The 68,892-nt window shown below is 40.9% G+C and overlaps 8 protein-coding genes across 10 annotated transcripts; 4 read left to right on the top strand and 4 right to left on the bottom strand.

Annotated features, from left to right (window-relative positions):
* The first annotated feature begins 8,317 nt into the window (after positions 1-8,317).
* Positions 8,318-19,201, top strand: LOC139205109 (protein rapunzel-like). Of its 2 annotated transcripts, XM_070835215.1 has the most exons (3): positions 12,528-12,617; positions 16,240-16,304; positions 16,457-19,201. In XM_070835215.1, the coding sequence occupies exon 3, from the start codon at positions 16,481-16,483 to the stop codon at positions 17,654-17,656; it is 1,176 nt and encodes a 391-aa protein (XP_070691316.1). In that variant the 5' UTR covers positions 12,528-12,617; positions 16,240-16,304; positions 16,457-16,480; the 3' UTR covers positions 17,657-19,201. The 2 variants fall into 2 exon arrangements, with proteins under 2 accessions (XP_070691314.1, XP_070691316.1); XM_070835213.1 differs by lacking the exons at positions 12,528-12,617; positions 16,240-16,304; positions 16,457-19,201 and adding exons at positions 8,318-8,369; positions 9,983-12,250.
* Positions 19,202-27,913: 8,712 nt separating this feature from the next.
* Positions 27,914-32,461, bottom strand: LOC139205864 (membrane-spanning 4-domains subfamily A member 12-like). Its single transcript, XM_070836203.1, has 7 exons — positions 32,430-32,461; positions 30,645-30,824; positions 30,441-30,551; positions 30,112-30,168; positions 29,812-29,970; positions 29,163-29,282; positions 27,914-28,948 (listed from the first exon to the last, which is right to left on the bottom strand). Exons 2-7 carry the CDS (start codon positions 30,813-30,815, stop codon positions 28,880-28,882), a joined length of 687 nt encoding a protein of 228 aa, XP_070692304.1. The 5' UTR covers positions 30,816-30,824; positions 32,430-32,461; the 3' UTR covers positions 27,914-28,879.
* An 881-nt stretch (positions 32,462-33,342) lies between these two features.
* LOC139205865 (membrane-spanning 4-domains subfamily A member 4A-like) lies at positions 33,343-34,941 on the bottom strand. Its single transcript, XM_070836204.1, has 6 exons — positions 34,760-34,941; positions 34,555-34,665; positions 34,310-34,366; positions 34,047-34,217; positions 33,754-33,873; positions 33,343-33,482 (listed from the first exon to the last, which is right to left on the bottom strand). The coding sequence occupies exons 1-6, from the start codon at positions 34,922-34,924 to the stop codon at positions 33,423-33,425; spliced, it is 684 nt and encodes a 227-aa protein (XP_070692305.1). The 5' UTR covers positions 34,925-34,941; the 3' UTR covers positions 33,343-33,422.
* Positions 34,942-37,772: 2,831 nt separating this feature from the next.
* Positions 37,773-42,974, bottom strand: LOC139205271 (membrane-spanning 4-domains subfamily A member 6C-like). Of its 2 annotated transcripts, none has more exons than XM_070835436.1 (7): positions 42,883-42,974; positions 40,492-40,674; positions 40,151-40,270; positions 39,676-39,732; positions 39,022-39,198; positions 38,726-38,848; positions 37,773-38,236 (listed from the first exon to the last, which is right to left on the bottom strand). In XM_070835436.1, the coding sequence occupies exons 2-7, from the start codon at positions 40,654-40,656 to the stop codon at positions 38,171-38,173; spliced, it is 708 nt and encodes a 235-aa protein (XP_070691537.1). In that variant the 5' UTR covers positions 40,657-40,674; positions 42,883-42,974; the 3' UTR covers positions 37,773-38,170. The 2 variants fall into 2 exon arrangements, with proteins under 2 accessions (XP_070691537.1, XP_070691538.1); XM_070835437.1 differs by having other exon boundaries at positions 40,492-40,667.
* A 970-nt stretch (positions 42,975-43,944) lies between these two features.
* Positions 43,945-45,270, bottom strand: LOC139205795 (1-phosphatidylinositol phosphodiesterase-like). Its single transcript, XM_070836117.1, has 3 exons — positions 45,243-45,270; positions 45,002-45,075; positions 43,945-44,891 (listed from the first exon to the last, which is right to left on the bottom strand). Exons 2-3 carry the CDS (start codon positions 45,052-45,054, stop codon positions 44,045-44,047), a joined length of 900 nt encoding a protein of 299 aa, XP_070692218.1. The 5' UTR covers positions 45,055-45,075; positions 45,243-45,270; the 3' UTR covers positions 43,945-44,044.
* Positions 45,271-45,862: 592 nt separating this feature from the next.
* On the top strand, positions 45,863-52,001 carry ubqln4 (ubiquilin 4). The gene is made up of 7 exons (XM_070836173.1): positions 45,863-46,010; positions 46,928-47,079; positions 47,170-47,363; positions 47,670-47,932; positions 48,804-48,919; positions 49,618-49,789; positions 50,678-52,001. The coding sequence occupies exons 1-7, from the start codon at positions 45,864-45,866 to the stop codon at positions 50,816-50,818; spliced, it is 1,185 nt and encodes a 394-aa protein (XP_070692274.1). The 5' UTR covers position 45,863; the 3' UTR covers positions 50,819-52,001.
* Positions 52,002-52,331: 330 nt separating this feature from the next.
* lamtor2 (late endosomal/lysosomal adaptor, MAPK and MTOR activator 2) lies at positions 52,332-55,525 on the top strand. The gene is made up of 4 exons (XM_070835539.1): positions 52,332-52,506; positions 53,523-53,685; positions 53,841-53,930; positions 55,450-55,525. Exons 1-4 carry the CDS (start codon positions 52,439-52,441, stop codon positions 55,504-55,506), a joined length of 378 nt encoding a protein of 125 aa, XP_070691640.1. The 5' UTR covers positions 52,332-52,438; the 3' UTR covers positions 55,507-55,525.
* Positions 55,526-57,649: 2,124 nt separating this feature from the next.
* Positions 57,650-68,296, top strand: rab25b (RAB25, member RAS oncogene family b). The gene is made up of 5 exons (XM_070835457.1): positions 57,650-57,900; positions 62,565-62,760; positions 65,509-65,702; positions 66,897-66,977; positions 67,682-68,296. Exons 1-5 carry the CDS (start codon positions 57,864-57,866, stop codon positions 67,798-67,800), a joined length of 627 nt encoding a protein of 208 aa, XP_070691558.1. The 5' UTR covers positions 57,650-57,863; the 3' UTR covers positions 67,801-68,296.
* The last annotated feature ends 596 nt before the right edge of the window (positions 68,297-68,892 follow it).

Below are 68,892 nucleotides of genomic sequence, written 5' to 3'. Positions count from 1 at the left end.
GGAGAGGTGAAGAACTGACCCCAAGGGAGTGGGAGGAAAATGAGAAAAAGCGTGAGAAAGAGGAAATAAAAGAGAGGAGAATCAGGAAATGCCACGTCACAGAGTCATTGCCTTCAGTGGGTTAATCTCTCACAATCTGCATCAAATCCTCAAGAGAACATCAACAAATACAGAGGATCAGGCGCAGGAGCAGACTTAATCATTTAAGGCCCGGGGCAAACACGAGCATGGCCCCCCCACAGTCTGAAGACTGTTTCTGAAAACAAAGACAATGGAGCTGATCTGTCCTGACTGAGAAAAGGGACACTTTGTGTAATAGAAATCACAATTATATACTTAGAATTTATTTTGCCAAATGTTGCAGGAAATAACATACTGATGTAATTGCTTCCCAGATCGTTTGGCAGCAAAACTGTCTTGTGCTGTGATTTTCTAGCAACAGGACTCGCGTAGTTAGGTTTAGGTTAAAATAAATTACACACTTTGGTTAACATTAGGAAATGATTGTGGTTTTGGTCAAATGCAGTGTTGGGAGGGTTATTTTGAAATGTGATAGCTTCCAGATTACCAGTTACCCTGTTAAGATAAAAATAAGTAATGTAACTATTTTAATTACTTCATCAAAGTAGTGTTACATTTAATTCATTTTTGATTACTTTTTTAACAAATGTTTTAAAAGCCCTAAAAATTTTGAATTTTAGGGCATACTGACAAATGAATGGAGCCTGTCCAGATGTAGAGGTAGCTCCTTTGTAAGCCATCCTATCCTCGATGCTGTTGGATTCAATTTTGTCCCTATGTGTTGCTGACCCCCGTTGTAGAAAAGGCATTCCTGCATGGCAAAAAGAAGCAAGGCAGCAGAATTAATGTTGTGATCTACATATAACCTTTTAACTGAAAAGAATATATTCAGATGCAACCTCTTTGTAATCACCTGCATTTTGATTCATAACTGTAATCTAATTACATATTTTTTAACGGTAGCTGTAACAGATTACAATTACATGAATTTTGTATTTTAATTGTGTAATGCCTAACATGTAACTAGTAACTCCCCAAGTTAACATGTTGTGTTTTGTGCTTAAAGTAAATTTTGACTTTTTCAATATTTAACCAAGACTATGATCTTTCCCAAATCTTAACCAAGTGCTTTGAGAGCGTAAAAAGTAACCATGAAAATCTTAACCATGCTTTATTAGCAACACATGGATATTGTAGGGAAAACACTTTTCATCCCAGATGACAACAAATGCCCAGTGCCTGAAACTATGTATGTTTATGCTCAGGTGACAAAGGCCTCTGATAGCCACAGTAATTATGACTGTTGTCTCTTTGGAACAAAGGGGGAAGTAGCCTGATATAACTTTGTCATCGGTCAGTTAGACATGTGTTTGCTTCCCATTTCCTGCTAAGAGTCAACAATTCTTTCCTTTCTACTGTAGTTGATCCTTAAACATAACCATGTGATTATTATTGTAACCATGACGATGAACGTCCTCCTGTAATTTTAACCAAAACCCCAATACTTCCCTAATATTCAAGATGTTATTGTACCTTAACCCACCCAAAACTTAACCCAAGCAGTGTAATATTAGAAAACGTATGTACTTTGCAAACCATGATTACGTCCTGGGATTTAATTTCATTGAGCACTTAGCATTGGCTTATCCTCCTCCATTTAAGAAGGTGTTTACTGAAAGCTAACGCTAGCTCGATAACACTAATTAGCTTAGCTGTCTGCACTTCTGCTAAGAAGATCGCTCTAAGTGTCTCTTTATACAGACTCCTGCGCCACAGTCCATCTCTTGAAGCTGCAGTCAGTTGAAATGTAACTGAAAGTGCAGTTGATAGTAGTGTCCCTGCAGCCAGCTAGCCAACAGGAAACTGTCACGGCTGTCATTAACTTGCATCAGCCATGGATGCAGAAAGGGGACTGGATAGAGCGTTGGAGGCAGGGCTCTGTTCATTCAAAGTTGTTCAGTGGCCCATGAAGTAAAAAAAGTTTAGTTTCCCAGGCATAAAAGTATCCAGATCTTCCACATTGTTCCTAGGGGCTTAGAACCAGCATCACGTCCCTAGGAAGTGTGCCAGGCTTTGAAGCCAATTTTACATAGTGGCCAAACTGTGTATTTACAACAACGGACCATTCAGTCCAATGACAGTTGTAGTCTAAAATTTGAAGTCTAGAAGAGCCGCATGATTAAATAATTTTATCCCCATTCAGGTTAACAGAGAGCTAACTGGTAGATAGCGGGCTCTGAGACTATTGCCCATGCTCTATGGACCCAACAGTGAGGCAGATCTGGGTTCTTTTATGCCCGGGAAGTCAAACTTTTTTAGCTTTATGTGCCACTGAGCAACTTTGATATGAATGAAGCATGCCCTGTCTCCAACACTGTATCCATTTTTCTTATATAGCATAGAGAAGCTCGTCTGGGGTCTCGTCTGTAAACTATGAATGGACAGTCAATGAAAACCAATGTCAATGCTTTGTATTTTGTATTGTCAAAGTTATGGTGAGCAGCATGGTGCACTGTTGGTAAGTTTGTATGTTCTCCCCATGCTAAGTACTCCAGCTTCCTCCTATAGTCCAAAAACATGGTGACTATAAGCCCATAGGTGTTGTCTGTCTCTATGTGTCAGCCCTGCGACTGACCAGCGACCAGTCCAGGGTGTAACTCACCTCTCGCCAAAACAATTGTCATTTAATGCGTTTTTCATTCCATCATGACCCAATAAAACATTCATAAAAAACTAATACAAATAACACCGTGTGTGTTGTATTTCATTTGAATTCTGTGTTTAATTTGCTCTCATTTCAGTATTTAAAATCTTCCAAATTTTCTAATCAGCATTTTTTTCATTACTTGCCTTTGGCCCTCGATCATAGTTAAAACAGTTAATTGATTTTAAGGCAGCCATGGTAAAAGTTATAGCAGCAGATTTGCAGCCGTGGGCTCTTTGTTGAAAACATGTTTTAAGAAAGCTGAGAGGAAGATGTTCCCTAAGTCAAATTGGAAAGGGATATTAGTTAAAGCAAGTACTCACTTTTCAAAGGAGCAACTTCTGCATCAGACATTTTAGCTTGAATTTTTGGTTAGGAGTCCACGCTAACACAGTGTGGTTTCCTAAAGAAGCAATGCTATCATTTTAGGAGGAGGTTGGTTAATGACGATGTGTGACCTCAACGTTCAAGGAGTTTCCCCTCCAAGCAGAAGTGTAAATAGTCCCCCAGGCTTATTTGCCTGTCCACAAACGCATTAGTGAATTAAAGTTGCAATTGCTGTATTGATCTGCTCTGTAAAACATGCTCTATGTCCCTCTTTTTTTGTCTACATGCAACAATAGATATGATCCATTTTTCCAAAAGTTTCCTCTAAGTGTTTTCTTGTGATTACCTGTTATTGCTGTATAACATTTCTGTTATACTTCTTGTAATATGCCTCTTCTCTGTGAATATCTGTAAGCATTATAAAGCTAATTCCTCTGTGCCAGCCACACATGTTGCTGTGGAAATAAATAATACTATACAGAATCAGTTTCCCTTCTGTAATATCTTTGTACAGCAGTCTGACATAGATTTAGTACATACAGGCCTTTTTTGGAGGCTTTCGGTAAAACAGGGCTACAACGATATGATTAAACAACATGGCTGCCAGCTAGAGTAATTGGATTTCCAATTTAGATGGAGCTTGAAGGTGGTTTGACTCACTTGTGTAAGGGCAAGGATGGACTCGGGGGGTGAATTTGCCTGCAATCAATAAGTCTCCCAGCGACTGAACCTTTATCTGTTTCCTCAGATCTAAGCCGAGTTTGTATTGATCTGCGTGAGTGACAGATGGGCTCGTATCAAGGCGCTCGGCCGACCTTTCCGTGCTGGAGTCACTGTTGCACACACAGATCGTTTGTGCGTGACTCACATTGGTCAAAGTTCAGTTGTGTTATGGATCATTGGCAAACATTATACAGCATCTCAATAAAAGAAGAGTAAGGATAGATAAGTGGTACAGTGTTGGGACATGAATATATATAAAATATATATATATATAAATTTATGATAACGTTAAAGTGTTAATTACTGAAAGTTAGCTGTCGTGTAAAAGTTTCTTTCTAGGCTAAAATGATTTGGGGGGGAATAACTTTTGATAATGTTAATTTCACTTCCCTTAAAAAAGCCTCTTTAATCATTCCTCATTTAAGTAAAAAAAAAAAATACTACTGACTACAAGTTTGCATAACACCCCCAGAAATGTATTGTTTAAAGAAGGGATTTAACTCACCGCTCGAATTACGCACAACATGAGCAGTAAACAGTGGAACTGGAAGAGGAACTGATAGCAGGTCTGTCACTTTTATTTTCCATTTCCCTGAAATGGACTAAGGAAACACTTTCCCTCTGTCCCTGCCCTCCCCTGACTTCTTTGGACCGAGCACTACTTTGGTCTGTCATTAAACGCCATGTTCTCTGTGACCTGGAAACATCTGGAGAGGAAAAGGGAGGGGGGGGTACACTGAAAACACCACCTTCGAACCAAAACCAGAGACTGTTAAAATACAGTATATGCTGGGTTTTTGGGTTGTCTTACTTCATCTGTAAAAACCACTATTGGCTGAATTTAGACACAGAGAAGAAAACTGCTGAAATTGTAGTCTCAGTATGAAAAGTACTTGTGCCATACGAATTTTTTTAACCACACTGGTGTCATGGCTCAAGGGATGGCAACGTTGTTCGGTCCACCACCTTTAGTCCACATTTCAAATCTCAACAACTAGTTGGTATATTGGAAAGTTTGTACTGACATTCATGGGCCCCAGAAAATGAATCCTAATGACTCTGGTGGTGGTGTTAACTCTGTGACATAGTATTATCAGTTATATATTTGTTTGAGCTCAGCTCTGGTTGTACGACTTGTTGTATGTTAAAAAAGTGTGCATGAAGCGACAAGAAGGCCACATTTACACCTGATCTGTATCTGGATACATTGGGTCTTTGCATTTAAACCTGGTGTTAGAACGTGTTCTCGTTATTCCAACTGTGTCTGCACTGTGATTGGATTCCAATATGCAAATTAGTTAGGTAGGGCTGACTGGCTCGTCGATATACAGGGCACATCCCAGGTTTTTTCAATTTAATCGCTTGCCAGCTACTGATACTACTTGTAGCTTTTTAGGTGGGACTCCTTAAGATAACAGGGAGAGCCAGAGTTAGGTGATCTTTCAACGTGCTAGGTGTTTTGTTTTTCTTAATGTGGTCATACTGAATACGTTGCAGTTACACCCGGATGAGACCTGATCACAACATGGGCCTGATCACCTAGAAATGTGGTCTGGCTGATCCAGCTGCATCCCAGTTCATTCCACATACATTTATACTTCCACTATCATGTACATTTTCTTATCTGATGCAGTATCCAGATAGATGCCGGGTGAGTATCACACAGACCATTCGTCGTGATACGCTGTAGTAGACTTTGATGCTGATATTTTGTGAAGAATGTGTAACATCACCGCTCTGTGACAGAGCTGCAGTGTTCACCTTCATCACGTCTCTCGCTGGGACAACAAGCGCAGAAATGCAAGTGGATGGAGGCCACAGCCTCACTCTTACTGTGTAAAGGCAATCGTTTTTATGTGGACATATTCATTTTGGAGAGCTGACTATGAGCCTATAAATATCTACACACAGCACTGATGTTGTCTCATTTGCTTACTAAACAATGTTTTCTCTGGCACTATCCTGCATTCAGACATCCATCACACCAGGAAAACACTTTCATTTTTACAGCTCAGCTGTATTCAAAGGACCTGTCGATCCTACCCACATTCATTTTCCCATGGGAGTCCACTAAATCCAGCATGACGGTTACTAAATCCTGTATTTCCCGCTAACAACTCTCTATTTGTTAAGCAACCCTTCAGTACACTGATGTAATACTGCGCAGTAGATATATTGAGAGAAATCTCCACGAGAGAAAAAGTCTGTACGCACCCTTTTCTTTATTATGTGACAAGAGCATCTTGATTGTTTACTGATTCAGATAATAGCGTGCTTACAAGCAAAATGGATCACAAAACTAATTAGGTTGTACAGTTTGCACCTGAAATTGGCACTGTATCCTTGTCTTAGCAGGTCGTCAACATTTTTCATGGCTCTGTCTAAAGCTCTGCCAAAGTTAATTCTGGTATTTCAGGCTCAGCATCTTAATCTTCCTCTGAAGAGTCCTGTCCTACAAGCACATGTCTGCATCTCTGTACATCATAATGTTCTCTCCTGTCTTACTATATGATATACAACATACAAATCTCCTCCTACGTAGGAGTGGTTTCTCTTGTCTCATGATTAGCGATGCTGATATTTTCAAACATCAAGCCTTTGCAGAGAATACTGTGTTTGTTGGGCAGAGCCACTGGGGGCTTCTCCTGCGAGCTGAAGAGACATCTTGTGGCGAGGAGGAAACACTAACCATTGGCCAAGGTCAAAATGATAAAACGTGGTCAATAGCTTCCTCGGACGGACAAGGAAGTAATTTATCATGTCAGTTTCCAGACAAACAACACAGACAGCCCAACGCGTGCTGCTACGAGATTTGACTTCTAGATTTATTATCATAAGATGAAGCAGCCATGAGCTCTACAGAAATGACTTCTTTTCATCATTTTTACAAAATATAGCTGCTGCAATTTACAGACAATTACTTGATCATCTTATTATAGATATATAATTAGTGCATATATTCCATATCAGTGCCAGCTCTATCCTGATAGTTAACGTCATCCTGGAATTAGTGCATCAAAAAGTGGAAATAATACTTTCCGGCAACTCTACAACACAAAATCCTGAAAGAAACAAAAATCTAAGTTCAGCTTGTCTCCCATGCTGAGTGGATGCATGCTGAGAAAAGCCAGACAAAGCTCTCTGCCCCTCTTCCCTCAGCTGACTATCATTAAATATTTCACTCATGCCTCTACCTGGTGAGCCTGAGACCACAAACAACAAAGGCAAAGCCTCTCTACAAATTCAGCATTCTCCATCGATGCCGGAGCCAAGAGCGTCTTTAATGGGCCGTGTTCAGTGCTTTGCAGATCATTTTCTTTGTCAACATAAAAGACATTCGGCTCTTTAGACAGATTTGTCTGGAAAACAAACACACAGCTCAAACACCCAGAGAGAGCGAGAGAGCGACTCCAGCTGGGTGACGTCACGCTCCGGCCTCCACATAGTGTGTTTACCAGCATCAGCCTGTGCCACCCATCACGCCACATACTGTTGAGTCCCTGCGAAAGCTAGTCTCCACTTTCTGATAGATGCAACAGAGTCAAGTGTGAGATCTGACAGCAGGACGACACAGGAACAAGGCGGTGGCGGACGTGCTTGCTAACCCCCCTCTGCGGGGCTAATCAGCATCAATTTGCTGCAGACATCCATCCCTCCTCTTCCTGTTTTCTCCTCTTTATTATCCATATGGTTGACAGTGACATGGAGCTGTGTGTGTCACGGCCTGCTTTATAAAGCACAAAGGCGATGACTGAGCTCTGACGGTCATGGTGTGTATTCGGAAACACAGGCTGTCTTTGACTGGGCGGCACTGTGACGGACTGATTCTGAGAGTGCTGCCTCTGCAGGGCAAATGTCATCCCTCTCTGCAAAGCTTGAATCCAGTAGCCCATAGCTTTCCATCACTAATTGTCAGATTTGGAGTGAAATAGGTCAACATTTAAGAAATCATTTGAAAAGTCTTTTTCAGAGAACTAGTCGTAGCCTGCATGGCTCCATAATGTATTATTTTTTTATTTAAAGTACCAACTTGCTGTCAATCCCGACTTGTTGTGAACAGAGGGAGCTGAAAGCAGCTTTCAAGCATGCTTAGCTTAGGAGTTACAGGAACCAGTGCAGTGACCATGGCAACCTTGTTCAAGCTAAAACAAGAAGGGTTTTGTCCTGGTGGGTCGCTTTGCTGAACCCCACTGCTACTAGTCGCCTTTTTATTCTCTTTCTCACTCTCTTTGCCTGTCTGTCTCTCTCACACACATAAGGCACACAAACACACACACAGAAACCAGTTTTTTATTTTCCCAGGGTGCATGGTGTCCCTGCATGACGGGAGTGTTTACAGGATGTTATCTGTGTCAGTGCCGGCCCCTCATCCCTCCGAGTGGGTTTCTGAGGAATGCTGGAACGGGATGGAGGAGTTCCAAAGGGGGAGTGACGAGAGAGAGAAAGACAGACACTGGGAGAGAGAGTGAGAGAGAGAGAGAGGGAGAGAGGGAGGGAGGGAGGTATATATCCATCCCAAGGAGGCTGGTGCTCACAGGCACAGCTGGACTACTGGATATCTGGACTGAAGCCCACTGGATATTTAGCAAAAAAGGTGAGTTCTTCTTTTACTCTTCTAATTCTTTATTCAGCATCTCCAATCATCTACTTCACCACTTTACCATGATTTTTAGTTTTCTTTAAAATGGAAAGAAAGAAAGAAAGAAATGAAGAAAGAAAGAAAGAAATGAAGAAAGAAAAAGAAAGAAAGAATATTTAGTTTTGTGTTTTTTGGCTTTTCTCACCATTATCAAAACTGACCTTGATAAGAAGGATCTTTTAAGTCCTTTATTTCCTTAGTAATCAAATGTTTCTTTCTCTAGAAAAACAGCCCAAGTTTAAGTGAAATGCCAGAGGCAGAGATGAGTCCTGTGGGTGACGTGGTCTTGTTAGGGACTTGTGTATGTGGTCTCTATTAAAGCCTCGTAGCTGCGTAGCAAAGCATATCACACTGAAAGTGGAGACCAACGTTTGATCAAGAGCTGAGTGGGACTCGCCTTTTTTCCTCTCACCAAAATATATATCACTTTTGGTGCTAAAAGAAGAGAAACTTGTTTTGCTTTGTTCTGGCTTTATAAGGGAAGATTATTTCCAAGCACAAACCAAGATAATTGTGCAGTAAGTATTTTCTTTCACTATTATTTTCTCCTTTTATTTGAATGGACTTTAATTCTTTTGTTGAATTACAAATTCAACTTTTGAATGGTACACTTTTCTCATCAGCTGGTTTCCATAGAAATGTGGAAAAATTGTAAAAGCACTGAAGGCATGTGACTGAATAAAGTCAATCTAATTAGTGTGGTGATAGGAAAGGCTGTAAAATGACACCACTGATCTCATCACTGCAGCAATTACTAGTGAGCCTATGTTCTGTGGTTACATATATGAACCTGTCTTTGTCTCTTTTTTCGCACCAAACCTTCAAAAAAACACAATATCTGTATGTATTTGGTCTTAATTACAGTGACACTGGGGCAGTAATGATGAGGGAAGTGTGATTGCATTATGAGCAAGTGCAGTGGTGGGGGTTTTCTTCTCCCAGACCTGGGTGTGCCTTTTTCTGAATTGGAAATGGACTCCTGGGAATGAAAAAGGAGTTAGGTCATCTCTCCTGAGTATTTTACACCAAAAACCATACTGTCGTTACCAAAGTAAACCCCCCCTCTGTTCCCATGTTGCGAACATCTGTGTTAGCTTTTGGTCTTGGCTATTGTTGGAGCAGTGAAAACTGACATCCCAAAGGGCCAGTGCTGCAATGTTGCACAATACTTCACGTCGTAATTCATGAGTACACACACCATGTTTGATATTTGTTCTGAATTGCCATCCATGTGTGTCTCGTTTGTGTGCTTTCATGAGCTTTCTTGATATGTGTCAGTGCCACCAAGGCCGAAAAAGGAGTCCCTGTCATTAACTGAGGCTCTGAGGGTGCGGCATGAAACTGGATGCCTACATGTGCTGACATGACCAGCCGTTTGCTTTATTCTACTAGTTTGTTTGTCTGGAAAATGTCCTGTGAGAAAAAAAATTACTTCATGTCAGCTGATTACATTTGCTTTGACAAATGTACCTGAAAAAAGAAAAAGGTGTGCTAAATTTTTTCCTGAAATGTCATAAAATCACGCTATAATGAACTTTACAAGGGTTTCATGTTTGCTCTTCTTTCAGGCACCAACAGAATCTCTGGCTGTGGAAAACAAATTAGGTTAGTTAGTGTGAAATACATAATACAAAGATGAACAGCGTGGCAGATTGGCTCGTGCAGAACAGGGACAAGATCGAGAAAGGTGTGGAGATCATGGGGCAAGCTTCTGAGGTGCTTGCTTCCACTGTGGGCCAGCTTCACCCGGTCTTGGAGGCTGTCTTCGTGGCTGCATCTGAGATCCTCAGCAACCCGGAAGGCAAAGAGGCGCGCTACCTGACTCAGCAATTCGAGCTGGTCAACCAGCAACTTGAGGGAATCCAAGATGAGATTGACAAAATTGCTCTGGAGCTGCAGAGGACGTCAATGAACAAGCAGAACTTTGATCGAGAGGCGCAGATGCTCAGCCAGTACGAAAAGTTCCAGGACTTTGTCAACGCCAAGCCAAAGTTCAAAGAGAAGAAGATGGAGAAGTTCCTTAGCCATTACGACAACACCGATGGCGACTTGAACTTGGACGCCCTCTACCATGCTGTAACGGGGGAGAACACCTCAGGAGACCCAATGCTGGAGACAGTCGTCACCACAGAGCAGAGAAGCAGAAGGGCAGTTGAGGATTTCTGTGCCCGGCTGAAGAAGCTGTTTGTGGTGGGCATCATCGCCGTCATGGGCCATTCTGCGCTCAAGGAAGGGTTGGTGGGGGAAGAGATGGTCAAGAAGTGGCAAGACAGGATGGAGGATGTGGAGAAGCGAATGAAAGCGGCTGTGGCTGACTGTACAGAGAACTTTGCCGATCAAGCCAAGATGGACATGGAGCACCTGCTTCAGGAGACTCCTGGCACCGTCGACCGCGAGTTCACCAAATCCCTCCTGGATTCCCTTGTTAAGAAATACGACTGGGTGAGCTGGTCCATCAGAGCCTTCAGCGACAGGGAGCGCATTTTCTTTTTCAACTGGCTGGCAGGAAAAAAGTACCATGGAAGTGGAGGCGCCAACTGGTTTGACATTTTGACCAAGACCAAGATCAAAGTGGTGGTCTCTTTCTGTGTTAACCCCAAGCCCATTAACAAGAGTCAGATCCGGGAGCAGATTGAGGGCCAGAAGCTGAAGGGAAACATGATGGCAGTGGCTCTATCTTTGAATAAGCACTTCCCCGACTGCCTGGTCCACGCTGTCAGCCATTACAAGGAGGTTGTGGAGACCAACAACTTCCAAGAGGATTGTTACTACTTTGGAAAACACAAAAGAGCCTATCTGTGTATCCACCCCGAGTAGGCTCCCAGAAAAACAAAAGCGTAGCCGCATACAGTAAGAAATGAGCTATGCATAGATTCCTGAATGTCTTTCCCAGAGTCCTGGATATATTTCAATTAAATGTAGAAATGTGTTCATAAATATTGTCTGTGTTCATGCATAATCTGCTCTGTGAGGGTTCTGGTATGTGATTTATTGTTTTACTTATCATTTTTGTGTTTTTACATGTATATCTTTCAGCTTCAGGGTGTTATAGAAATCTCAGAGCCATACATCTCCATGCCAGCTTCAATTTAGTGTTATGAAATGTCTAATGGTTGTGATATTGATAGGGTTGGGCGATATGACGATATTACTGTAATGCAGTCTGGTAGTATGTCACTTTAACAGCTGGCCCTCTGGGTGTATCTGACCATTGTGGGCAATGCTGTAAATCAATGAGCAGGACTACTTTGTCGTGTTATTAGATTTTACATTATTTTTTTTGCATGAACGTGGGGCAGTGCCCTAGGTAAGGGATATTTTTGAGCTTCACTGTCCATTATTGGCCTTTGAAAATAATCAAGTTAAGTGGTTCTTGAGTTGAAATTGTTTTGTTAGCTCAAGTTTCTGATGTCAAGAATGAACGGTCAAGCCCGATATTTCAAGGAATAGTTTGATGTACAGACATGAGAGTGATGTTGTTCTGCTCATCTGAGTCTAAGCCAGAAAGTGAATAAACTGTGGGCTGTGTATTATGGTCAAAAGCTCCAGTAAAAGTAAGAAATTGGACCTTGAGGTGAGATTGCTTTAATAATTCAATCTAGTTTTGCAACTGATTTACCAGAAGATTCACAATCTACATAACAAAAAAAATGAATGACATAATGATATAACGTGCTTACAGGTCGTATCGCTGTCGCCCACTCCTAAATGTCACATTTGTGCAGCTTTGGTGCAATATATAGCTGAGGGACAAACTCCTAAAGATCTTAGTCAACAATCTTAATCAAGATACTTCTGTACATTCTACTTTAATTTGTAATAAACAAAAAATCTGATCTGTTTTTGTCATCTTTGATAATCATTACTCTATTATTTAAAAGCACGGCCTAAGTTTAAACCTACAACTATCAATGAAAATGAAGTCTAATGTCCTGCTGACTGTATTTCTACTCAGAACGAATGCAAACAATCTCCATCAACAGATATAATGCTTTTATAGCATGTCATTGTTTGCCAAATGGGTGGAGGTTGATCTGTAAAAAAAAAATAAATAAAAAAAATGTCACCACAGAAACAACCTTTAAATCCACTAGAGTTTGACTGGGTGTGTCTCTCCTCTGTAACACGAGAGCCACATGACCAATAGGAGGACAAACAGTCTGGAAGTTAGTGTGCGCTCTTTTCTTCCGCAAACTTTTTAAGGTGAGTCCTTTTTCCTGACCCAAATGCTTCATCGTGGATCGGGCACATTTAGGTTTAAGCGACGGGGGCACTTTTATAGGAAATAATCGATCCAGCTTCATCGACTTCTATTTCAGTGTCTCGTTACATAACCGAGGGGGTTTTTCTCCTCTTGGACGCAGCGCAGGGCTGTTTTAAAACTGTCCAACACGCAACATATTTTGTTGACGCAGCTTCATTTAATAAAGTGAAGTGGCTCATTAGATGAATCTGCAAAAAAAAAAAAAATGAGTGCAGTTTAAACTAAAAAAAAAAAAAAAAAGGGGGGGTCTACTTTTATGGGCGTTGTTTGCCAGCTGTGGTGCCGCCGCTTCACTTTTAACCAGGAAGTGTGAAACTTTTAATTCGTCAGTTCTTCACGTGTGGATCCAAAAACCTGATCGGAGGTGTTAACCTGCCATGTTTGTTTGGCTCTCTGCACAAATGATACAATTAGAGCCCCTGAACACGGACTGATCAATACAGTTTCCATTAAGAGGGCGCATTAACGGAGCGTTTAGTCCTGCTCTCAGAGGCCTGGTGGTCAGCTGTCTGTCTGTCTGTCTGTCAGGGAGGGTGTGCTCATCCGCCACAGGACACAGATGAAACATGAAGTCTTTCAACTCATTTAAAGCCACTCGATGTTTGACGTAGATGATTTATTTTGTCTCGATCATAATCACAAGTGCTGCTGAATTCCATTTTTACAAACATGTTACATATAGTGTGATTTTTTAAAAAGCTTAATACGTTTCAATCATGTTTCATAAAAACTGTTTATTACCAGTGCCAATACCACACTGTGAAAATATTCCATCATAATTTAAAGTCCAGCGTTCAGAATGTTACTTAAAGGAGGTAAAAGTACAAAAGTACTATCAGATAAATGTGATCAAAGTATCAGAAGTACTCCCTCAGCATAATATGAAGTAATATCATGTATTGCATCATCAGCATCAATGTTTAGATACCCTTTAGTAGCCCAGTCACTGGTTTCCAGGCTGAGGCTCAGGCACGTCCAAAGGGTCTCAAGGTAAATCAGAGGGGATGTTAGTTTTACTACCCAAATCTGTATTCATTTTTTGGTACTTTTCTCTAATCTTTGCTTTTTTGTAAAATATATTCAGCCCTTTGGCCCTCAAATAGTTTTTTTTTAACGAACCATATCACAAGTGCTCAGATTATTATTATTTTTTTTTTAAATGAACCATAATTATAAGTGTGTGACACGTGTTTTTTATGTACTTGTTAATAACTCTGAGACACATTAAACGTAACAAGAGACCCAAGTAGTTACTGTTTTTGTGAGGGGCTGTCACAAGCTTGTACGATATATTATTTTATAAGGTGATTTTGTTTTGATAATGTGAAGTCTTAATCTGAAAAGTAGCAGTTGTAGTAAGTATAGCTGTCACGTAAATGCAGCGGAGCAAAGAGTACAATGTTTCCCTCCGAAAAGTTGTATAAAGTCGCATACAACGTAAATACTCAACTTAAGTGCCTCAATGTTTTACTTTACAGTGCACAAGCAAATGTACTTAGTTACTACTATATAAGTAGAAATGTTAGTGTCAACAAGACTTGTGCTTGTCTATTGCCTTGCACTCATATCTCTGGAATGTGAACTGAAGCACCTCCATCTCTTTGTTTCTGAAAATGTGATTTCTTCAAGCACTTTTAAGTTTGAATTGTCTGTGTGAAGGTGCTTCACAAGCACTCAGACTGCGGTCAAATCAAATAAGATGCAGTAACTGTAGAAGCTCTTACATCCTGCTGGAACTTCATGTATTTTGTTGTTTTTGTTCTCAAACTTATCATTTGGAGAAATCGCTTGTCAATTTCGAACGAAAGGCTTGTTTGCTTTTTTGGGAGGTTGAGGCAAGTCACTGAAATAGCCCATACTGAAATAGCCCATCCTCTCACTGCTGTCTTCTGCAGTCCAGCTAGATAAACCCTCCCCAGAGCAGACCTCAGCAGAGAGACAAACCAGCTGACTGATTATTTTCCATTGTCTTGTTGCCGTGGTAACGTGCTGAGTTTCACTGGAAAAGGCACCCTTGCCCAGCAAGTTTAACCTCTTACACTTAATCACTTCCCACGCCTGCTGCTCCAGCATTGACTGGGCCGGTCGAGGGAGACGCAGCACTGCAGCTTCTCCTCCAGTTTAAAAGCTGATCATGAGCAACACTCTGCAGGCCAGAAACCTGATTTAAAACATGTGACAACAGGGACCAGTATCTTGAGCTGTTTTATAGTTAGTGAGCATGTGAAGCCAGATGATGACTGCACCATCATTTTATACCAAAATTCGATTTCCACCCAAATTACACATTTCCAGTTTTGCAGAAGGACATGTCTGAACATGCCCTGAAAACCATCTGGTTGCTCTTACAGGCAGCTATTTTTTTCATGGTCTTTGAGAGCAGTTGTTTGTGTTAGATTAAGATTTTCCAAATCCAGTGGAGTTCTTGTTTTTCAAGTACAATAGTACATGACAGGAATTAATTTCCTTCATATCAACAATCACTCAATACTTGCTTTATAACCTTTTGTAGTGGCGTTATGTTAGAGATCAATGATTTGCCTTTCAGTGAAAATGTGGCAGACTTATTTACAGACAGAATAACAACAGGCTGTTTGAGAAACCAATCCTAACCCAAGGTCCACCTAACAGCTTTGTCCAGACCTTCAGCCATCACAGACAGTTTTTTATCTGAGGATGGGGTTTGTTCAGTTGCCATGGAAATGAAAATGTTGGTATGTTTTCACTTTTAGACCTCATTTGTGTTGACTTTATTCTAAAGCAAAAGTTTGACACATGCTTATTTGCTTTCTTGCACACTGGAGATGAGAAGATTGATGCCACTGTCATGTCTGGCTGGTTAGCTTAGCTTAGCATGAAGACACAGGGGAACAGGGGAAATAACCAGCTCTGCCTAAAGGTAACAGAGTCTGACACACAAAAACAGGCGACTCCAGTAATTCACTGCTCCTGTTCAAAACATAGTCGAACACATAACCCCCCATAACACTACAGCTTGTTATTTTGACATATTATATTAATTAATGCGCTTTATAGGTACTGGCAAGCAGATTTTGTTACGTTTGGACAGAGACAGTCTGTCTGTTTCCCCCTGTTTCTAGTCTGCATGCTAAGCTAAGCTAACAGGCTGTTGCTTCTTATTCAGATATGAGAGCAGGAAAGGGAAATGGTGTATTTTGCAAAATTTTGAATGATTCCTTTGAGCATAAAGTTCATTATTGATTTTGAGACTATAGAAAGCAGGCTTGAAGTCAGCCAGTGCTCCTCCATGTTGTCTTCCACCAAGTCATACTGTACTGAAAGAGATGGTGCATTGCTTATTTAGGATGTATGACAGCTACCTTCCTTTTGCCGTTCTCTTAATAGCCACAATGTAAACGTAAAAACTTCAGTGAGCCTTATAATGAGTTGATTTCACAACAGGTAACTCGCAAATAACATACAAACAGTTGAACCCACACCGGCCTTCCGTCACTGCGGAATTCCCTTTGCATTGCTCACTGGGTGTGGCCAGCAGCCAGCACCAAAGCTCACTTGGCTGTCTCTCTCTTTCCTTATCAGTTTTTGCTGTGTCGTAAGAGGAGCAAGGAAGCCGTCCGCAGTCCCTACGGCACTGGAAAAGCGCAGTAAGTACTCAAGGAAATTCAACATTTGTGTCTTTTCACCCCTGCCTCTATTCTTTCTTCATTCTTAAAATAGGTTTATTTGCTTAAGTATCACAACAGGACCAACTGTGACTGTTTCTAACCACGTCAATGTTTTTTTTCTCTTGTTAAAGTCATCCTGAGAGACATCAGCAAAGATGGCAAACCAGCTACAGAAGCTCGTAGCGGAGAAGAAGGATATGGTGGAGACTGTGATGGAGGTGTTCGAACAGGGGGCTGAAATGGTGGCAAGTATCGCCGGTGACCTTTTTCCCGTCTTCTCCATCGCTGCTCCAATTGTTAAACTGGCTCTGGACAATGTAGAAAGTAAAGAGGCTGCATTCATGAAGGATCAGTTTCAGAAGGTGCGAGACCGTCTGGAGGTGGTCTCAGAGGAGATTCAGAAGATCAACGATGAGATCAAGAAGAACGGATTGGATGCTGTGTATTTCCCGGTGGAGGAGAACATCACCAACCAGTTCAGGAAGTACATGGACATCCTCAACGCCAAACCCAAGTTTCGTGAGGTCAAAAAGAAGCTTTTCCTGGATCATTTTGCCAAGACTGGAGGTGACAAAAACCTCAACACCCTCTACAGCTCTGTGACGGGAGATAACTTCTCCGGGGAATCTGTGCTGGAGATCACCCTGAACTATGAGGAGAAAAGTCGCCGGCCCGTGGAGGACTTCTGTGCCAGGCTGAAGAAGCTCTTTTGCATCGGGCTCATTGCACTGCTGGGCCATGCCGCTCTGAAGGGGTACGATGAGGAGGACGACCTTCTGAAAGAGTGGGGTGAGAAGATGAAGGATGTCCAGGCTAAAATGAATGCTGTCATCGAAGACTGCATCGTCGGCTTCCCCAAACAGGCAGAGCTGGATTCCCGGCGACTGGTGAGAGACCAGTCAGGGTTAACCAACCAGCAGCTAGCTGATGCTATCATAGAGAAACTGAAGAAGAAGTATGACTGGGTGGGCTGGTCGGTGCGTATATTCAGGACCCCCACAGGCCTGTTCGCCAACAAGAAGGATTACCACTGCCCCACGGGGAAGAGCCGCTTCCAGGTCCCCTCATCAGATGAGAAACTGAATGTCTGGGTGTCCTACAGCTCCTCGCCTGAACCTGTGGATAAGAATCACATCCAGCAGCTGATCCAGAGTCAGAAGAAAGTCACAGTGGTGAGCGTGGCGGAGCTCCTGTTTGAGAAGCTGCCTGGCGACTGCGTGGTCCACACAGTGAAAACCAGCAGAGACCTGGTCTGCTCCTGCAGCTTCACAGAGGAGCTCCACTACTGGGAGGAGCACAAAAACTTCTTCGCCTGCGTCCACTCAGCTTGAATTTTTTGAAAAGAAACACTGAAAAAAACTCACAAAAGTCATTAATTGTGTGTGTATAGGCTCCATCATATTTACACTGATAATCGCAGACTGTATCACTGCCTCTCTGCTCGGCTTTAGCAGTTAAATATTACACAGCATGTGCCGTCATTTCAACTCTCTTAAAGTCTCAGTTATACTGAATTATTCTCCTTTTCTAAGAATTTTTACAGTTTGCTTCTTGCAGATGTGTGGGTGCATCAAGTCACATGTATTTATATAACACACATATCACAAATTTGGGGGGGGGGGTGTAAAAGAGACTTCAGGAAGAGCAACAGAGACAGATCTGATCAGAGACAGATCTGATGTGTGAACAGATTTCAACAAGAAAGAAGCTTAAAGCAGATTCTTAAACTAACAATGACCATTTTTATGCTGTTGTGCTCTGCTTATTTCTCAGAACAGATGGAAGTTCACCCCTTTGTTTAGGCAGTGTTATATCCTACTGTCTCTTCTTATTGTGAAATTGGTAAATTGTGTACGTAATAATCTATTTGAGTCTCAGATTTACAGCTGTATTTTCTTCTGTGGCTGTAAATTTCAGGGGGACGTGGGTGTTTTGTTGCAGGAGGACGTGCTTGGTGAATTGTTGATTTAGAATGCGGCTGGGATACAGAGATTATGTTTCGCCGGCAATGATAAGCGACGGCCTTGCCCTGCTGAGGACATGTATGCCAAAGCCGTGAGAGAAACCGTCTCAAGGCGTTAACAGAGACTGTAACAGACACCTTACGGCCTTCATTTTGATTTCACTTCCTGTAAACACCCGACAGAAACAGCAAACCGTGTTACTGGCTTCTGTACAGTGCTCACAAAGCACCAAAAAGCACAAGAGACAAGGCGACAACACGCAACATGTGCTGTGGTGGACTGATAACCATGAAGCTTTATTTAAACACCCTGGTAGGAACATGCTGAGACGTGGGGACGGCAGCACTTTGTTTACAGACAGATGCCTAGCATAGCTGTCCTCGTGTCACATCGTGGTTGTGCAACACAAACTGGAACATTGTACCTGCTCAAAACCCTCAACTTCATTTACTTTGTACTTTCATATGTAGAGGATTTACTTTTAAATAAGGGTAAACAGTTGAATTAGGGCAATTTAAATCTTGGGTTTGACGTTTTTTGGAAGAGATTTTGATCAAAACTTTTGTAATCTGACCATAACATTGACACTATGTTGTAAAAAGTAAAATATGCTGCAGAAAGAATCCGTTTCTTGTCGAAACTGACCTCACCACTGTAATCTGTAATCTGTGTTTCCTCTTTGTTCGTATGCTGTTTATATGTCATTACGTACATTTGTACATGTTATTATCTGACCGAAACAAGCCTTCTATTTTCTGTAAAGTTATGGATATATACGTGTTTATGTTGCACTTGGTTTTGTATTATTTGTGGTTCCACACAGTGTGTTTGGGTTGTCAGTGTCTCAGAATCAAAATCCTTAGTTAGTACACCAAAGCAATGAATGTAATAAATAAACTTGGTCATCCATCATTAGTCTGCATGTTTTTGTGAATGAGTAACAGTTTGTCCGGTTGTTTGTCTGCTTACAGAAATGAAGCAATGCTGCTGTTTCTTCTGTTGTTTGGATAACCAGTCCTGTGGTGTGTTTGATATTTGCTAAAACTAAAATGAGACCGAACCTGTAGAAGAGGCAAAATCCACAAAACCAAAACACTTGCAATATGGATTGCAAAATCATTGAAAAACTGCTTAACTGCAGTATTTTTATTTATTTATTCATTCATTAATTTTTTTTTATCTGCCAAAAGAAGAACATGGACATGGTTTTTAATATTTATGGCTACTATTTGAATACATCGTATCACTGTGTGCTGTGCATGCATTAACAACTAAGTCCCTCTGTGTATTATTTCTAGGCACCATATACTCCCTAAAATTTAGTAAAGTTTTTCCTTTTTACCTTTTTATTTCAATTCTTCATTGACTTTAAGGAAAAAAATATACAAATTTGGTCTCCCCCCTCCACAGAAAGGCCATATGTCAGCACCAGGAGCCGAGAAACTCCAGTTGGACTTGACAGTGATTCGCTTCAGCAAAGATCGTTGCTCACTGTCACAGAGACTTGAAGCTGGGCCCTCAGGTGCTACTGTGGTCTCATTACCTGTTAGTCCCCCTGCTGCCCAGTAAAAACCAGTACTGTAACACTGTATTCTGGAGCTTGCTATGTGTACTTTCACCTCACCCATTTAAGGTCAAACGTCACATGTACAGATAAGCAGCCGTGACTTGTTTAGACTTGTTTATCACAAAAAGAGAGAGCAAGTAAATTCCCCTCCACTGAGGTGTCACTGAGCGAGGGGTTTAACATGTGGCTGCTCTGTGGGGGAATCTTACTGCTTAGACAAAAAAAGAAAAGAGAAAAAGGATATTTTGGTGAGCTAGTTTGGAAACACCCATGCTGGTCTATAATTATGTGGTCGTGGCTTTTCTATCTTTGGCATATAAAGACTCATGTCCCTGCAGTACATCATACTGGTGGGACAAGTGCCTCAACAGACGTGAACAAGTGCAAAGGAAAACACGTGGGTCAAAGTTCGTTGCCGAGATGTGTTTCTAGTTCAATTTTCAATTTAAAGTTTAAATTTCAGTTTAAATTTTGTGTGTACAGTATCATCTCAAGTGCTTCACATAAAAACAAAGTGAAACAGCCAAGAAGTGCTTAAAGACACAAACATCCATAAATGCATGCAAACATACCACATGCATACTGTGCAAATACAGTGTGCTCATTTCAGGAAACACTAGCCTGAAAAGGAAAGTCTTTAGTTTGGTTTTAAAAGAAGAGCAAGGCTAAGATCAGCAGGCAAACTGTTCCATGTCTTGCATGCATGCATTTTGAATGCCATCTACCCAGACTGGTCTCATGGAGGAGATTTCTACCCTGTGACCAGAGGGATCTATTGGGATTGTGAGCTGTCTGAAATCATCTGTGGAACCAGACCAGCGAGAGCTCTGTAGACCAAGAGGAGGATTTTGAATTGCATTCTGACAACAACAAGCAGCCGGTGATGTTTTTTTTTGTTTTTGACCCATTTAGTACAGGTGAGTTACTGCTCAGACTCTGGTTTCTTTTGTTTGGTTGAACCATTGGCTGATTATGACAAATGTATGCATGAGTTTCTCTGAGTCGGTTTGGGAATGAATGCCTCAGGTTCTGGAAATGTTTCTGAGCTGGAACAAAGTCAACCTGCCATTAATGTGATATTTTAAACCAAGTTTGCCGGCCATGGTTACTCATAGGTTTTCAATCCATCAGCTTGTTTTTAGCAATCTGGACTTTTTACTGAGGTTTCTTGGTTGGACATAAACAAAGGGAAATTCTGAGGAAAGAAATTTCCTCAAGGGCTGTGATTCGACATGGTGACAAGACAGGTAACAAGTTAGGAAAGAATGAAGATGAACAGATTTTTCTTTAACATATTGGTTAGTTTCACTTGTTTGGGCCTTTAGAAAATATTCAAACTAACCAGTCTGAAAAGGTAAAGCTCACAATTGCTTGAAATGCTCACACATCTCTTAGTTTATGTGTAGTGTGTCAAGACAAAATGGTTGGGAACCCTGAGATCTAGAGCCGCGAGCCTGTCTGTATGTCACTATCTGTATGTGTTCCTGCATGAGTTCATGTTCATTTCATTTATTTATACATTCCCTTTATCTCAAGCAAGACTCAACAGCCAAATGAGATTTTTAAAAACCCAGAGAAAGGAGATCAGAAAAACAAAACTGTGACAACTGTAAATCCCCTGAAACTGAAAAAAGGAACCCAAAGGAAAGATGAGATTTAGGCCAGTGCCAGCATAAGAAAAAATGGAAATTCTGTAAGAACAGCAGGAACTTTGTCATAAATTTCAATGGCTCTTTTGATGTCCAGGAAATTACTCCAATTACCAAACCTGGCTTACAGAGGAGGCAGACCTTGCTGTCTGGATACCTGTCTGCCAGTGGAACAAGACTGAGACAGATGGAATTTAAACTTTCCTTTTGCTTCGTAATGAAGCAAATCTCTCACAAGTGTTTTCCAAATTTCCATTGGCGTGTGACCCAGTTACATCAATGCTCGGTGAGCTGAGGCCCGCACACTGCCTCATCAGCAACTCTGAGAAAACAAGCCTGAAAAAGATCAAAACTGACAAATGTTTCCAACATGGGAGGAGTTTTTACAATATTCTAAATGTGTTTCAAACCTGAAGTATCTTGATTTTTTTTTTTGTCCATTCGAGAGAAGTGAATACAAGCTGTGAAAACAGAAAGATTATCACCTTTTAAAATGATGTGGTGAACATGATTCATGTTTGTGTCCATCTAATGAATGTAAGCCCAATATTCACTCTTGTTGCTCTGTTTTGGCCTCTACCAACTGCTGAGGGAAAAACATTGGGTTTTTAGAGCTTTATCACTGAAAACAGATACCTGTCATAGCCAAAACAAAAACAACAACTTCAGGAGACCAGGAAGAGTGAACCAAAACAGTTAAGTGTGAAATTTCCATAGTTTTACACCTTGACATCAACGTTGACCTTGACCTTGAATGGTTCTATGGAATAATAACAATAATGATAAGAATAGCGCACAACCCGAAGAGTTTGACTTATGCAAAAGAAACATTAAATAACAACAGCAAACATAAAGACTAAAGAAATGAAGACAAAACCCAATAGCGCTGCCAATGAGCCAATGAGGATTTTAACCAATCAAAATGAATGCAACCACAGAATTGTGATTCTAAATAAAATCTCTTTGTATGAGTAATGTTGGACAAAATACAGTAAAATAGAACTGATATGTTTATGTTTTTGGCGTGATCCTTCAGCTCTGTCTGGACAGGCTGCTGCAGGCCAGTTTCTGTCTACGCCCAGGTGGGTTAAAGGAGCCACTGATACAAAACATTAGAATAGGGGAAGTGATGCTTTTAATCAGACTAGAATTACTCTTCCATGAATATGATTCTGCCACACAGCCCTGCATTGAGCCCGGCCCATCAGGTGACCTCAGGAACGCAGAAAAACATCACGTGGCAACGAAAAGATTCGCCCGCCTTGCAGGAATACATTGTGCTGGTACCCGTCACGTCAGTGCAGCCCTCAACTCTGCCTGAACTCGTTCTCAATGGAAACAGCAGTCATTTTGATTTAAAAAAAAAGCAAAACAAAAAAAACACGGTCACATATTTCAATCAGATGGTGCTGGTCAGATGGTGCGTGGGAGGGTCCAGGTTTCTGAGATGCATCATCTGCTCAGGGCCCTGAATAGAGTTTACTTGAAGACTGGGAGACCAGTATGTTGGGTTTCTATCATGAGGAACTTGAATTGGTCTGCTGATGCTGAATGACATGAGGGAGACTTCAAAGAAAACCCAATGAAGTTAGTCGGTTACTAATACGCTCCAATGTTTGAATCCCAGATCCTTCTTTAAGGCCTCCTATGTGGGTCGGCTGCTGGCACACTCAATCATCAAATGTAGCTTTCGTTTCGATATTCTAACGATGGTGGACTTAGGGATCCAAATAATTTTACTTCAAAAGACCAATAAAAGCTGCATCTATGTGCAATTGTTTTACTGATTGTATCTTGAAGAGTTAATCTCCAATAAGATGAAGTAAGATGAACTTTATTGATCCCACATTGGAGAAATTCACTTGTCACAGCAGCTCAATAGTAGGACAGAGAATACAAGAAAGCAGAAAAATATAAGAGTCATCAATGTCATAAATATACTATAAACATAAATACACTATATACAACCTCCATATATACAGATATACAGATACAGTATGTAGGATAAGTAAATTGCACGATGAATATGAATACTACTTGTCAGTAGTAAGTACAATTTCACATCGTGGATTGTGTGTAGTGAAGTGATTATAGTAACAGAGGTGATAAAATGGTGATGATAAGCAATAGTGCTATACTACATTGAATTAAAGAGTTTTATCGTGGTTGGGATGAAGTTCTTGCGATGGCGTTCCCTCATTCCGTCATAAAATGTTGTTAACAGTGTCGTCCATCTCAGTGCCCAGTCCCTGGACGTTCATCATCAGAGATTGGCTCTTTTCAGTAGAATATTCCCAAGGTGAGATAAAGATGTCAGAAAGACAACACAAATTCTCTTTTTGTGAACAAGAGTTACCACAATAACGAATTGGGACTGTGAGAATTAGCTGTTGTACTGATGTTGCTTGACAGTGAAAACGTGGAGTATCAGAGAAGTTAGCTTTTCCCTCTATTGGGTCATGCTGCTCTTGTTAAAGAAACAAAAAACAACTGGTAATCAACATTAAAAATAATCTGTAATTCCATCTGTTTTCCAAATTTCCTCAAAACTTACAGAAAACAGACTGCTCAGAGAAAAGCGGTGACCTCTCTATGCGCTACATGGATCCCATCGTGTGGATGATTTGTTTTTCTATCAATTTTTGAAATGGGCCACACTTAAAGCTGCTCTATGGAGCATTTTAGAGTTTTGGTTTTTGTTGTCAGTGTTCTGTTCACAGTTTGCTGCACTGCCCCATGTGGCCAAAAATCCAATAATTCAGCTTTAAAGTTTTTGACGGGTGCCACCACTTTATTAATGAAAATACTGTGACTGTCTCAGGCCTGTGTTTCATCTAAACTGAGAAGCAGGAAGAATTTGTGGCCAAAACCCCCCACACCACAAACAGACTTCTAACCTCTGACCTCAAACACCACATTTTTTCTCTGTACCTCTTGGTCCCCTTCTTCACCCTTGTTACAGTGATCCTCTGTCCTCTCTGCTTACATACCAACGCCTCGGCAAGACTCAACAAGCTACGTGGCACTGCTATCTGCTAAGTGTCAAAGAATATTCTCTACTGTGGAGCTTTGGGGTGGTATCACAGCTACAGTAGGTCTGGCATTGTTTCCAAAATGTAACCTGAGGCCCCTTTCAAAACCTCGTATTTGTTAGCTCCTGCTTTTTAGACACTGTTTGGACACCAAATAATGACACCAGCACAAACTATGCAAAGCCTTCGGTCATCATCTCCACCTCTTCAGTATTTAAAATAACTCTCCTATTACGCAGCAAAGCAAAAGGTTAGAGAAGAGACAGTGTGATTCAAACATGGTGCGTTTAACTTCCAAAAAGTTTCAGTGAGCATGTGCGCCCAGCTGTTCTGATGTAGTACATCTGTGTACAACAGTTAAACAATGTTAGTCTGGTTAGTTAATCAGCATTTCTAAACATCTATTTGATCAGAGCAGGGATTTCTTTTACGGAAACACTATTAGCACAATTTAAGAAAACACAGACACACACTTGAGTAAATCACTGAAGTTGTCATTACTTGTGTCAAAAAGTGCTTTAAGTGTAAGTGAAGAGCGAAAAACCCCATGAAATACAATTTAAATGTAATATCAAATGTAAAAAATTGAATGTCTCATGTGATGAATTCAAATACATGCATGTGAGGTATTCAGAGAGTTCATACGCAAAAGACTGTAAACACGTACGAAAGATGAACTTCTCCTGCACTTTTTAGTACGGCAGTAAACCAGAAGAGTTCAACCGTCTTCAAAAAGATCTGTGAAAGAATTTGTGAGCTACATCAGCTCCCAGTCCTGTGTTGTGAATTTTGGCTCTAGGACCTGCACCTTTAAATACGGGCTTACGTAGACATCGAACGCCTCGTCATTCAGGATTAATAATACATGAAAAAACACAGACATTCCTGTGGCTCTGCCTTAAGCCGCCCTGTGTGTTTGTAACTGTGTTGTGCAGCAGGAATTGAACATGAATAAACACGTACATTCGAGGCACCTGCTGTAATTTTAATGAGAGTAGAATATTGTAGGGTGCACAAAAATAGGACAGGTGCCTCCGTCGGGTTCACATGACTGTGGAACTACAACATCCATGAATAAAACTGCTGTTCTGAGGAAAAAATGCTTACGTTGTCATGTGTGGCAGGAGGTTAAAGACACTTTAAATTCGAATTTGAATAAAAAAAAAAAATCAGGGAGTGTGTTTTTAAAGAAACAGCTGAAATTATTAAACCAAAGCAGAATATCAGCTCAAATTAAGTGACTTCACTTGGATCCTTCTTTTGTTGTTGGTTGTTGAAAACCAGAAGGTCAGAGTAATCTTCAGGTAGATACTGTGTCTAATTTCCACTATTAGAATATAATTGGTTGGTCTCTCAGCCTTAAAACTGTTATATTATATATATTCTAACAGTTAGTTTGCAGAAATTCAGTTTCTGTTTTCTTTATTTTCTTCTGTAAGGATACATAAGATACCATGACCCAGTGTTCTTTGTAATTTTCCCACACTTTTTGACCTGTTGTAAATGCTCTAATAATATTTGTCTTGTCTATGTTTCATGTTTTCTCAACACATCCTCCTCTAACATTCCTTTCATTTTACACAGGAAAAATATCTGTTTTTGTATGTAGCTGTCAGCTGTAGTTGACATTCAGTATTTTTTAATCAAATGAATATTATATTATATTATATTGCAAATGAAACCTGTGTCATTAATATTAATCAAACTGAGATTCACATTGGATGAAGTCGAGCGTGGGGATGGGATGCGTTTGTTCACTGTTGCAGGATTCACCATTCTCCTCTCAAAATAACCACTGTTCACATGCACAGATAAGGAAAAATCCACAGTGCAGCAGGAAATGCACGTCTGTGGGTGTGTGGGAAGAGAAGTGGCACCACCTAGTGGCAAACAAGTCAAGGAAATAAGTGAAGTGAAGCCACATACAGACTCACAATGAAGACAAGACCAGACACAGTTTTATTTGGTACTGTCACAGTCAGCCTTCCGGTTAACCCTCTGTGGGAAATATAGTATATATAGTATAGAATAGTATAGTATAATAGTATGATTTAGAGTTACTATTTCCAAGTGCCTTATGATGTGTGGAGATCGTATTGTTATTACTCACGATGCCCTATTTTGTACCTTATTCACTGCTTTGTATTTACAGGGACAGACACATATTGCTTAAATGTATTGCTATAGAGTTGGCCAGCTTCATAATGTTAAAGACAGGATACAAGCACTGACCCCAGGTTCTGAAGGGTTAGACACATGAGAGCAAAGAGAAGTCTGGCAAGAGGGCACACAGCTTACATGCACCACACTAACAACTCCATATAAGGGAGCTCCAAGGACAAGAGATGCTCTCTCTGAGCACCACTATCGTGGAAGTTAGACAAGATAGACGCAATAGGGACAGGCTGCACTGAAAGATGATCATGCATGAGACTAGAGTAGGGAGGGTATTTTTTCCAGGTTCGGCTTAACTGGGTTGGAGGTCGTGATGCCAAGAGGCTGGGACCAGCCTGTGTACCAACAAGGGAGGGCTAAGTCTAAACCATGGTCTCCCCCACCTAGTCAAAACAAATCACAATTCTATCCACAATATCTGAATGTACAAATTGATGCATCATACAGAGCCCGGGGCTCTCTCTGCTCTCTGCTGGCTACAGACTAACAGCTCGCTGACTGTGGTTTTCCGAGAACAGACTGAGCAGACCGAGAACAGAGTCCATGGGCATGCTTATGTTTTATTCTTACAAATATTAAAACACCTTAAATGAGAGAAGTTGCCTGTCTTCTTTCGGAAAAAACGAACACGATACCTCCTCTCAGTAGTTTTCCACTCACCTGCCAGCCACTCCCACCAATCAACTTCCACCTCCTGTTCCACTCACCTGCTCTTTATCAGACTGGTCTTTGCTCCTGGATACAAGACTCTCCAGCACTCCTTCCCGGGCTGATCGCCTGTTGCTGACCCAGCTTGTCTCTGCCTGAACTGCATTCATGCTCTTGCCAAGCGTGATAAAAGTGAGTTTTCGCAGACATAATGTGTGCTGCACTCTAAATACTCCCATCACAGGTACATTAACTAGCTGCGCTCTAACACAACAGCCCTGTAATAATGAGTGACATTGCCATCCATTCCTATATTTCCTTCCTTCAGCGGTATCCAGACAGATGCAGATGTTTTTGGTTTTATTTCCAGAGGTTTTGTGAGAACTGCCTCCCGAAGACAATTCACAAAAATCCCACTGAAAACCCACATTTGAAAATCTCAGCAGCAAAGTATCTTTGGGCGGCTTTCATAATTTTTCCACTCAGCAGGAAATTGAAAAACAGAAGGAAATGAATTAAATGAACCAAAAGTCACACCGTTTCGACAGCCGAGGTTTGCTAATCTTTATTTATTTAAGGTAGTCTGTTATATGAAATGTAAATGTGAAATGTAAAGTGAGAGTCTCTGTGTCTCAGACAGTTCAGTCAAGCAACTTCACTGCATCACTTTGGGCTCTGGGAAAAGATAATGGTCTTTTTTCATTCTTTTCAGTTATTTTACAAGCCAAATGATTAACTGATGAATTACATGCAAAAGTGATCTTCATTAGTTATCAGCTGTGCTCTCATCGCACACCGCGTCTCAAACTTTCTACACTAACTTGCTCTCTTACGTTTACTTAATTCTGCCATCTTGGGTCACCTGTAGCACATTTCTTCTTCTATTACTCATTTTATAGAGAAGCTGCCTCGTTCAAGACAGTTACTCCACCTAGCGGTGAGACTAAGAAGTACAACACAGTCCAGTGCAGGTTCCATGTGTGGGCCGTGTTCCAATACATTTTTAGAACTTCCTTCGGGCCAATGCAAATTGGACCACGGGCCACAGTTGGCCCCGCGGGCCGTAGTTTGGACACCCCTGGTTTAGGATGTGGCAGGTGTGGCCATGTTGTTTGGGGTCACTCCTCCTTGAACTTCAACGACCCCAAGAGCCCAAATACACATTAGTGCGTCAGATCAGCCAAATCATAGAAAGATACGTGCTTCTCACTTATTCCATGGGATCCTGTCATGCCGATAGCACTGAAGTGAAGGTCATTTCACTAAAATTCTATTCTTTCTACATCTTTCACTATTTTCACCACTCTTTACTCAAGCTGGTTTATTTTATAACATCAATCACAAGCTGATAGACCAATCACGTTGTGCTACAGAGACTTTTCTCCTAAACCGTACAATTGTAGTGTCATCGTGATTAAAAAGCAGTTTGGTTTATATATGTTAAAAAGATTATCACAAGGATTACAAGGACACGCTGCTGATCCACACTCGTCCATCTCTGTGCATGGATGAACTGGTTTTAAGCTCCAGGGCTGGTCATGAGGACTTCCTTCAACAGCGGCTGGTCAATCTCAGCATCTCTGCCACCCTGATGACACACAACAGTCAACATTAAAGCAGCAGCAATACGACCGAGTTCACAGATCATTACTGAATCTATTTCTATTTCAACTTAAACCCTTTTATGACGGTGTTACTCCTCTAACGCTACTAATGCCGGTGGTCCGGCAGCATCTAGGAAGACTACTACAAGTTCTATTAACCGCTGTTGTGTGAGCTGGTGCATTAGTCTTGGTTCATACCATGTCCTTCCTCCAGCTGAGCCTCAGAGCCTTGATGCCCAGAACAGCCAGGCTAATGCAGACACACAGCTGGAAAGCAGCCAGGACGATCAGCGTGATGTCCATGCCTGTCAACAAACGCTGACATAGACAAGAAATTAAAAAAGGAAGGAAGAATTCAATCTCGCTCAAAGAAGATTTCAACAAAACGGTAATAATAATAATTTACTCACTGTACAAACAAATGCAATACAGAAACTGACAAATCAGCTGAAATGACATTGTTTTCACGTTGGAAAAATTGCTGCACTTTTGTGATTGTCAAAAATCCTATTTAAAGATTTAAACAGTGAATTGATCTGAGGGTCCAAAGCCTGATATGTCGTATTCCTCTGAGCCATAGAGCTCCACTCTTGTCCACAAAATATTAAAAACACATCAGTGAGACATGTAGTGACACTGGGTGACATGTTCCTTCATTATCATGAACGCACACACTCATATATTTCAAATCAATCCCACATACGTCGTCCTGCTGCAGGAAATACTCACGACTAGAGCACCAAAAAGGCTCTATTGTCTCCTCTTTAAAGTCCAGCTGTGCCTTTTTTTTTTTTTTTTTTTTTTTTAAAACCTAGCTGCCGGCTTTACTCTTTAAAAGCATGCTTACCTGGGCAATGTACGCCAAATATCTGCAGTTGTCATTACTGTAGCTGCTGTTGTCACACATGTAGGTGAAAGGGGCATCCCCGAGGTCTATGGCATACAGCACAATGCCAATAACAGCAAAGATAGATCCGACTACGTTGAACACCACAGCAAAGCCCACCTGAGAGGAGAGACTTAATTACTGTGGTCGACCACAGAGGACGGTATGTTTTTACACATTTCCAACCATTTTAGAATTAACATGTTGAATATCCACCAATCTAACATAAAGAGATGAATGTCTGAAAGGGCCTTTACTTACCGCGCAACGAGAGGGCAGGCGGTCGGCAAACACTGATACGATTCCGGCTGCAAGGAACTGAAGGGAGGGCAGCACACAGCTCGGTGAAATTAATTCAACTAATAATACTGTATTTAACACATTATTTCAATGTTTTATATGAAAGAAGGATTTTTCATGAAGCAGAAATAATGTTATGCCCCAGAATGCTTTTAGGAAATCCTCCAGCCATAAAATCCCACATCTGAAGAAGCTCTGGTTGTCTATTGTGTCTAAATTTGCCACTGTACTCTACAGTAATGTTCAACAAAAGAAACGCTATGATGGTGATATATACACAACAATATTACCAAAGCACCCAGCCAGTAAGCAGCATTCAGATCGGTCAAATCCTCAGGATGTCTGCGTAGTCGTCCAGGCCCAAGTCCAATGTTGAACAGACCCACCATGATCTGCACAGTCTGTAAAAGATTCAAGACAACTAAATACAACTTGGCATCTTTAGACCGCCGCTTAATACGGCATACCAATAACTACATTTGAACTTGTCTCACCCCCAGAGCTGACACTGCGCTGCTCTGCATCAGCCCACCGCGCACCGAGCAGCATATCGGACTGTAGCAGAGAGCCTTCAGGATCTGGCACAGCGGTGGAAGCATGCTCTTACTGTCAGCTGTCACCGTGATCACGGTCGCTCCTTTGTCTTTCACCACCGAGACGGACATCTCTCCCACCTGCGACATGACAAGGAGACTTTGGGATGAATGTTTGGATAGATAGCTCTTTATTAACCCTCATCCTATTCCAATTTTTCCTGACTTCAATCAATTAGTTCCTAATGACTCAATTTCATTGTTTTGTGTTTCTGTTTGAATTGGTGCCTTTTGAAAAATACCAATGTGTTGGCATCCAATTCCACTCATACACTTTTAATAGATGGAGCTTTTAATTAGGTTCATGTTTGCCATGGGTCCTAACATCAAGTGTCACACACTGTAAGGCAGCGTAGAGGCACTCTGTCAGCCATTTTGAACCTATCCTCATGCATATGTTTTAGTTTCACACAAATGAGTCATCTTCATACTGAAGAAATCAACAATTTAACCCTTTCATGCATAGAGGTCACTACAGTGTGCAGCTATTCAAAAGCTGTTTTCTTGTATATGCATGAGTTTTGATGGCATAATTGCACATCAGCCACTGCAGTGGATGCTACTGCATCATCTCATACACTGCTACCCAGTGGGAAGTGGAAAAACAAAAGTGAAACCAAGATGGTCGACAGACAGCCAGAAACACCAAGTTGCTCATTTTTCTCTGTTCAAACCTTCTATAAAAGAAAAAAATATATATAAGAAAAATATGGTCAAGTATCGTGTATCAAGTAACATCTAAGGAGTCATGCAATTGCTACATTTTCCAAGTATTGATTTTATATTGGGAGGAAATTCTGATTAATCACTTGACCACTGAATTGTACATCATGCATCTGTAGCTGTATTTCAACTACTGTAAATATATCCAACCATATAAAATACAGGTTGAAAAAAGAAAAAGTTCAAACCTTGTTTTTCTAAATATATACTGAGGTTATCATAATTCAAGCAATGCAAAATACTGATTTAAAAATGATTGCATGACTTCCATTCTGTTATACAGAAATGATCTATCACTCCATTAATCGACAACACAATAATCACATTAATCAATAATGAAAATAATCAGTAGTTGTATATCATTACACTGTATGCATTATTCCTTGAAAATGCCAATGAGCTTGAGAATAAACTAACTCTAAATGTGGTCCAGAGGCTTTCGTTGCCAAAGCAGACGCCTCCCTGAGGTGAGATTACCGGATGCTGTGGGAAAGCTGTGGACCCATAACTCGGACTATCAGTTCCAGTGTTAACAACAGGGCTGGGCATTTGGGTTTTTGGCAACTGGAAGGAGGAAGTTCAGTCTCTCTGGTTTAGTTTCCCAGAAAGCAACTTACTTCCTTTACTGCCTTTTGTTTGCCATGTTTTGTCCTCCAGCTGCCACAAGAGAGAGGATGTAACAAAAGCTTTGACAAAAATGAGGAATCAGGTCATAATGATCGAGCAGCAACATGCGCACGAACTCACATTGAAACTGTTCACAGTGGAAAATACATCAGATTAAGTCAAATAAGTTTGATAACAGCTTTCTTTCCTTTTCTAGCAGACCGACATTATTCCAAACATGATTACTGTTAACAAAATATCCTCATCACCATCAGTTCAGAGCCCAATAAACGGACTGTATCGCTGTAAACTTCAAATTCTGATGAGTTGTGTCTTTGTTCTGTGCAGAGAGCTCACCTGGACTGTCGCTACACCCTCCTGTAACTGCGTCAGCCTGGTTGGCCGATGATGAGTTCATGTACCAAAAAAAAAAAAAAAAGAAACCTGATACTTCCTGTCGCTCCTTTGATTTCTTCAAAATAAAAGCATCTTTACCAAAATGACCTTCTTAAACATGAATTAGTTGGCGTGGCAGAGGTGGTAGTCAACAAACCTGTCATCAAAAGTTCACATACGTCTAAGCATTTTTGCACTTTTACAGTTTTGCAGGATAAAGGATCAGATACCAAATACATCTGTTATTTCTAACGTTTTGGAATAACCCACTGTATTTTAACAGGGACATAAGGCAAAAGCAAATGCAAATGAGTGGAAAAAAAATACATGAGGTTTTTTGCATTAGCTATTAGAGATCAGATAAAAATGAGAGAGGTAAGATAGACTTCATTATCATTCCTCTGTAAACACACACTGCATGGAGGATCAGAGTATAAATATATATCTATCTATATATGTATATATTTATTGCCATGGTGCCTCATTTTAGTACAAAAAAGATTTCATTTAACCTTCCTTATTTTGAGCATCTTGAGTATCATAGTGGAGTCCATCTTAGTGATTCTTGAGGCACACAGTCTCGTGACTGCTGTTACTGTGTTTAGGGATGTGGAAAGTGTGGCTTGAACATCCTCCATGTTGTCTGGGATCACTTCTCTGAACTTAAACTACCCTAAAAGCTGTGGTTCAAACCTTTCATCATTTCATCATTTCATCTGTAGAAAAATAACAATTGAAAAACCATTTTACACGTTTTTATTCAAGAAACATTCAGGAACATTTCCTGTTAAAATAATTCACAAGCAGATAGAAAAACAATTAGATCCAAACACATATTGGCCAAAAAAAAGTGTCCTTGAGATATGAAGCAGCTGTGATTACTTTCAGCAAGTGTGTGTAGGAGCATTTTATTAAAATGGCGTGATCGTTATTCGTCATAATGCATCCATGTGTTTAGTTGAAACAATTTTCAGCAGCCGGACCGGTGACAACGACATCAACGTCTTTGCTGCCCTGTTTGCACAAAAATAATATTAACAATATTATCACAAAAACAGGATAAAGTTGAGAATTCCACAATGTGACTCTTCACTGAATTAATTTAATTTACACTGCAAGTATCAAATTCGACAGACAATGGAGCTGCTGCTACTTTTAGACAACAACTATCCTTATTTCCAGCTGCTATCACTGCTCAAATCACTAATACCTATCTGAATACACCACCCGGCTGTCCTCCCACGCGTTCATGTGTTCATGTGTGCAGTGTCTTCTCTGTTCATACCTCCTCCTTTTTCGTCCCACTGGTCAAAGACTTGATGCCCAGAACAGCAAGCCTAATACTGACACAGAGCTGAAGAACAGCCATCGCGATCAGTGTGATGTCCATGGATCTCAGCAAACCCTGATGGATGAGAAATTCCAACATTCAATTCAATTTAACTGAAAAAATATTCAAATTAAAAGCACAAATGCCACCTAAAATGTAGTGCTGAGATTCTTACAAACTGCCAAAGTCGTTTCAAATCGAATTGCTAAGTTGGACAGCTGACAGTGATCATCTTTAGGAGTGCTTACCTGGGCAACGAGTGCCACATCTCTGCAGCTGTCACCAAAATAATCAGCACTGTTTCTGCTGCGCTCACACAGCCAGAGCAGAGAGGCGTTCCCCAGGTCTATGGCGTACAGGGCAATGCCAGTAATGGCGAGGATAGCTCCCGCGATGTTCATAAAGACAGTGAAGCCCACCTGAGAGGAAAGATCCCTTCAATTGAAAGTCCAGTTGATAGTGTTTTGTATTTGATACAATATATAATAAGAGGTTGGTGTTCTCCACCTACCAAGCAGCGAGAAGGGAACTGTCCGGCCAAGATGGACATGATTCCAGTTACAATGAACTGATGAGAGGTCAGCAGACAGCTCAGTTCAGTGACAATCACTACTGCATTTGTTTACCAGTAATATTACCAGCAATTGGTGTCAAAAATCTTTCTTTCTCCTGTTCTTCAACAATCCCTCACTGCATGTGTAACAGTTAAGGCAACGCAGCAGCTAACACAGCGTAAACACAACAATATTGTTTTACCACAGCACCCAGCCAGTAAGCAGCACCCAGGCTGGTCAGATCCCCAGGGTTTGTGCTTATTCGTCCAGGCCCCAGTCCGATGTTGAACAGACCCACCATGATCTGTATGGTCTGCAAAGCACAGGAAAACAAAGCATCTGCGTGGTCTACCAAACAACTTCAGATCAGCAGTAAACGCGAATTCATGTATTTGAACCCGTCTCACCCCAAGAGCCGCGGTGCTCTGCGTCAGCCCCTCGAGCACCGAGCACCACTCCACGCTGCAACAAAGAGTCTTCAGGATTTGGCACAGTGATGGAAAAACGCTCTTACTGTCAGCTTCCACAGAGATGAAGGTCACTCCCTTGTTTCTGAAGACAGTTTTGGCCATCGTCACGGTCCTGCACACACACCAGGAACATAAAATGGGAGATTTTTCCCTTTTTTTGGTTTAGCAATGGGAACGCGTCTCCTCTTGGCCAAATCTGTCCTCTTGAATGATGGTACTTTTGACTTAGGGTTGAAGCTCAGATTGTTCATTTTATTTTCTGTGTGTGTGTGTGTGTGTGTGTGTGAGGGGTGCGTGTTTGTAGAGGAGAATGGGTCCGTGTATCAATGTGCTAAAGTCTCAGCACCTGCCAGAGTAAACAGAGTCGCTGGTATCGATCAACAAGCGTATCAAATCCAAATATGCAGATGTATTGTGGCCGTGGTTATGCTATAAGGCAGTGAGATTATGCTTTATTGTCCTTTGCTTGAAGATCTCTATGTAGGAACTGTAAAATATGCTGCAGAGGCTTTAGCTGCCAAAGTAAAAACAGTATTTCTTTCAGTTTTATACCTGCATAATAAGCCTTCTCCGAGGGTCCCAGCTACAACGAATAGTATCTTTAAGTATTTGTTACGCAGCCCTAAGGTGTAATTTTATCACTTTGGCAAAAACATACAAAATTTTATTTTTGTCATCTGGAGGCTTTGTGGATTAGTTTTCTTCAAAGGTAAACTTAAGTGCCTCTTTCCTCATTAATTATACGCATTCTTCATCAAAATCACTATCCAGGATATCCCAGAACCCCCCTCCCTCTCACAGACCACAGAAACAATATAACATAACCCAGTTATGGCAAACTTATCATGAAAAATACCCGTAACACTGTTCAGAGCTCATTCAACATGTGGTCTCCTCGTTAAGTTCCCATCATTGTGAGTCATGTGTTCGTCCATGCTGAGAACTCACCTGTTAGTGATTTTTGCTGCTCAAACTGCTACAATGTGGTCCCTCTGCCAGCAGCCTCAGGTCATCTGGCAGCCAGCAAAAATATTACTTCTTGTACCAGAGGTGAATTTTTTCAGAATAAAAGCATATTTTCCACCAACAGGAAGTAGTGCTGGAGGAAGCCTCCAGAACCTTCGTGTACTTACATTGTGTTAAATCACATTTCCTTCTGAAACATAGTGAAGCAGAAATTATTCTATATAGTTTTGTTGTACATTGTGTGTAGGTTTTGTACATGTCTGATAACATGACATAATGTACGCTGTCATCTTTACATCTTCACCAGCAGTCATGCACAAGTTGGCATTTGGTCCTTATTATGTCCAAACAAACAAACAACATAAATCAGTAGGCGCATCATTTCATTTTTCTTTGAATGCTGCAGAATAGCTTTAGATTCACTGCCTGTGTTTTGCAAGCACTCTTATTCGCTTTAACAACCCTTTTCTATGCCTATAATTTGATATGAATTTTATAAAAAGCTTCCCTATTACAGGGACAGGGCTGGCTGGACAGTGTCAGTCTTGTTGTGTAGTGCACATGTACTGGGGGATTCACTCTGAAATAACAGATTTACACTGCTCAGGGAGCACCAGGCTTGCTGAACAAAACGGAAGAAGATGTAAACAACAGCCTTGTGGTGAATGTTTTTAGCATGACACACCTGGTGTGATTGTGCAACCAACCAAAGACCAAACAGGAAATTCCTCTCCAGAACAGACTGAGGGAGACAGTGTCCTGGTTTATGGATATAAAGCTCGTGAAGAGAAATAAACCAAGAAATATGGACATTAGGTGGCTCACAGGACTACAGAGAACTAGATTCTTCTACTTCTTAGCTTCACTTCACACTACTTTTATGAGATCACTGCTGCTGTTGACGAAACTGTCCTTGTTGGTTAGTTTAACGTGTGTGTGTGTGTGTAGGTATTCACTGAGGAAGAAAAAATAAACACATTTGTGATGAGTAGGGACAGTGAGACAGGTCACCGTCCTCTACATGCTGCTTTGTGGCTCGTTTTTCTGTGTAGCCCTTCCTAGTCCAAACTTCTCTTTGTTATTAACCCATTACAACAGTGACGGATGATACAGATAAGATTTTACTTTAGTATTAGTTTAAGACACTTATGTTATGTTTAACCAGTAGTTCAACAATGCGAAAATACTACATTACAAGTACAGACCTGCAGTCAAACTCATACGTATTGATGAAACTCATACATTTTACCTAAAACCTAATTGAATATTAGTTAAAGCACTTGTGCATTACGTGTTAATGTGCCGTCGGCATTTTTGTTGTACTAACCCACTTTAAGGCAATTTAATCATCAAGAACTTCAATCTTAAAGACATTTCAGTCTCATTTTCAGTCATGCTGTAAGAATATTTAAACCTCTAATTTAAGTGAACTCGTTTAAATAATGTTACACTGTATAAAAGAGCGTCTGCATCTTGAGGCACGTTGCTCCACTAGGATGATTAAAGTTGACTTGAAACTGCAAACAGGCGGAAATGTTCCCACAACACACTTTTTGGTATGACTTGTTAAATAGATTCTTTTCACTGAACAATTCTTCAACATTTTACATGCTACTAATATATTGTGTATGATTATTTTAGCAAAATATGCAAAGTAGCTAGTGGAGTAAAATGTAAAAAAAAACAGATTTTCCCCTCAAATGTGGTGAAGTAGAAATATGAAGTAGCATATAAATCTGTACTTAGCAGTAAGTACAGTACTTTGGTAGATGTACCTGATGTTCACATCATCTGGAATGACCATACTGATGCTTTAATCATTTTGTTTAACCTTCAATTTGGTCAGAAGCTCATGTTTCACCTCACTTCAGCTTCTCCTTATAGTTATATTTGTCATTTTGTACACAAAGACAAACACTAGTTATTAAACTGAATCATTTTCTCAGTCACACTTCAAGGTTTCATACAAAGTGCACAGCAGAAAGACGAACACCAATGGTTTTATTTGTGTACCATGGCTTGACATTGTAAAATAGCAAACAAAAACCCAATTGGTCCGTCGGTGTTACACACATGAACGAACCTCCCTTATAGCAACAAACATACTAATTGTAAGGTGCATTACAAGATAGAAAATCATAACTACCTGGAAGGTAGGAAAAAAAAGAGCATGAAATGGACAGCAGCATACACAATTTAGTGCCGATTATTATCAAAAATAGAAATGCAAATGTTTGTAAGCAGCCCTTGTAGAAAATAGTCCCAGAAGTTTGATAGAGACTGTACCAGCCGAGTTTGTACATATCAGTACGTACAGTCAAAGATAAGAATGCACAGGATTATAGTTCCTGGTGACCAATAGCACAAAGCAGAGATTTTCATTCAGGCTGGACAGTTACCGGTGACCTCCTCCAGCAGTGGTTTGTAGTGTTCTGAATCATCAGGGCTCTAAAAGAGAGAAACAACATCAGTAAAACATAAAGAAAGGTGCAGACATATTCACACATTCTGACTTTCACAATATTAACAAAAACAGGAACAGTGGTGCGTTTATGACTAAGCTTTATTAGAATTGAAGATTCTTTTTCATTTCCGCAATCTTTTTTAAGGATTACTTTGGTGGGGGTTGTTTTGCCTTTATTTGAGACAGTGAGGAAACAGGGGAGATAGAGGGGGTGTATGACACGCGGCAAAGGTCGCCAGCTGGAATCAAACAATTGCTGTTGACCATGTGGTCATGTGGCGTGCCCGCTGCAGCCACTCAGCTACCAGTGTGCTCCATTTCCACAAATTCTTGAAGGAACACGTTCACGCGCTGGAGAAAAAGCTCATTCACTACGTTACCGTGACTGAGATGAGAAGATCAAGTGAGACTAAATAGAGCGTTTGTGAGCAAACAACAGTCTTAACAGTAAGATCTGATTTTGCATCCACTACCTTGTCTGTATTCTTCTCCCTGCTGTTCAGAACCTTGATCCCCAAGACGGCAGAGCTGATGACGACGCAGAGCTCCAGGACCGACAGGACAATCAGCACACTGTTGATGCCTGTCAGGAGAGCCTGATGGGACACAAGAAACAGCGTCAGCTTTAAAATCTTTGTTTTATTCAGACTTCAAAAAAAAAAATTAGTAGAATTTGTTTGAATTTACTTATTAGTCTATTTTCTGTGAAGCCTGTTGTAAGTCTGTAGATGGTAATGACCATAATTAAAAGATCAAAGTCCACACCTACCTCAATTACTGCCGTGGCCTCATTGCATTTTGCCATGTCACCAGGAATTTGCATGTCATCGTGATAGTCGTTGCAGATCCACCACAGCCATATGTTTGCTACGTTGATGCTGTAGAGTACGATGGACGCAATGGCAAAACCCACTCCTAACAGACTCAGAATCACGTTGAGGATGACCTAAAATACAAAAGCTGTCAGGTCATGTGCAGCCAAACACAAAACCACAGCAGGCAATAAAAAGCTTCCAGTCCACCGACTATCTCGCCCTTGTACACTGACAGGTTTGTATCCCCGCAGTAGAGACAGCTGAGTGGCTGGTATTCATTTTAAGATCCACCTGTAACTCTGCAAAAGTGTCTTGAAGCAAGACACTCAACCTCTATTCTGCCCTCTCCAATGGCAACGCACACTGTATACCTGTGAGACAATGTAGGTGCGTACATTGGTGACTAATGTGTGGCATTTTAAGTACAGAGCACAGAACTTTCCCTACATTTTATCCGCCCAGTCAGGGACCTGCAAGAGAGAGAGAGAGAGACTAACAAGGATCTAGGGCCGTAACATTGTCTTTAAATGAAATAGAAACAGGTGACAACAAACTGAAATAAGTCCTCGTAAGATGAAATGAGGATGTGATGAAGCTGAGCTACTCACCAGACATGGACTGGGGCACTTCTCAGACACAATGTTCATGCTGCCAAAGAACACAAACTGGAGAAAAGAGGAAAAAATCTTTAAACTTCCACCCTTCTATACAAAATCCAAAATTCAACAACTGTATGTTAATGTTAAAGAAACCAGCTTTGCGGAATTAAACTTAAAGAGTGTCAATTAAAGACGGGTAGTAGCTAGTTGGATGTTTGATACTCTGCTCTGTGCTGATGATAAAGAGAGCCAGAGGATTCAGCGTTCAGCATTCACACAGTCTAATTTTCACTGCCATGTATGAGTGAAATGCTTGCACTTTAGGCTGTGGGTGTGCATCCACACTATGTGCATGAGAAAAGTGCCCCGGAATCAACTCAGCAGCCCCAACAAAATGTTATTTGTCTTCACTCTGATGTAAAATATTATAACAATGAAGAACATTAAAAAAAGAAATAAATAAGTACAACATTAGCTGGCTTACAATTGCTCCGAGCCAAAAAGGAAACATGGTTGAATCCATTTGCCAATCAGAGCCGCTGCCACTGCAGACGAGGATCGCTCCGAGGCCGATGTTGAGCAGCCCAATCATAATCTGCAGAGCCTGTGGATGAGGAAACGCAGTGTGAGCAACAGTGCAAAGACCTGGTACCTGCAGGATAACTGCAGGTACCAGGTAGCACTGCTAAAATCTAAGTGGAGAGTAACGCAGAACAAAAGCTGAAATCAGAATTGAGTGGGGAAAGAAAAAGTACTAAATAATTGTGATATACTAGATGAAAAAAAAAAAATGCAGAAAACTTTAGAGCTGAAGGTGTAACTCACCCCCAGTAGTGACTGAGACGTACTCTGGACCCCCCTCAGCCGCTCAGACAGTGAGCAGCAGCAAAGGCTCTTGAGGATTTGGCAGAGTGGAGGACAATGACTTTGGGAGTCAGTGGTCAAAGTTATCACAGTGACTCCATCAGCCTTGGCGACGGTCACAGACATCCTGTCTGCTCCTGTAGACTGGAAGAGACAAGAGAGTTAATAATATTCATATCTGCTCAATCAGGTCGGGGTCGCTGGTTCTTAAATGTTAAATCAAGTGCCCAATGCTCATTATTGACTCAAATGCCAACTATATCCGATCTGAAAACCAACAGTTCTGCTCAGTCACTGGTCTTTCCTGTTGGCCAGCTGTCACAAGGTGACTGCAAAGCAACTGCACGTCTTTTTTTGCGACTTGTTTGTCTCCTCTTCACGGAGACAACTCTCGGTTTTCCCCATTTTGCAGCTTCACAGCCACAGCTGTGTGAAATGGCGGCTGTGCTGGTGAACCTGGGAGTGCTTTTCTGTAAGCTAGCTGCCAAGTTTCCAAGCTCCTGACTGCCTGGCGAGGTAGGCACTCAATTGTTGCAACTTCTTGTAAAACTTAGAATTATCCCCCCCGGCCTTTGTCTGCCTCCGCATACCAGACAAGTTGCAGTTTATATCCACGTCTGTGCAGATCCGAGATTAGTGTCACCAGTTCAGTATCCAAACGAAGGAGAAATATGGCCCCAATGTTTTGGGGTCACAGTGGCCTTTGACCACCAAAATGTAATGTAGATGAGTGTGAAGAAATTCCCTCAATGTGTTCCTAAGATATCACGTTCATGAGGATGGGACAGACAACCTGAAAACATAATGTCATGCCCACGGCTATGAACATGAAATTTCACTAACATGAAAGATTTCATAAATAGTGTCCTGCCTGAATGACATCTCTTCAGATTTGCGATGCTTGGAAGAGCTGATAAGCTGTCAGGAGTGATAGGGGTGATCAAGGTGATCTCACATATTGTGACAATGTCCCGCTTTTTGTTTAACTCTAGTTTTCAAAAGTCAAACCACTGCAGGACAGACGCATTTCTAAAATCTGGCTTTTAACCAATGGCTGTGTCGAAAGCAGGGAAGGCTGACACCAGCAAATGCACCATGATAGCAGCAGCACTAGCAGTGCGCGCTGCCTGTCAACAGGAAAGTCGGTACAAGATATCTCTACAACCTCAACACCTACTGAATAGAAATAAAATTTAAAACTCTGATCCCTACAGCTTAACGTCTGTTTTTTTATGGAATGCAGTGCTGCCACCAGTAGTCAGAAGCTATCCTGCATTAGCTGAACATGAAAGTTAATTTTTGACCCTGACAATATGGAGGACCAAAACTGCGGTAAAAAAAAAAAAAAAATGAACAGATGACTCACTAAAGAAATTATTATGTCATTATATAAATCATGTTTACATAAATACAGAAATTAATTAATTTAGAAATATGACATAAATTGATATTTCTGTTTTGATTTAATTCTGAATCATCTTTGTATTAATTCCTTTATTCATTTACTTGGCCGTAAATCTGATTATTTAATTTTCCATTCATTCACTTATTTATTCCTTTTTACATCTGTATTTTCCCTTTGCATTTTTCCCTCTACTTATTTCCCCACATGTATTTATTTGAATTTCCCATTATACAAACGAGGGGTCTGTCTGCATCAAAGGTTCAACACTTAGCTTATTGGCTGATTGACATCAAAGTGCATAGATCAACTAGACAGGCCTGTGACTAGCAGATAGACCCCCATTTGTATAATGAGGCTGAAATGTAAAAGGAAATACACAAGTAATTAATTAATCTAAAAATGGATACTCTAATAAATAAAATGGGAAAGGAAAGTAAATTTACAGGGGTATTAAAGCACACTTTATGTTTTTCATTTGCATTAATACCCCTGTATCAGAGGCAAATGAAAACAGAAATGTCAATATCACATTTTAGAATTTTAGAATTAAGGCAGATAATTATTTCAAAAATATTTTGGTGTAATTAATGGCATACTATTGTTTATTCATCTATTTATTTATTCATCACATATTTATTGGGGCTTTTTAAAAAATAAATAAATAATGTAAAGTATTTATTTTTGGTTATGGCAGTTTTGGTCCTCCATACTAAACAGTTCGACAGATACAAAAACAATCCTCACTGAAGCCATTTTTTTCTTGTCGGATATTAAAATAGTTAAACATGATCCTACATAAGTTTGGTCCCTGAGCAGCTCTGCGGTCATCTGGGATTTTACGTGAGTTGCTTTGATTTTAGTACCAGTCTTCTTCACTCCACCCGACTGAAGTAGTGTTTTTATGGTTTATTCTCAGCCTGAGAGTCAAACATAGAACAAAGACTTACCTGACTGTGTCTTTTACAGAAGAAGCAAAGCGATGGTACATAAAAGTCTGGCTGACTGTTTGGTGCGTTTGTGGCGCAGTTCTTCTGTGGGAAGAGGAAGGCACTGTGCCTGAGAGATCTCCTCCCATCTGGAAGCCATAAAAAAACTTAACCCTTTGCTGATCGTTCAGCTGAACACGAAGAGAAATGTGTTTAATCATATTTAGATGCTATTTTTACAACCTGAAACATAGAGCTATATATTTTATAGAAATGTTCTCAATACATGAATATCAGTTACTATTAAAGAACTCAGATCTTAACTTGTAGTTAAAGGACCAGTGTGTAGAATTTAGTGGCATCTAGCAGTGAGATTGCAGATTGCAACCAACTGAATACCTCACCCTTCCCTGCGGCGGCCAACTGGTATTCACGCACTCTTGTTTCTTCCTCCATTTATCACAACACTAAATGCTTGCTGTTCGTTTTCGTCAGCCAAACGGTGCCTCTCAGAGAGAGAGAGAGTGTGTTCTTGTATTGTACTGGCTGGACTACAAACACAGAAGTGTGAGCCCGTCCTTCAGAAAAAGTTTCTTTTAGCTACTAGCTATACTGCAAAGCAATCTGAAGAGGAAGACAGGCTTATTTAAAAGAGTCTAAAAGAGACAGGGAGTCAGTATCGGCGAAAGGGTTTCAGAGAGGGTTTCCACCACTGATGATTACAATGTGTTCGCTAAATTGCTTGAGGCTGCTCATCTGAAAATGCTTCCAAAATGTCAGCCCGTTTATGATGGTGAAAGTGGCAGATACTTGTATAATGTGTAGTATTTTTCTAGCTCATATCTCCCTCCATAATCATATGACGAACTACATAGTAAAATAACATCTTAGCTTGATTATATGATCAGTTTTCATACATTAAAGTACCCAGCAGTAGGTATATAAGGTAGTTTAAATCACTGAGCAACACAAGCTCCAGATCAATGAGGAGGCAATAAAATGGAATTTATTTTTTTGTCATAGTTACGGTCAAAAAAAATGCAGCAAACTGCCATTGTTAACAAAATTACACTGTTCAGGGAGTTTACAGATTATAGATTTCCAGATATTTCAGATGTATCACAGCGTGTAAAGTGATAAGCAGTGTGACAGATTCAAACGCCCATAGGACACATGAGGCACTCTACCACCAGTTTAAATTTCTAACCGTCTGAATGAGGTCAATGCCGGGGAAGTCCATGGCAACGATACCAAAACATGGTCTGGGATGGTTGGGGTAAAACTGTCTAATGTATTGATTGAGCCATGGGTTTACCTTTTCAGCCACTCTTTTTGGAGTCAGAAACATTCCCCAGAAAGTGCCGAGGCCTGTGCCGCCAGTGGAGGTCAAAATAGCATTATCGCCTCCACAGGCTTCGTTGGCTTCGTTCAGCTGTTTGATTATTCTGTTGTCTTTATCTTTAATTTTGCTAACCTTGGGGTTACCTTTCCCGTCTGTGTCGATGAGGGGAATTCCTAGTGTGAAGGTGCTCTTCTGCACAAAGACTATTTTCCCCCTGACCTGACCCATATTTGGCATTCCAGAAGCCACCCAGACATTTGGGTCGTTGCCAATCAGATTCTGCACCATTTCATTCACAGATGTCTTCTCAAAAGACTCTGGCTGCACTCTGATGAGCACGGCCTCGGTCTTATACTCTGACAGGAAGGTTCGGACAGTGTCTAGGACATCTTTGAGAGTGCTGTGCTGGTACACCACCCCATGCATGACATAGAGGGTGTTCCCCAGTCCAAACACTTTGAGATCCAGGAAACGAATGCCAGCCATGAGCTGATTCCTCAGGGACAAGGCCTGGCGTTCAAAGTCTGGACCCCCGTACAGGGCCATGCTGTCGTGGGTACCGGGGATAGTGATGAGGGAGAGGGTGTGGAAATCCTCAATGCCTGCCATCCACGGAACGTTGTAGGACCCCGGGAGTATGACGTTTTCATTGTCATTGAAGAACAGGTCCTTTCCATGGCACACAAAGCTGATGGTTTAGAACAAGATTTTATGATGTTACAATAACCATAAATGGCAAGAAGTCTAAAAGCAATCTGCCCTTGTGTTTTACTTGCAAAACTTTCACATCATACTTACGTGACAGACAGCAAAATATAGTGGAAAAGCAGACACTTGTGACCAGCCGCCATTCTTGCAGAAATTAGGGCAATCTAGCAAATAATTTATAAAAGATTATGCATTCATCACATCAAAATCACTAGCTTTGAATAAAAGACATGCATGGATGATTTAATAATTAAGTATGAAAGGTTAAGTATATTCTTGGAAGGTTTTAATTAACAGTGTTAGCTCAAATTAACCAAATTTTGTACTTTACCTTACAGCCAGGAGGATCTCACAGCAAACCACTCCAGTGGACTGTCCAGTGCTCAACAAAGAGTCCATAACTTATACTGCCTGGTTATCTGCAAAATTCTAGGTGTGGACTGCAAATATCAGTTGTACGATAAAGCTAATTGTTCTTGGTGTATGTACATGTTTATATAGATTGTGGTGTTCGTTTTTCAGAGTGTTTGAGAAGGCGTGTCCTTTTAATAATAATGGCGAAAAAAAATTGGGTCAGATTAGATTTAATTTCTAATAGGAGATATCTCGCGTGCAAGCAGCCACACCAGAGCAACAAACAAAGATGACTGAACATGAAAATAGGAGTGGGGAATTGCTGTGGAGTAGATTAAACACATATTATGTCTTAAAAACACTGGGTTTGGTAGAAATAAGTTACATCCATATAAATTATGAATACATTTCAAGTGTAACAATAATACGTTTGAGGACAATGTGAAAATAACAGGAAAAATATTTGATTTCCTCAATGATTCGGACTTTTCCTTCCTGATTTAACGCTGTTGTTTAATTGATGGCCGATGGGTGGCAGCAACGCCGATGCGGCGTCAATTCTGCCGGAAATACCAAAGAAGAAGAAGAGGTAGTAAAGATGGCGGAGAACAGAGGCGCAGACCGTAAAGAGGACACCAACATGGACCAAAGTGCTGCTCCTGGACGATCTTTGATGGTGGTCACCGTCAAAACCCCCAAAGGAAACGAGGAAATTACGATTTCGGAGGACTCTTCTGTCGCCCAGGTTTGTTAGCTGTCACTTTATAACATCTGAGCGCGGAGGTTATGCTACCCTACAGTGCGCCCCCTCGGAAAACCTTAGAGGAAAGGCAGAAATGTTCATTTTATATATGTTGTCCAGCAGCGGCTTGCATCATTAAAGGTGTATTCGTGGTCATACAGATGTCTGGTATAATATATTTGTTCGGGGCGAAACTGACGTTTGGATCCCATATTTTCGGAATGCGGAAGTAGCAGGAAAGGTGACGTATGGGAGGGAGCGTCAGCGCTGCAGACATTTAATGTGACAGTTTGCCAGCAGTTGCATAACGATAACGTTGAAACTGCAGTCAAAGTTGTGTTTGTTCGATTACAAGTTAATTTGATGTGAAAATGATCTGGGACAGATTGTTGAGCTTATCTCAGTGACTGGGTGGGGTGCTGTTGGCCAACATTACCAAGCAAATAAGTGCCGATGGTGATCGCCCACGCTTTGATACCGATTGGGCGCCTTTAAGCTTACATGTACTGTCTGGTCTCAGTTGCTTGCCTCCTAATTTCACATCGAGTGCACACTGTAGATGTAGATCATTATATTTTACACCAGTAGCAAGAAACCAGCAGCCTCTTACCCCCAGTGTATAAGTTACTATCTGACTCCAGGCTTTTGGTAGGCCTGTCAGTTTGTGTCATGTGAGATAATAAAACTTTGTTTAGGAAGGAGGACCGTGGGTTTAGAAATGGGTTCTGAAGAAGCAGCTCTCTTCAAAAGCACACCTCAAGATTCCGTAGGAACCAGTTGATATTGTGCTTTACTTGCGCAGTAGCCAAACAAATGAGCGACTATTCAAATGACCAAAAGCCCTCTGGCACACAGTGAACCTCTGGTCAGTTACTTACTTCGGGTTGGTAACCTGCCTGTGCTCTTGTTTCATCTGGCAGTTTAAACAGGCCGTATCCAAAAGGTTCGAGGCCCAGCAGGACCACCTGCTGTTGATATTTGCGGGCAAGATCCTGAGCGACAGTGATACTTTAAAACAGCTTGGAATCAAAGATGGGCTGACTGTTCATCTCGTTATCAAGTCCGCCCCACAGTAAGTACAATTCATGAGATGTGTGTAGGTTTAGTGGCAGAATTCAACGCTGGTAAGACTTTTACTTGATGGTTGCTTTTCTCTCTTAAGATCAACAGGTGGCAGCACATCTGGGACCAGTTCTGCAAGTTCCAGTTCTGCAAAACCTCAAAATAGCCGCAGCAGTACCAGCAGCAGCAGTACCAGCAGCAGCAGTACCAGCAGTAGCAGCAGCAACGCCACTGTAGCAGACAGAACAGGAGGTGGCACGAGTCAGACACCAACACAGCCTGCCAATGCAATGAGTAAGAGTGTATACGTTTTTGCATTACAGTGAATTTAAAATTTCTGATTTTAACATTAGTCCTCCCAAGAGGGACAGTGAGCAGAAGATGTATAAGTCACCCATTCAAAATAGACTGAATGTATGCAGGTGACAGCTAATACATTTGGGAGACGCAATGCCTTGAAATTCTATAGAAAAGTATCATTAAAATGCTACATCCAAACCATGTGGGAGTTTCTTGCCAACACATACCTGCAAGGAACTAATCTCCAGCTCTCCTCCTCCTCCTCCTCCTCCTCCTCCTCCTCCTCCTCCTCCTTCTCAGGTGGACTCGGTGACCTGTCCGGCCTCTTAGGTATGGGCATGCGTTCATCCAGCCTGATGGAGATGCAGCAGCAGGTGCAGAGCCAGCTGATGTCCAACCCACAGATGCTGTCGCAGGTCCTGGGGAACCCGCTGGTCCAGAATATGATGTCCAACCCAGATGTGATGAGACAGATGATTGCAGGCAATCCGCAGATGCAGCAGCTCATGGAACGGAGCCCGGACGTCTCCCGAGTGCTCAGCAACCCTGAGCTCATGAGACAGGTGAGTGCAGAGCTTTACAACAAATGCTGGGAATCTTTTTATTCGGGCCAAAAGACAGAAAAAGGTGATTTGGGCTGCAGCTTTCTCAGGTCGATTTAGTCTTCAGTCAATCGTTGAGTCTGTAAAATCTCAAGCTACACTGGAAAATAAATGTCTTCAAATTACTTAAGATATTAAGGGAGTTTACAGCCGTGTTTTTTATCATTTCTCTGATAATTACTCTGATATTTACCCCCTCCTGGATGCTGATCTATTTTTTTTTTTTTTTTTTTACCATTTCTGCTTCATTCTATGCCCTGCCTCAGCAGTTATGTATTCTTATTGACCATTGTAAAGTTACTAAGATATTGCTGTTCTTCTGCCGTTGTTGTCCCTGACCATTCGCTAGCACATGCTTATGATGTGGTTTGTTGCTTTACTGTCTTACTTAATATTCAAGAAATGGGATCCTAAGTGCAACTTGATCAGGTAACATGTGCTGGAATATAAAAGAAAATCAACAGTCAGATGAGACATTAGTCAACCTTGCGCTCCCTAAGGGCCTGAGTATAGATACTGATTGCCATCATTCCAGTCAGAGGCTTTCTTCTTCCTTTAGGGCACCTGAGCTCTCCTTGTGTTTGTTTGTTTCTTTAATCCTCTCTTCCCTTGACACACCACAGAGTTGGCAAGGAATCCAGCAGTGATGCAAGAGTTGATGTGTTGATAACCAAGACTGGGCGCTCGGTAACCCTGGGAACATCCTCTGGGTTTATAATGCTCTACAGAGAATTTATGCAGACACACAGACTGTTACCTTTGTGCATAAGATCAAGAGTGTCATCTTTCAGGACCTCAGGGACTCTGTTGTGTCGTGTTTGTCATTGAGCAGATGCAGAATCCAGAAACGCTGTCTATGCTGTCTAACCCCAGAGCCATGCAGGCCCTCATGCAGATCCAGCAGGGCCTGCAGAGCTTACAGACAGAGGCTCCGGGATTCATGTCCAGGTACCAGCTCTCAAATACTGAAACCCAATATTATTGTCTTCCTCAAACATAACATGTGATCATTGAAATTCTGAAAAGAAAGAATAACACAAAAGCTTGGAATCAGCCACTAAAATGTAGTATTTTTATTTTCCAAATCAGTCCAGTGTTTGAAGGAGGCACTTTACAAGGTGTGTGTGTGTGTGTGTGTGTGTGTGTGTGTGTGTGTGTGTGTGTGTGTGTGTGTGTGTGTGTGTGTGTGTGTGTGTGTGTGTGTGTGTGTGTGTGTGTGTGTGTGTGTGTGTGTGTGTGTGTGTGTGTGTGTGTGTGTGTGTGTGTGTGTGTGTGTGTGTGTGTGTGTGTGTGTGTGTGTGTGTGTGTGTGTGTGTGTGTGTGAAAACGATGGGTGTCCCTCCCCCTAACTCAGACCCTGTACATTTGCTTTGTTTGCTCAAATTAAACTCTTATAACATATATGGGAAGTATTGACTACAGGAAGTGACGATTCAGATCAAACACAAACTCTGTGCTAAAGCAGTGAAAGAGCGCTCTGTCAAAGAAAAGCTCAGCCCACTAAAATTTGAAATTGGGGCCTGGTTAGTACTCAAAAGGAGTTACACCGGCTGCCACCTTGGTGTGGAGTTTAATTTAATTATGTAAAGAAACAGCAAAGCCAATAGTAATTGTCTGGATTTCTTATATTTCTTTCCTCTCTCCAGATTGTCTCTCGGGGGGCTCACAGTTCCTCCAGCCACAGGGGGCAGCGTCCCTCCAGGGAACCCTCACCTTCCTGCCACCACACTAGGATCCAGTGCCCAATCACCCACCAGTGCCTCTCAACAGCAGCTCATGCAGCAGATGTTACAGATGTTTGCAGGCGGAGGGCCATCAGTACGTTTCATCCAATTGCCTGAATTTGCCTTTTTTTTTTTTTTCAACAGGTTTAGATTCTTCCTTCATTTCTGCTAATGGATCATGCTATCTGTACATTTCAATGGCAGTGAATATGAAATATTTTGAATTATGTTAATGTGACAAAATAGTTGAATAAGAAAAGATTTCCTGTAGGAAATGTATGTGGTCTTGCGGCTGAACATTTGCAGCAGAGACACTAGAAACAGCTGAAATACAGAAAGAAGCTGGAGGCACCGAAAAGATTTCAGCGCTGAAATAGGAGTGGAGTTGAGCTTAAGGATCAGTTTAAGTCCTGAAAGGTCGCAAAGATTCAGTTGAAGTGGAAGTTCAGGAATAAACGGATGTCAGTTCAAGTGTATAGAATGGAAGCAAATGTCGGCTGAAGTTGAAGCGCTGAAAGCAGCCGGAGTGTTTCGTGTGAGAAATGTGGAAGCTGTGGGAATAACAAGGACAGACAGTTCTACACTTTTCATTTTATTTTTCGTTCAAAAGTAAAGACTTGACACTGTTTGAAGTGGGTGTTGCAGTCTAAGCATAAAAAGGAGATGAGATGTTGGTGGGAGTGTAATTACTGAAAGCAGATGAAGTGTCAGAGAAGTGATAAAGGAAGCTAAAAAAAAAAAGTGAATGACAGTTGAATAGTTCTTCAGTTGTTTTTGAATGTGAACACACTTCTAACACCGTGTGAGAGGACGAGTTTGTCTGTATTTTGATGCAAAAAAACAGACAAACTGGTAATAGAAACATTTGATAGAATGTCTTCACTCACCAAATAAAAGCCTGTGATCAGAATAAATGAAAAAAAGAGGCCCACCTCTGTCGGTAAGCAGCGTCTGACCTCGTGCGTCGTCTCCTCCCTCACAGCTTCAGACCCCGGAGGTTCGTTTCCAGCAGCAGCTCGACCAGCTCAACGCCATGGGCTTCATCAACCGCGAAGCCAACCTGCAGGCACTCATCGCTACGGGAGGGGATGTCAACGCCGCCATTGAGAGACTGTTGGCCTAACACGGTCGCTTCGTCCTGGGGTTGAACTGAGGGGCGAACACAGTTCACAGTTCGTCCTGCATCAAGTGCAAAAGTGTGACCTGACACCCTCATAGACGCACTTGTCGACTCTCAGCTTTAGATCTGTACATCATAGGAAAGAGGTGGTTGGTTTCTAGCAGACTTAGTGCTACAGTAAATGGTGTGGCAGCACTCTCAATGTAAACTGACGCCACATCTTTCGGCTGTGACCGCGGGGGGTTACTCCTGCCGGTGCAGCCGGACATGGTCTCTGTTATGACAAGTGCTCGTTCACTGGATGTCCACATGAGGTTACCAGGGAATTAACTTTTGATGGTTGCTTCATTTTTGCATTATTTAACTTAGACAGATTGTATTTAAGTTGTTAAATAAAGAGTTATGAGTGAGGTTGTTGCTGTTAGCTGGATGATGGCTTTCTGTGCTCCATCTGGAGAACCAACATGTTTTTACATGGGGTTTTCATCCTCTTGCCTGATTGCCTGGTATATATTTAAGCTATTGCTTTTTTTTTTTTTTAACCTGACAGGTTCTTGGGGTGGAGAAGTTGAAAGTCTTGGCTGTAGGACCAAAGCTATACTGTATGTGGATGAGAGTTGGGCAATGTAACATTGTACACAGCGAGAGGATAGAGACTTTTTAACTGGTGGGGATTTTGCCACAGCGAGGTAGATATCCCCTAAATAAATCTGAACTGTCAGCCGTGTTTTCGGACTGATTTTTGATTTACAAGATTTTTCCCAGGTACATTTATCAAAAGTTCATAAACTTGGACCCATTCAGATCTTTTGTTCTAAACAATAAAATGGTCTCTATGAATTGTTATTGTTGCATGTTTACCCATGAGCAGACTTTCTTTTTCAATCCAATAAATGGTATGTAATGTGAATCTGTATTATGTTGAATTTAATAAACAAAGTTTCCATTTGTCCTTTCAGAGAGTTCTTGCCTGTAGCCCGTGATAAATTGTCTGCTGCCTGATCTCAAAAGTTACTCCCTCTAAGAAGTCAATTGAAATAATGTCTATGTCACTGACAGTCATCTGTATAGTTCTGTGAATGAAGTAAATGTGGCAATACCACAAATGTTATTCCAGGAACTGTAAAAGTCTGTATTGTGCCTTTATCAAATCTAAGTACGCAATTCTTTTAAGTATTAAAAATAATAGACACTTATAAATAATGTTCATGTGAGTTTTTCTTTTCTCTCTCCCTCTTGAATGTTAAAACAATAAATATTAATATGAAACCTTGAAAATATCTATGTTCTAAATGTTGCACATAATCAATCTTATAACAATTTTATAAAAATTGTGAAAATAATGTGTGACAAAAATGAAAGTGTTCTAAGCTGCAGTGTAGTATTTATTCTGGGTAAATATACACATTTAGCTAAACATGGCAAACATGTAAGTAAATCAAAATTAATCTTTCCCCCGTTCCAGGATGAACTCGATGCCTACAATTCCCACAATGCACTGAGAAAGCACCCGGAAAGGGAAGAAAACAGTCAGCTGACTTGACTGTGTTTTGTTGGGTGTTTTTTTTTTGACAGTTTAAAGGCAGTTGTTTAGTCTTTTAAAAAAAAGTTTTCTGCATAGTTATGTTACGACCAAAGGCGTTAACGCAGGTTCTCAGCCAAGCGAACACGAACGGAGTCCAGAGCACACTGTGAGTACGGTTAGCTAGGTTAGCTAGCACCATGCTAGCGAGATGCTACTTGGGAACTACATGAGTTAATATGTTGTGTTTTTTACAGTTATATAGTTTGTTGTTTGTTGTAGCTTAACATGGAAATATAAAGAGTGTGCTGTAACCCTCCTCCGTAGGCTAATATTAGTAACATTAACCAAAGCATATTCAGTGGTAGCTCCTGGCAATGTGGTATTCTAGTAATAATACTATGGAGAGCTTACATGTTGTTTGCAAGTTGTGAAACTTAAATGATCTGAAATGTTAAGCTGTGACTAACTACCTTACTGGCCTTTATTGTTGATTAATCTCCCAATTACTGCAGTCGTGTGTGTAAAATGTCAGAAAATAGTGGAAAAGGCTTGTTTTAACTTCCCGAAAACTTCAATTTGCTCGATTTATCTGAGCAACAGTCCAAATCCCAAAGATATGCAGTTAAATAGAAAAATGACGAAGAAAAGCCTCAAATAATGGAAACAGTGACTGTTTTGACTTTTTTCCTTGAAAAGTTACTCAAACTATATATCGATTAATAATATTACATTATTATATAATATTATTAATAGATATGTAGCTGTACACACATATATTTATATATAATAATATTATTATTAATATATATATATATGTTAACTAATTTACATATAGTTCCATTCCATTTTTTAAATCCCTGAGATAAATAAGGTCTTATTGTCAATTCACATTATCATTCAAAATTTAGTTAAACTTGTAGATACCCAATGATCCTTTGATTATTTTAGCTTGTAGCAAACAAGCAACAGAATTGAGTAGTTCAGACAGTAATATACAGTATATGCTATGATCACATTTGTAAGCTTGTGTTCAGGTGCTCCACTCCTCCACTACCTGCCAATGCTTTTAGGTAGCTTGATAGAGAAAACTTGAGTAATATCTATGCACAGACAGTAGACGGTGAAAGTCTGTCACTGGCTCATCTGCTGGATGCTGAAATACCTACTGTATATCTTCACCAGCTTACTGAACAATGAAGGTTCTCTTCTGGCTTACTCTGGGTATGGGGACACTGACGCACGAGTGACAGCCGCCATCGCCAGCAACATCTGGGCCGCCTACGACAAGAACGGCCACCAAGCCTTTAACGAAGACAAACTCAAATTCATACTCATGGATTGTATGGTGAGAATTGTAGTTTTTCCAAAACCGTTAGAGTTGTGTATATACAGCCTCATATGATGAGGGACTGTCATATGGACCGTTTGAGCTATTGCACAGTTGCTCAGTTCAGACGTCTGACACTGGGGGCGCTTTGTCTCTCCCCTTTTCTCTCTCAGGAAGGAAGAGTGGCCATTACTCGTGTAGCCAACCTACTGCTGTGTATGTACGCCAAAGAGACGGTGGGCTTCGGAATGCTTAAAGCTAAGGTGAGTTTTAACACGTCCGCACAAACCATGTCCTGCTTTCACTGGAATGGTGTTTCATAAATTCACTGTGGTTTGCTGTACTTGCCGAGCTCATTGATATATTCATGGTTACAGCACTAACGCGTCATGGGACCTTTTCTAGTTTTGTTGACGGCCCCTGAGCTCCACCATGTCATAGCAAACATAGAACTCATTCATTTGAAAGGTGGTGGGGTTATATAGAATGGATTTGAATGTACCTTAATGGTGTCACCAAGGATGGAGACGCACTGCTAGCAGCCTGTTAGATTAAACGTTTTTTAACACTTTCTAACAACAGATCACTTTTAAATATTTGTACTAAATCTGGTCACTGTCTTCACATACTGGACAGCGTGTTTCACAGGGCTGGGAGATTCATTACAAACTGTGGCCCTCTTACCATCGTACTGTACACAGAAGTGAATCGGCCTGCTCAATCATCAGTCATTTGTGTGTTTTTATCTACAAAGCCATTCTTGGAAAAGGTTCCTACCCACTTATCGTCTCTTTTAAACTCAAAACATGGAACTTAATCTCGCTCCACAGAACATTTTGAAGTTTGTTGTTCCCAAAGTCCAAACTGAACTGGGGAAGAAGGCTGTTAGGCTTTTGGCACCATGGAATATCTCCAGTCTGATTTCAAGCTTCAGAACGTAGTAACCCTGAATGATTTTGAATCCAGACTGTCTGTGTGCAAATGTTATACTTGAACACTTTGTCACTTAAATCCATGTGTTTTTTTGTTTTTTTTAATGCATTCTGATTCCATTTGCTCACAGTGTAACAAAAAGCAGATCTCTCAACTTTGTTTTGATGAATTTACATACACAGGCTAACGCTTCACTAGTGCATTTCTTCTGTGGTGTAGAGTGACAAATAAATGAACTTTGTATCTTGTATTGTGTGGGAATCCCCAGCTTTCAATCCTTTTTTTTTTTTTTTTTTTTTTTTTTTACCGGTACTTTTTATCAGCCGCAGCAGGCAGACAGAATATTTTAGTCAAAGTTTGAATGATGGAGTGAAAAAGGCTTCACCCCAGCTGGCTTTGCAGTATACTGATTCAATGCCAAATGGTTTAGCCTCAAGTCCTCTTTGAAAATCACTAGCAATGTAGGAAGCAATATACTAAAGCATGTACCAGTTTACTGCACTACAGCTGCAATTAACCATTATTTTCATTCAATATCAATTGAACTGATCATTTGGTTTCTAAAATATCATAAAACTGCCCATTAGCACTGTCATCAAATGTCTTATATTATCTGACCAAAAGTCCAAAGAAATTCATCAAATACAATACTAATTTAAAAGCTAATTTTATGTCCTACTGATTGGAAAAATAGGCTGTTTCATAATAGTTTTTCCACAGAGTTCGGTTTTAAAGCAAGTCTGATCGTACAGATTGTATGCTGCAATGACACACAACACATACGGCAGATGCTTGACACTAATCCGCCATTGCTCTGCTAACACTGTTGTGTATATGTTGTGCTTACAGGCAGAAGCTCTGGTGCAGTACCTGGAGGAACCATTAACCCAAGTGGCCGCGTCATAGTGGAGATGTGACTGAAGCTCTGCCGGGAAAAGAAAAACCATCATATGATCCAGGTCATTCATGGACTACTGTAACATTCTGCGTACATGCATATATCTATAAGGGAGTGACTGTGTGTGTGTGTGTGTGTGTGTGTGTGTGTAATTGGTGGGGGGATCGGTGTATTTATAATCATGGTGTTGAAACTAATGGCTTGCGTTGGTTTTTATCAATTTGCGCTCCCTTTGTGACCGTGTTCATCTGATGGGCTGCTTTGAAAGTCCACATAATTTGTCGGTAAGAAGTCTACAGCTGCTGAAATGATTCCATTATCAACTCGTCCATGGTTGATTCATTCATTTGCAGTTTCAGTTCAGGCATGCCGATCACAGCTGAGCAGAAAATTTAACATTTTTGAATCCTATCAGAGGACTAAAATGCATATAATACAAAGGTTTGTGGAAACCTTCATAAGAATTTCTGTCCAATTAAATGCAGTGAAGATTATTTGCTACGTTTTGTTTCAAAGCTGTCAAATAAACAAGTTTTTGGACAAATGTTCACACAATCTTCTTTTGTGTTTGCTTTGAACTGAGCGCTCAGTAGGACATGAGTGGGCTCAAAGATAGACTTTACATATACAGGACCAGGATTAAGAGTTACTGTCGCATTAACAGCCACACAATTTATTTTATAAAGGAAACCTTTATTGTAAATGCATATCTTCTATATATGAGCTTTCCCCAGCCCCCTGTTGCAGATTTTCTCCCCAGCGGTGCCCCCACCACACTTATGGAGTCCCTGGGCTACATTAATAGCCCTTTTAAAAAGTTTAGATTAGTTATTAATTGTTTTTTTGGGGGGTAAAAAAAGGAGCCATGTCCTTATTCTGCTCTTATTTTTCGTCATATTCACATTTCCACGATGCTCTTGTATAATATTTTTTTCAACAATGAGTATTAATTTCATGATTTATTACAGCGTATCTGTCACCAGAGGATGTGACAACACTTCCATTTTGCATCCTTAGCTGTCTGACATTCTCCTGTGGATAATCACAGGATATATTTGTGTAATCATATCAGACTTTGGACTCGCTCTTTGCCTGCTCACTTGCCTTAAAACCTGAAATGAATACCGATGAAATTATTTGAGAAGCGTAATGATTGGAAAGTGCAGTTTAATCACAGCCCAAGGCTTGCACACATTTTTTTTTTAACTTCACTTGAAGTCAGTTGGAGATTTAAATGAAATTGATTAAAGCAAAGTTTCTCTTTTGTTGCACACCGCATGTCATGGATTAGAGACAAGAATGGGCAATAATAGGAGATATTCATATGACTTATTGCTAAAAAAATCAGGACTACAGGTCCCAAATTCCGAAGTGAAGAGAGTTTTCTTTTTTAACACAGCAACAGTTAACCACAGCAGGACTAAAAAGACCTGTTAGCACGTTATAATAGAGCATTTAAGGCCCAGAATGCAAAATCTACAACTCCTTACAGTTTGATTGACCTCGACCTCTTCAGAGGAGAGAAATTAGAGGAATGTGAAAGAGGTGTGATTAAATAAATCAAAGTCTGTAGAACAAAGTAGAAGCTAGAACAAACAGACAGAATCTTTTTGGCAGTGAATTTTGAAAGTAATGACATTGAAATGACCACATACAGTAAATGCACAGGCCCCAGTCCTGGTGACCACGGAGGAACAGATTGGACCAACAGACATGGATTTGGCAAGAATCATTAGATTACGTTAAGAAAAAAAAAAGCTGAATTGACCTTTATTTGCAGAGGTAGAATGTGTGCAGATTTCATAAATGTTGTCAACATATCCAAGGTGATTTTTCACAGATCAGACCTTGACGCAACGATGCTCTGTTTTGGATTTGGGCGTTGGGGGTTCTTGGTAGTGATGAAGCAAGACTTGCTTCCTTCTTCCTGCATGCAGTCATTTGATAGGTCCAGCAGGAGGCGCCTGACTGCCCCTCTCAGCTGTACCTGCTAGTCGCCCCACCTGTCCAACCTGCCCTGCACCGACTTCATCATTAAGACACACCTCCAGCTCTTCCCCGCCACTCCCTGACACAAGCTCCGCCTGCTGCTGCAGATCAACCTGGATACACTCCGCATGTCTTGTTCAAACAAGCCAGCTTTCTGTTAACTCAGACACAGAAGGGTAGTGAAGGGCAGCAAGCTGGCGACTGGCATTCTTGTGTCATAACAGTTTTGCAGCTGTTATCTTTCCTGAAGCCTGAGGAACTGGGGTGGGGGGGCAGGCTGGTTGTGGTGTGAGTCAGTGTCATCTTACATCCTGCAATCAGCCTGTTAGTGTACACGGCAGTTAACTGCGGGGCGGCAACGCTGAATGGACAGAACATGGGGTCAGATGAGGCCTACAACTTTGTCTTTAAGGGTGAGTACGTGTTCTGCTGCTTCCCTGATTCCATCCGCAGGTACATACCTCAAGTCTTTGAGAGGTGTTTTTTGTGCTGTTCCTTTGTCCTTCAAATTATACTTCCTTGTTTATTACTAACATGGCATTTTCTAAGGACAGGAATATGTGTTGAGTGCCAACAGAATGCAGCCTTAGTGCAACATACAGAACATAGTGGGCTAATAACACAGCTTTGACAACTAATAGTCTGAATTTATTCAGAATGCAGTCTGCTGTTAAAGAAAATATTGTATAAAGGTATTTTGCGAGTCTCAAACTTCAAGTGAGTTGCATTATAGCAAAGTTGTGTGAATCACATTACCAGTTGAGCACATCGTCCCAGGCGTGCAGGTTATTGTTGAAACCAGGATGTGTATTTTAATTCCTGGTTCTCTGCAGCATTCCCAGCAGAACAACATTCTATGGTTTAAAAGTCTATATCCGCTTCAAAAGACAAAGCACTTCACTGTCACAGCAGTTTTCCCAAGTATTACACAAGCAGTCTGTATGTGCACTGTGCTTGAATTATGCTTTTGCCTCTAACTCTGTTCATTCTGCGCTCAGTCTACATGGCATAGTAATCTTTTCTTGGTTAAGGTACCAGGTGGGTCTCAGCAGCTGCACAAGAGAAGTGAAAGTCATTCAGGAAGGTGATTTGGTTCAGGTACAGTGATGTGACATTTGGGTACAAGAAGGTCATGTTGACATAAGGCACTGCAGCTGAGTAAAGCCAAAGGTAGCGTGTCCAAAACATCAAAAATAACATCACTTAGTGTTATGATGGGTTCCCCTGCAAAATCGGATATATAGAAGTCCATTTTATTCATACAGCTCAAAATCACTCATAACAAATGAGTGCTTTTGGGGCGGACCAGGAGCCTGATGGTTAAAGTCTAGTATATACCACATGATCATAACATCCCTGGTGCACCTTTGCTGTATGTCATACCCCCTCCCCTCTTTCTCCCCACTTTTCCTGTCTATTTCTACACTGTCAACTATCAGAACTGTAGACAAAAATGCAAAAAAAAAAAATCTGTCTTGGTGAGAGTTCAATGAGAAGATTGTTTATCTCATGTCTGTTAAAAAGGTAAGGCGCTACAGCCAGCTGCTTCGCTTACCTTAGCTTAGCTTAGCACAAAGACTGGAAACACAGAGGAACAAAGGATAGAAAATCCAGCACCCATGAAGCTCAGAATTAACACATTATAGCTGATTTGTGTAAAAACCTGAGTGTGGTTTTTCTGAGAGTTCTTTGTGGGACTCAGAGGGATGACAAGGCTCCAGGAAGACACTGCTGCATGTTTCCCCCTGCTTCCACTCTTTATGCTAAGCTAAGCTAGCTGCTTGCTGGCTGTAGCCTTCTGTTTTACCGTACAGACATGAGAGTGGTATCGCTCTATTTGTCTAATTATTTGCAAGAAAGGAAGAAGGTTTTCCCCAAAACAATTAACTATTCCTTTAAAACAACCTCAACAGAGGAGGAATCCCCCCTCTTGCCCGGTGGCTTATGAATGTGATAACTGATTGTTATCACAGAATAAACTCACTTCATTTCTGCAGTGCCTCTAAGCAGCGTGTGTGCTATAGTATCTCAAAGATCCGGGCAGGTTTTCATTCCACCCAGCGATTCACTGATAGCTCAGAGAACTTATCAGGAAAATCTTCTATGGTTTGCTTGGAATGTAAGTTTGCATTGTGCATGCACTCAACCTGCCTCCACATACTGTAGCTACATGGGCAACTTGTGGAGGAACTCTGCAGCAGTGAGTTTATTTTATGCTAGAAGTCATTTTTTCATAGTAAGTATAACCACTGGGCTTTTCATTTAGCCAAAAAATAACATACATATGTACAATGTACAAACATCCATGTGTTTAGATGTACAATTTGTGTTGATACTGACCATTAAATATGAATGAAGATATAGGGTGTCAGCATCAAAATGTTATTTTTAGGTTTCTACCAGGATTTCAGGCTATAAGTAGTGGCAGTACAGTATTTCCAGCCCTGAAGGTCATGATAAAGTGAAAGTTACTCCTCACCGAAGCACATCAAGTTCTGTGTGCTTCCTCAGAATCAACAAAGCAGGCCTCCAGAGCGCTTGAAGGCCTCTTGTCCTGTATTGTCATAGAAACCAGGGCTATTGTTTGCATAAGACGTTACTCAGTAGTGGAGAAGAAGAGGGGGGGCAGCAGGCGATCTCACCCCACCCACTGGAACAAAAAAAGCCACACTGACTGCACAGTGAACAATTACCCTAAAACAAGCAAAACTTGTAAAACATTCTTGGCCATGACCTTAGACTCCAGGTTAAACATACTCTAAGTCATTGGTGCTTTCAGAGTGTACCTTTGACAGAATCAACTGGTGTTCAGGAAAAACCTGCCAGTATTTTTGATCTGTGGTGCTCTGACTATTGAATAGCGTGTATGTGATTTGTAAACCTCAACTGAAGTTCATTCCTGGCCTTAGAAACAGCAGAGGTGAAAACAATCTAACCACAAGGTCCACAAGTGCGTGTTTGTGTGCTTTCAGTCACATACTCTTCATCAGCAGATGGAGTTAACCAGTTAACAGGAACTGTTGTTGTTCAAAGTTACATTTTTTGGAGCATGTTAAGGACTGCACGTCAATATTGGCTTAAAGGTTTACGTTCAAAGTTCAATTACAACTTTGGTCTAAGGAAAAAAAGTAAAGAAAACAGTCTCACTAAAAGGTTCATTTAGTAACTGTTCTGGGACTTTAAATTATATCACATGATGTTCATCAGCAAGTGGAAATGGAAACTCCATCTGCTGATGAAGGTCATGATGAAGGTCATGTAATATGATCGAGAATGACTTTTGTTGGTAGGGAGTCTTTTTTTTTTACCTTCAGACGGAGACAGACTAGCTGTTTACCACTGCTTCCACATTTTATGCTAAGATAAGCTAATGACCTGCTGACTGTAGCTTTATATTTAACCTTAGCATTATTCCTTTAACTCTTATCCAGTGGTGGAATCTAACTAAGTAAGTAAGTAAGTACATTTACTTTACTGAAGTAGGGTACGTAAGAAGCCTACAATTTTGAGGTACTTGTACTTAACTTGAGTGTTTCCAAGAAAAGTACACGCACCCTTCCTTTGTATCAGCTGGGATGTATTGTCACAAAGCTGAAAACAGGCTGTTTCTCTGAGCTCACAGGACAGAGACGCTTTAAACATATGATGATCTTACTGACCATGATGCAATGCTGTAGCTGAAACTACCCAACAGTATATGAAGTAGTTAAAATTAGCTCAACCATAAACACCTACAGCAGCAAAATGCAACATGCACATGAATGCAGCAGCATTAATAATGCTTGTTTTAAAAATCTGAATTAAAATGTTGCTAATAATAGACCTACTTACATGCTTTTACTCAAGTTAGGTTTTGAATGCGGTATTTTCACAGTGTGGTATTAAAATGCTTCTTCCACCACTGCTCCCATCACACCCTAAATCCATATTTAATGGCTGTGGATGTCATAAGAACTTGGATCATTATCTTAGTGTTCACAAGCTCACACGCCTCAGCAATAAGCGGTGACTGTGCCCTATTCAGTTGTGCAGAGATCCCAGCGCTGCTGCTGTTTTCACAGCGTGGTCATACGTTCCTATCTGTGCCAATTAAGCCAAGCCTTTTTTCTCTCTGAGTCAGCGACTAACAACTGAAACCCAAACATTAGTCACTGCAATGTACAGAGGGGGTGTCTGTGTTGTTTCTTGTCCTGTTTACCCAGTGGGTAGGTTCCTCTGACCAAGATAAAAGGAAATGGCAGCTTAACTTGCTCCACCTGATTTGGAATCACCTTACCCTCTTAGAGGCTGTTTCATTTCCTGAAACAAAGCTTCTCTTGTGAGAGGTTTTCGCATCATCTCAAAGCTTTTCAGTTGTGTACTCCCCCCCCCCAGAAATGGTGACAAATGTGGAAGATTCCACAAATCGGAGGATGTTTGTCCTTCAGTTTTGCTAAAATAGGTTTCTTAAGCATCAATTACTTATACCCATGAGGGAAAAAGTGTAGATAACCGCTACTAAGAAAAGTGCTTGTGCTTTGTTTCCTCTGCTTATCACCTTCATGCCCCGCTGTCTAAATAAAAAAATAAACCATCAGTGTGTTTTAGAATTGGCAGCTCACCAGTGCATGCTGGGATAGCCTACAGTCCCACAAGATCCTCTGTTATCTCTTCACCAATCAATAATTTGGTGTATTCTGTTATAGGCCAACATCCCACATTGTTCCCTCAGTGTTTTGCTCAGCATGTCCCTTCTCTGCAGTTTTTCTCTGCATGGCTGAGTTAAAACAATTAACTCATTTACAGTGAGGGCGTGCTGTTTTAAAATGAGGCATCACAACCCTGATGTAATTGGCCGCAGTCTTAGAGGTTGAGAGTGTGAGGATTAACGGACAGCACAGAGAGGCACACCTAGACTAAAGGCTTCTGTTAAAAGAGGGTGCAGAGGATGTCACAGGATTGGGTCATGTTAGGCTCTGAGTGAGTTTTGTCTCCTCTATCCAAGACACTCTGGGTTCATTTTTGCAATAACGAAACCCCAAAAAACCGAACTCCAATTAAAGCCACTAGCATTTACTGCATTTTGTGTCCTTTGCAGTGGTTCTCATAGGAGAATCCGGTGTAGGAAAGAGCAATCTGCTGTCCCGCTTCACCAAAAACGAGTTCAACCATGACAGTCGCACAACCATCGGGGTGGAGTTCAGCACGCGGACGGTGCAGCTCGGCGGCTTCACCATCAAGGCCCAGATCTGGGACACGGCCGGGCTGGAGCGATACCGAGCCATCACCTCGGCGTGAGTGTCAAGACACATCCCAACGTTTATAGATCCACTGCATGTGCACTCATTTTCACATACACACAAACAAACAGTGGTTAGAATGAATGTTTTATTAATGTGTGGACATCACTTATTTATTTTTATCTGTGTGTCGGGGTATTCTTGCCTCAATCCATTGCTCTTCAGCAGATTTTCTGTTATTTCATGATTAAATAAAGAGGGGGGTGTGACCTTGTTCCTTTCTGCTTCAGAGGTGCTGGAAGCCAAAGTTTTGGACTGACCAGTTGTTTGCCCCTGTGCTAAGCTAATCTAACTGGCTGCTGTTCGTGGCTTCTTATTTACGGGGCTGACATAAGAGTATCAATTTTCTCATCTAAATCTTAGCAAGAAAGCAAATAAGCATATTCCCTAGAATATATATATACACTACTCACAAAAAGTTAGGGATATTCGGCTTTCAGGTGAAATTTCAGGATGAACCTAAAATGCATTCTAACCTTTCCAGGTGAACTTAATGTGACCTTCTCTAAACCTTTGAATGCACATGTCCAACTGTTCAGTGTTTCAGTACTTTCTGCACAAGTTGCTGTTCTCTAACAAGAAGCTTAACAGCAACATTCACAACAGGTTTGATCCATGAATCCACCAATACATTTCCTGCTTCAGTTAGAGTTGGTATTTAAACAGTCCTCCTCATCCTGCTGTTCACATTCTGACATCATGAGACCAAGACGACACCTAACAGTTGATCAGCAGCACCTCAACACTGGAGGCTTCAAACAGGAAGTCCTCAGACGGAGGTGTTCACTGAGCTTAGAGGGTCACAGAGTGTCATCAGGAGGTTGTAACAGTGATACAGAGACTGGAAGAGTCACAGAAAGGAGAGGAGTGGACGTCCTTTGGCCACATCCCAATTTATTGAGACACTGAAAATTTTTTGTTGTGGTATACCCACCACTGTTGTTAGATTTTCTTTCAATACATTGTTTAAGATGAAGAAATTACCATTGCATGCTTCTACTTAAATGCCCTACTTTCATGATATAATATCACTGTAGCATTCACTTTTTACATTTTCCATATATTTCACCTGAAAGTCGAATATCCCTAACTTTTTGTGAGTAGTGTGTATATATATATATTCCTATTTCAAATAGCTACAGCCATCAGTGGTAAATCTAACATCTCAGTATGCACAACCACTGGAAACAGTTGTGTGTTCAACGTGTCAATGGGCTAATTCAGCAGTCGGTAACTGAGCCTAAAAGGCTCAATTAGAGGAGATAGGATGATGGATCACATTGCATTTTTCCTTAGTGACAAATTTAAGTGTTGTGTCATAAAGAATCTCCCAAGTGCAACTTTCAGCAAAACCTTTCAGCAATAATGTGAATTAATGTACAGTATGTCGTGCCAGCAGATGAACTGTGATGGAAACCACGCTGAAAATTCCACATTTTTTAAGGAGGCACACAGACAGTAACGACAGTTGTTTAAATCAACATTTCATGCTTGTTTTCTTGCTCCACAGTTGTTGAGTAACCTGTATGTCGGAATCTTAAGGTGGTGCTGTTATCAGCCAAAACACACGCAAGGACAGGCGCTGAACCTCAGTTTCCTCCCACATTACCTGAAAAACAAGCAGCACAGTCTCCTGTCAGTTTCCACCTGGCACACTTGGCAACCCAGCTGGTTAGAGCGAAGACCTTTTGTTTGAACAGTCGTCAGTGGCTCTCTGTTCTATCTGAGGGTGCCACTGATTCATTCTTTCTTTAATTAAACTAGAAGGATTAACAGTGAGGAAACTGGTTTCAAAACAATGGAACCATGTCAATTTTACTTTTAAGACATGGAAAAATCTGAGGATATGCCACACTGCTGGATTAGCTCTTTTCTGACAGCTTGGCTTTTGGAGTAATTACTTGCCGACTTATTCCAGTATGCAAATTCTCACTCCCATGGAATTTCCCATTTATGCTGTAACAAGCAGCTAAAACCTATTAAAGTGGAATTAATTATGCTGCTGGAAGAGGGGCGCAGAAACATAATTGTGAAAGAAATATTGATTGGGTCATGACTTGAGAGTAATCGTAAGTCATTAGGCGACTTTTTTTTTTTTTTCAACTGACAGCAGGAGAAACAGCTTAACGTCAATGAGGATAGTACAATACACTGTAGGAGTTGGTGCAAACCAAAATGGAGCTAAAAGGACTGTAAATATTGGACTTAAACACAACTCCAACTAAATTGTTATGTTGCACTGTAACTTCTGAATGTGTAAATAGGCAACTATTTGCTATTAAGTTAAAAAGTGTCATCTTTAACCCCTTGTTGCCTGTTGTCGCGAATTCGCCTCAAACCTCTTCCGGTCTTGATCCAGCTGCGGTGGCCTCTGTATCTCACTAATGCCGGTTGATGCATATTCTATGTATATATTATATATACATAGATGCATACATACATAAATATATATATATATTCTATGCGTATATACATATATATTTTATTATACTATTATTATTTTGTACTAGTCTATGCTATGCTATATTCAACTTAATCTCCACTTCATTTAGCATCTGCTTGAATGCAAAAACACAAATCATTTATTTTTTTATATAATTGTAAATAAATTCAGGCAGTAAGGGGTTAAAGATGTGTACATATTGTGTTTACAGCGCCATATTGGCCCCAACGGAAGCATCACAGAAAAAAAACACCTAAATGTCACATAAGGACTCACATAAGTCAGTCTACTCCAAACAGGTATTACAGAGGTGCTGTTGGAGCCCTGCTGGTCTATGACATCACCAAACACCTCACTTACGAGAGCGTGGAGCGCTGGCTGAAGGAGCTGTACGACCACGCTGACCCCCACATTGTGGTCATGCTGGTGGGCAACAAGACTGACCTGGAGTCAGAGAGATCTGTGCCCAATGAGGAGGCCAAAGACTTTGCAGGTACAAAGTCAACAAGTGTTACCTCTGTGCTGAAAATGGTTTGCACAGGATTTCTGTTAAAGGGACAGTTTGGATTATTTGAAGTGGGGTTACTATCGAGGTAACTATCCACAGTCAGTGTGTTACCTGCACTAGATTTGTATTATTAGTAGTATTATTATATAATACAGCTCCTCACTCTGAGTGTACATGTTGTTATATGTTATTGTTGGTGGTAGTAGTATTATTTGTATCATTATTATTATTATTATCATTATTATTACTTTCGTGTTTGAAGTTTATTCTTATTCTTTTGGAGCTGTGTGTAACAAAAAGCAATTTCCCCCTGAGGATTATTAAAGTAATTCTGATTCTGATTCTGATTCTGAGATTGCGGTCAGTACGCCCTCAGTTTGGAGAAGCAGACAGACTCGCTGGCAGGGAAGCTAAGCAATATGCTGCTGTGGATGGATGCAGAAGAAAACATATTTTAGCCACCTAGAAAAGGTCCACTTAAAAAAATCTACCTCAATTTAGGCGTTAGTTACACTTAAAATATTTTCACCACTTTACATTGCCATCAGACAGACCCTTCAATGGAGAAGTGACGCTGTTCTCTTTTTCTCTTCACTTGCTTCAAAGCTACCAGACTCCATTGATAAAAACAGTAATTGTACCTCACAGAACACAGGAGTCTCTGGTACCTAAATAGGTTAGTTTGATTGTCATTGTGGGACTTTTGGTGTTTTAAATGGATAGTTTATTGATCAAGGCAGCTGTGGCACAGCTTGTGTTGCAGTGAAAATACAGTATTCTAAATATTGCGTAAACCTCAAGCGCTGTAGATTTTTTTTTTTTATATGGGCCATTTTTTAGGTGGCTAAACCTCGGCCTCGTCCTCAGCAGTTCATTGCTCAGTACTTTGCCAGGACTCCTGCGTGCTCCTCCAGACTGGGAGCGAGCTTACTGCAACCACCTGTAAGTACTTCCTACAGCCCCACTTTTAAAAAAATCCGAACTGTTCCTTTAATTCTTCATCGTTGGCTAATAGAATTTATGATGATTGTAGAGAAGGTAAGTTAGTCTGCGTACCAAATTGTACGACCTGTCACTGTGCACAAAATCAAGTCAAAATCCTATTCAGTGATTCTTCATGGTGGCCTTCAATAAGTAACATATATAGAATGACTAACATAGTTTATGTTTATTACACAGAAAAGAATGGTCTTCTGTTTCTGGAGACCTCTGCTTTGGAGTCAATGAACGTTGAGGCAGCATTCACCAATGTCCTAGCAGGTAATTAATTTATTTAACTTTTTTTCCCACTTTCTTATAAGACATTAAGCAAATGTGTTGTTGACATCCACACCTGCAGAGATACAAAGGGAAGAATATTCCTCTCACCAGTACAGTAAGGTTGTCATAGTCTGACTGCGTGGGTGACATGGTTGACCTCCCATGCCTTCCAGCATTCCCGTCCCCAGTCTGTGTGCCCAGTGTGTACATGGGTTCCCTTTAGTTTGCTCCCTTAACTGTCTTTCATTCCCAGTCCCCCCTCCCCCCCTCAAAGGCATTTAAATGGCATGGACTGGATGCACATATTTTCCTATGAACCTGCTGGGATAAGGCTCCACCCTGTGACCCTGAATTTAACCTCACATAGCCAGACCTCCATCTCCTCAGCTCATGGAGGTTCAGTCTAGAAAGGGTCAGCTTAAAATGACCTTTTGTGGTCCCAAGGCTGCCATGTGATTGACTGCTCTGGGAGGAAACATCTCCTGGTTGGAAATGAACAACTTCACCCCCTTTTATTTAAAGTGTTGCTTTCCCTTTCTAATCCATGTTTCTGCATCAATGAAGTCTTGAAAAGGTGGCAAATATACGTTTTGCTACTATTGTACTTTTGCTAATGTTTCCTCTCCAAGCCTGGGAACACTACAGCTTCTTTCTATTCCAGCACACTGTAACTTTATAATACAGTGGACATTTTCTTACCTCAGAGATTCACAGGAAGGTGAGCAGTAAGGAAGTGAGTCGCGGCTCCATCAGTGCCGTGACCTTGAACAGCTCCAGAGTAGAAAACACAGAGGAGAACAAGCCCTGCTGCAGGAACATCTGACCGCATCTGGCCCTTCAGGAGCCCGGGGGCCTCAGGGTGGGTGACAGGTGGACTCCTCCTTCGCCCACAACCCTGTGTTGGAGCTCGACGTCCAGCCGTGGGTGCCAATATTAACAGCTCTGGCTTAAGCGTTGCCACTTTGAAATGACTGATTTACAAGTTGCATTAGCAGCATGCTGACGTGATGTATTCAAATAATGATTCATATATGTGAATAAATGTAGCGGAAAACCAACATCAATCCTTTGGGAAGTAACTACAGACTGTTGAACATGCTGTAGGTCAAAGGTAAAACACTTGGCAGAGAATTGGAATGTAATGTGCAATGTTTGAAATGTAAATGATGCATTTTCTATTTTCTTAAATTCAACAGTTTGTGGTGGTGAGTATTGTATGTACAGACTGTGAGTCTTGCTGTCACTGCCGTGCATGCGCTCCGGCTGATAATATAAGAGTCTGATTTTATTTCTGTTGAGAAATAAACGATCTATGGAGACAGGTGGCCTGCTACGTGTTATTTGTCTCTGTCAGTGTCACACTGTCGTGGCTCACTGGAAGCCTTGAATAGAACAGAACCATTGTTACTGTTATTAGTAACACTTGTGCTCTTCTGGTGATGACGTGTCAAAATGTCTGCTGCGATAAAAGCCTCATTTTTAAGTAATTAGGAATAAAGATTAGTACAGTTTACCACCTCACCAGTGACTCAGTTCAAATGAAATGCTAGTTGTCAGTCACAATAACACACACACACACACACACACACACACACACAGACAAACGGAAAAATACTTCCTGTTTTAAGCTCAACTCTCTGGGCAGCACTCTATTGTTTTATGAGTCAAAGTCAAGTATGAAACCATATTTGGCCAGGGTCTGTCTCCAGCTGTTTCACATGAAATGCTTAGATGCATCAGAGGTTCATTACTGTTCAGGAACTTTATAATGAGGTCTGAAGTCTCTGGAGACTCCAACATTAAAAGATATGATGATGCAAAGAAGTTCTAAGAAAAACCACAAATTATTTTTTTTTAGAATTTTAGTAGCATCTCCATCTGACAGCATAGGTCAGGAGTGGGCAACCTTTTCAAG

Source organism: Pempheris klunzingeri, chromosome 8 (assembly GCF_042242105.1).
Source record: "Pempheris klunzingeri isolate RE-2024b chromosome 8, fPemKlu1.hap1, whole genome shotgun sequence".
NCBI lineage: Eukaryota > Metazoa > Chordata > Actinopteri > Acropomatiformes > Pempheridae > Pempheris > Pempheris klunzingeri.
This window is presented reverse-complemented; position numbering and strand designations above follow the sequence as displayed.

Bases quoted from the DNA above. Each gene is read 5' to 3' on its own strand.
- LOC139205109 (XM_070835213.1), top strand. From the start codon at position 10,050: ATGAACAGCGTGGCAGATTGGCTCGTGCAGAACAGGGACAAGATCGAG.
- LOC139205864 (XM_070836203.1), bottom strand. From the start codon at position 30,815: ATGTCCGTCTCGGTGGTGAAAGACAAAGGAGCGACCGTGATCACGGTG. The intron at 29,283-29,811 runs GTAAGCATGCTT...TGTCTATGTCAG, and splicing joins ATTTGGCGTACATTGCCCAG to CGTTTGTTGACAGGCATGGA. The intron at 28,949-29,162 runs GTATGAACCAAG...GTGTGTCATCAG, and splicing joins TCAGCTGGAGGAAGGACATG to GGTGGCAGAGATGCTGAGAT.
- LOC139205865 (XM_070836204.1), bottom strand. From the start codon at position 34,924: ATGGCCAAAACTGTCTTCAGAAACAAGGGAGTGACCTTCATCTCTGTG. The intron at 34,666-34,759 runs GTGAGACGGGTT...TGTGCTTTGCAG, and splicing joins AGAGCACCGCGGCTCTTGGG to ACCATACAGATCATGGTGGG. The intron at 34,367-34,554 runs GTAAAACAATAT...ACCTCTCATCAG, and splicing joins CTTACTGGCTGGGTGCTGTG to TTCATTGTAACTGGAATCAT.
- LOC139205271 (XM_070835436.1), bottom strand. From the start codon at position 40,656: ATGTCTGTGACCGTCGCCAAGGCTGATGGAGTCACTGTGATAACTTTG. The intron at 38,849-39,021 runs GTAGGTGTGGAC...GTGTCCCATCAG, and splicing joins AGGCCACGGCAGTAATTGAG to GCTCTCCTGACAGGCATCAA. The intron at 38,237-38,725 runs GTAGTGGATGCA...TCTCTCTTTTAG, and splicing joins GGGAGAAGAATACAGACAAG to AGCCCTGATGATTCAGAACA.
- LOC139205795 (XM_070836117.1), bottom strand. From the start codon at position 45,054: ATGGCGGCTGGTCACAAGTGTCTGCTTTTCCACTATATTTTGCTGTCT. The intron at 44,892-45,001 runs GTAAGTATGATG...CTAAACCATCAG, and splicing joins TATATTTTGCTGTCTGTCAC to CTTTGTGTGCCATGGAAAGG.
- ubqln4 (XM_070836173.1), top strand. From the start codon at position 45,864: ATGGCGGAGAACAGAGGCGCAGACCGTAAAGAGGACACCAACATGGAC. The intron at 47,080-47,169 runs GTAAGTACAATT...TTCTCTCTTAAG, and splicing joins GTTATCAAGTCCGCCCCACA to ATCAACAGGTGGCAGCACAT. The intron at 47,364-47,669 runs GTAAGAGTGTAT...CCTCCTTCTCAG, and splicing joins ACAGCCTGCCAATGCAATGA to GTGGACTCGGTGACCTGTCC.
- lamtor2 (XM_070835539.1), top strand. From the start codon at position 52,439: ATGTTACGACCAAAGGCGTTAACGCAGGTTCTCAGCCAAGCGAACACG. The intron at 53,686-53,840 runs GTGAGAATTGTA...TTTCTCTCTCAG, and splicing joins TCATACTCATGGATTGTATG to GAAGGAAGAGTGGCCATTAC. The intron at 53,931-55,449 runs GTGAGTTTTAAC...TTGTGCTTACAG, and splicing joins TCGGAATGCTTAAAGCTAAG to GCAGAAGCTCTGGTGCAGTA.
- rab25b (XM_070835457.1), top strand. From the start codon at position 57,864: ATGGGGTCAGATGAGGCCTACAACTTTGTCTTTAAGG. The intron at 57,901-62,564 runs GTGAGTACGTGT...TGTCCTTTGCAG, and splicing joins CTACAACTTTGTCTTTAAGG to TGGTTCTCATAGGAGAATCC. The intron at 66,978-67,681 runs GTAATTAATTTA...TTCTTACCTCAG, and splicing joins ATTCACCAATGTCCTAGCAG to AGATTCACAGGAAGGTGAGC.